Here is a 71,241-nt window from a genome sequence, read left to right on the forward strand (position 1 = left end):
GGAGGCAGCGACAGTGAAGCAACTGGCCAATTAGCATTTTATTAAAAATAACACAAGCGACAGGATAAAAGACCATTGTCCCACAGCAGAAATTGGTCTTTTTTTGTTGGATCCTTGTGTGGGTTAGGTATCTGGGCAATTGCGGCCTCATTAAAAGAATTAGGCAATATTCCTCCCGTTTTGATTTTGTGGAATAATTTGAGGAGTATTGAAATTAATTCTCCTTTGAAGGTATGGAAGAATTCTGTACTGAATCCATCTGGCCTTGAACTTTTTTTTGGTTTTGTTTTTTTGTTTGTTGTTTAGGGTGTGTGTGTGTGTGTGTGTGTGTGTGTGTGTGTGTGTGTTTTGGTTGGGAGGCTTTTAATTACTGCTTTTATTTCAATAGGAGGTTATAGGTTTGTTTAAATTGTTTTTTTCATCCTCATTTAACTTTGGTAGGTTGTATTTATCACGAAATTCATCCTTTTTTTAGGTTTTCAAGTTTAGTAGAATACAGATTTTTAAGTATGTCCATATGATTCTCTGAATTTTCTTGGTTTTCATTGTAATGTTTCCCCTATAATCTGTAATTTTATTAATCTGAATCTTATTTCTATATCTTTTGGTTAATTTGGCTTAAGATTTACCAACCTTGTTGATTTTTTTCAGAGAATCAGCTCTTCGTTGTATTAATTCTCTGTATTGTTCTTTGTTTCTATTTCATTGATTTCAGCCTCACCGTTGATTATTTCTTCCCATCTCTTCATCTTGGCCATTGTTTCTCCTTGTTTTTCTGGGGCTTCTGGGTGTGTTGTTAAGTTGTTCATATAAGATTTCTCCAGAGTTTTTTAATGTAACATGTAGCACTCTGAACTCGCCTCTTAGAACTGCTTCCACTGTGTCCTGCAGGTTAGAGCATGCTGCGTTTTCATTTCCATTCAGTTCTTAAAAGATTGACTTTTCCTTCTTGACCCAATTTTCATTCAGTAGTGAATTGTTTAGCTTCCATGGGTTTGTATACTTTCTGCTGATGTTCATATCCAGCTTTAATCCATGGTGGTCAGATAGAATGCAGGATGTTATTTCAATTTTCTTTTATCTGTTGAGATTTGTTTTGTATCCTAATAAGTGGCCAAATTTGGAGAAAGTCCCATGAGTTGCTGAGAATAAAGTATATTCTGTAGTGTTTGGGCAGAATGTTCTGTACAAGTCTGCTAGATTCCTTTGAGTTATGACATTACTTGACTCCAGCATTTCTCTGTTTAGTTTGCCTGGGTGGCCTATCTATCCTCAAGAGTACGGTATTCATGTCATCCACTATGAACTGTGTGTGGTGGTTTGGATGATAATGGCTCCCAAGGCTCTTTTGGTTGAATGTTTGGTCCCCAGTTGGTGGAACTGTTTGGGAGGGATTAGGAGGTGTGGGCTTATTGAAGAAGATGTGCCCCTGGGGTGAGATTTAAGGGTTCAAAAGCACACACTATTTTCAGCACCACATCTGCCTGAATGCTTCCCACCATAATAATGATTGAACCTCTTCAGCTGTAAGCCACCACCTTAATTAAATGTTTTATTCGTAAGAGTTGCCATGGATATGGTGTCTTTTCACAGCAATAAAAAACCCAAAGACAATGAGTGACAATAATTACCTTAAAATCATCTTTTTTATCATAGATTTAACCTCATTATTAAATTTGCCAGTTCGAAATTTGTTCATCACTTTTTATCAGTGCCCCCACACACCCCTTTTTTTGTTTTGTTTTGTTTTGTTTGAGACAGGGTTGAGATCTTTGTGTAATCCTGGCTGTCCTGGAACTTACTTTGTAGACCAGGCTGGCATCAGCAATCAGCCCCTATGAGTCACAGCTTTTGTAGAACCTGAAAGTGCCTGGTTTGCTGTCCATTTAACATCTCCCCCTTTATAGAAACACCATGTTAGTTTGAATGTAAATTGGTCTTGATCACAGTTATCCAGTTTGTCATTATGGTAACAAAGTACCTGAGACAATCAACTTAAGAAGACAGAGGTTTGTATTCACTCATGGTAAGAGATTTCACAGTTGATTAGTTGCAGGGTCTCTGCAACATGCCCAGCAGACATGCTTGAGGGAAGCAAGAAGGCAGTTCACACAACACGGCTCAGCAGACAGTGTAGATTCAAGCTTCAGGAGTCAGGCCCTGAGTGGTCTGTTTTAGGCCTATTTAAGTTCAGCACAATGGGGTTGAAAACAATCCTTGTGATGACTATCTCAATCTTATGTGCACAACAAAACATACCTAAATCTCTTTGAGTAACATAGTAAACGAATACAGATCAGATGTGACTGCATTGAAACTCTCTGGAAAGTATATGTGACATCTTTCATAAAGATAGGTGCTGTGGTCTGCAGAATTAGGCAACGAGATGTCAGCTGACAATTCCAACCCACCAGAAATATGCATTCTGATGGAGACAAGTCCAGATGCAAGGCGTTGGGAATACTGCCTTTTGAAGAGTGTCTGTTCTTGCTGTAGATCCCATGTGAAATCACAGCACTACCCCCTCTACAGTGGGACTCGTCCCAAAAGCTTTAGCGGTGTCCTAATCAATTTTTGGGCACAGTTTTCCCATGTACGGTATATTGGGTGACTCTTTCCACACTGTGTGACCCTGGTGTGAAAGTAAGCCACACAGGCAAACCCTTTGTTTCCATTCTCTGCTATAAACTTAGAAGTCAGCTCCCCTCAGTTCTCTTTTATGATAGGACATTTGGCCAGAAGAATCTTGATGAAAGATCACAATTGGGACCTCCACAGATAGGCCCGAAGATGAAATTACAGCATGTCTGGGTTTGTTGATTCATATTCCTCACAGATAAGGGCGACTGGGTGCCCTGGATTCGCTCTCAGCCGATATGGGGAAGTGCAATCCCAGCTAACCCTGCTCTAACCTTAACAGGCTATTAATACTCTGGGCTTATTTTCACCCCATTTTATGGATACAAGTCTAAGAGATTAACTGTTTGGCTCTTAACTCTGAGAGGTAACAGGAAAAGGCTACTGATCATTTGACAGGCTCTGGAGAAAGGTATTCCTTTTCACGCAGAGGCCATGGGACTAAACACCTCAGTTTGGCCTGGCTGGCTGGAAATTGTCAGGCTCAGATTTTATACTATGTAACTAAAGGCTTCCCCTTTGTTTTAACCACTCAGGGTGAGAGATGTAATTCTTAAATCTGAGAGGTCCCCTTCAGCTAGCTAACATTTGGTGAACATGCTATTGTAGAACAAACACCACACATTTTCCCCTACAATTTACACTGGTTACCATGGCTACCCTGATGCTGTTCCCAGAGCTACAGTTCCCGGAAGAGCAGCCAGGAGTGAGACGCGTTGCTGCGTCTCCCGCTTTTTCATTTATCAATTACAAACTTCTAGTTTAATTAGTCACACGCAGGAATGTAGTATCACACACGAACTCCCCTTTTCCCTTCTTAGAATTGACAACTCCTCAGTTGACCCATTTGCCTCTTAGAGTTGCCAGGGCGTTTTACAAACCATGCCTCCCTTGAGCCATAAAATAAGCTGACAGTGATTGCTTTGTGCAGTTCTTATTTTATGACCCCGAGAAACCCAATCCTTGTAACCTTGCTATTGCCAGAGAATTGCTGATCGTGTGTATGTATATATAAGCTGGAAACTTTGCGGAACGGCAGAAGAAGAAAGAGAGAATAAAGAGAACCATTCAAAAAAAGCACACGTGAGATCGTTGGCCCTCAGATACCCTACATTCTTACACTTGCTGTCGCATCCATTCTGAACCCTGAAGAATCTTTGGGGCTGGACCCCAAAGGCTCTTGTTAGACAGGTTCCTCGCATTGGCTGAGGGTCTGGTGCCGGAAGTCTCCAGCCACACAGACTGTGCAAAGCCTACCAGGCTGGCAAGTACGGACACTCCAGCCCTCTAGGCGGAAAAGGATTTTGCATTCCTTCGTTTGAAGTAAAGCTCTGCATGCCTAACATTCCAGGCTCCCCTAGTATTGTCTGTGAGCACAAAGACTCCAGGCCCTCTACAATTAATTAGTCCTGTTGCTTTTGGGCCCATGGCAAGACAGTACCAATTAAGCACGGGATTGCCTGGTGGAAGCACTGGGTCCCCTTATGGCAGAGGAAAGTGAAAAGGAGGAGTATCCAGGTCCCAGGAAGGTGAGCAAGCATAATAGCAAAGCGACCTGGTACACTGCTTGGGTTGGTATCTTATGTGCCCCTCTTCTAACAATGCACTTGCAAACCTAAGACCCTCACCCATACACACACACTCTTCTCATCTAGCTGCCTGTTAGCAACCCGGAAGCCCCACCTGCATCATGCTGCTCTTACCTACTTAAAACAAGTAGGATAAACAATAGGTAAGTTGCCCCTCCCGCTACCAACCATCCGTTTCTATTCAAGTGTATTCCCAACACATCCATCTAAGAGGGCAGTGTTCGGGGACCTGCTTCAACAAATACCTCTTGCCAGGGTAGAGGCGTGGGGATTTAGAAATATAGTAAAGAATACAGAGACGTGAATGAAAATAATAAAACAAACATATAGAATAGTATCAGAAGAGAGTTCCAGGGAGTACCGAAATTTCGCCTGCATTTAATTTCCAATTGTTTAAAATACGCGAGGGTTTATCTAGCCTGAACTGGTCTTGGGTGCTTTGCAAGAGGGCAAACTGCGTCCTCTAAGTGAGGTTTTAGGGAGAATCATCTATTTACCATCTCATACCCATGCACAGTTAGATATGCTGTTGTGGAGTATTATTTTAACTATGTAAAGATGTATTACATTTGTTTGCGCTGCATTTGTTTAATGATGGAAGGATACGTATTTATGTAAAGATGTGTTGCATCTGTTTCACCTAGCCTGCCTAAGGCACCTGATTGGTAAGAGCTGGATAGTCAATAGCCAGGCAGAGAAAGGATGGACAGGACGGGCAGGCATAGAAAATATAAATAGGGGGAGAAATCAAGGTTTGAGAGAAAATGAGAGACTAAGGGAAATGCCCCCAGGCCAGAAGCTAGGCAATCAGTCGCCAGTCAGTCAAAAACCAAAAGCAGGATAGGGAAGAAAGGTAAAAAGCCCTGAGGAAAAATGTAGATAAAGAGAAACAGATTAATTTAAAAAGAGCTAGTCAGAAACGAGCCCAAGGCAGGTCAAGCATTCATAACAAGTCTCCGTGTCATGATTTGGGAGCTGGTTGGAGGCCCAGAAGAAAGAATCTGGTACAATGTGCACATGACTAAAATCAGATGCATAATGGGAAGGATCATAAACATTGATCACGTTATTTACACTGTCCAAGTCTTCAGTCTAGATAGAGAACTACCCAAACTACCCCTAGTCACTGAAGTCCTGTCTCTGAACCCCGGAAGGGGTCACCACAGTGAGTGTCCTCACTCATATGGCAGGCTGCCAGTCTCAGCAGTGCATCCGACCTGAACTGTCACCCTGTTTTGAATGAAGTCCCTTGCTGCTTTTGAAGCTGTATACCCTTACATCAATTCTTTGAATAAGAGGCCAAGAACCTGGACACAGGCAGCCCAGACCTGACGGCTGCTACGGTGTTTCACATGTCAGCCAGGAGGCGAGAAAACACATTCTTTCCTGTCTCACTAAGAAATACCCTCACAAGCCGGGCGGTGGTGGCGCACGCCTTTAATCCCAGCACTTGGGAGGCAGAGGCAGGCGGATCTCTGTGAGTTCGAGACCAGCCTGGTCTACAAGAGCTAGTTCCAGGACAGGCTCCAAAACCACAGAGAAACCCTGTCTCGAAAAACCAAAAAAAAAAAAAAAAAATACCCTCACTGTGGTCTAGTCCTTTTTCGTGCCAATGTCTGTGGTGACAGTTGGCCCAACTAGTCAGCTGTCGGTCCATTTAATTGACCCATGCCATTTCGCAGGAGTTGTTTTTTATCTTTTGTGTTGTGTCCTGAGAAGGAACTTCATGACAATCATTAATGCCCTAAAAATAAATAACCTATGTGCTGTTCTTGACATATGCCTAATTCCTCTCAGTGTGCGTGTGCATGTGTGTAAATATAAACACTTGAGGATGATTTTTTTAAAAAAATTACTATGTGTGTTTGGGTGCCAGCCTGTGCATGACATGGCACTCACATAAAGGCCAGAAAACTTTCAGGAGCCAATCACCTCCTTCCATTGTGGGATCCAGGAGTCAAACACGGGTTGTTAGAATTACACAGCACTTTCCACTCTCTGAGTTGTCTTGACAAGAGCATTATCCCACCACATCCAGGAATGATTTTTAATTTTTTTTACATTTGCTGTGTGTATGTGTATGTATGTCACAGCATGCGTGTAGAGGTCAGAGGGCAATTTGCAGAAGTTTGTTTTCTTCAACCACAAGCCTGAGAACGCTCATAAGGAGGCCAGAGGCTGATTGATCAATCGATCTCTATCATCTATCTATCTATCTATCTATCTATCTATCTATCTATCTATCTATCTATCTATCATCTATCATCTATCTGTCTGTCTATCTATCTATCATCTATCTGTCTATCTATCATCTATCTGTCTATCTATCTATCTATCTATCTTTCATCTATCTATCTATCTGTCTATCTATCTATCTATCTATCTATCTATCTATCTATCTATCTATCTATCTATCATCTGTCTATCTCTGCAGAGCTGAGAAGTAGATGTAGGGCTTTACTGTATCTTCTTTTTTCTTTCTTTTTTTTTTTAAAGATTTATTTATTTATTATGTATACAGTGTTCAGCCTCCATGTATGCCTGCAGGCCAGAAGAGGGCACCAGATCTCATTACAGATGGTTATGAGCCACCATGTGGTTGCTGGGAATTGAACTCAGGACCTCTGGAAGAGCAGCCAGTGCTCTTAACCTCTGAGCCATCTCTCCAGCCCCTGCATCTTATTTTTTCAAAGTCTAACACTGAACCTAGAGTTTGATGATTGGCTAGAAGCTAGACTGTCTGGCCAGTGAGCCACCAGGATATACTCCGCTACTAATGCATGCCAGTAGTTAGTTATAAAATAAAAGGCAAAATAAATGGAGAAAGGGCCTCATTGAACGAAGTTTGTACATCCAAGGGAAAGGGGCTTACAAGACAGATAGGTCCCAGGTGCAGAGAGGTGCTTCCTTCCTACGGCTGGTGTGTGAACCCAGGGTCTTCAGTAGGCTAAACACACACTTCCTCTGAGCCATGTCTTCAGTCTCCAGCAAGTTCTTACTTTTAGAATACTTTTAGAAGGTTGATGTCGAGCCGAGGATTTGGGAAGGTGACAGAGTGCTGGCCCAGCACACATGAAGCCCTGGTTTGGTCTCCAGTACTACCACCAAAAAACACCCCGAAAGAATAACTTTTATATCCTTCAAAGGATATAACTTGTATCTTATGTGACTTATTCAACTTTTCAAAGCCCATTATCATAAATTTAAGTGAGGATAATGGCGTGTGTATTGTGTAAGCATGGTTGTTAAGAAGTTAAAATATGGTGAGTTCCTATTTGTTACAGAGTAGACTTAGTGACAGCTACTTCTAATAGGTTTGTATTCTTCCTGTGCCAAGCTTTCCTTGTATCAGTAGAATATAAGGAATGACATACTCCTCATCATATTAGTAGGATGGCACAATGAAATCTGCTACTGAGGTTGGGAGGCAGCGCTGAGAGGAGTGGAGGGAGGGGAAACTGAGGTCAGGATGTGTTGTATGAAAGAATGATGGTGATGATTATGCCTCTAGATCCCACAGGTCCTATTTCTCCTACAAAATGGTTTGCATGTGCGGGGCCTGGAGACCATACGTCCTCCTCTCAGCCAGTGTGAGATGGTAATCTGACAGCGTAGGGAATCCTCACAACCAAACTTTGGGGTAATGGGGTGTGGCCACCTCTTCTGAGGAAACAAGGAACTACAAGCACACCAGGAGACCTTGGTGCAGGCAGCAGGGCAAGTGGGCCTAGGACTTTCCAGCTCCTCTGCTCACGTAGTAGTAAGACAGCTTCCTATTGGCCGAGGACAGCACCTGGAGAACCTGACTACACAATCCGAGTTCACTTCACTGTCATGAAGAATGATGACAAATGCAAAGAGAGCATGTCCTGAGTGTAAAGATAAAAACCCTGGGAAGGAAAAAGGAAACGCTGAGATGTCTGAAGTCTCTACTCCTCGCCTGTGAAACAGAAGAGGACTCAACATGGCGATTCTGGAAAGAGGCAGAGCTTCGGTGCCATGGTCAGCAGGCAGGGAAGGCTTGGTGATCACAGCCCTGCAGGTTCACTCACACCTCATGAGTTCTGGAGACCACACCCAGGGCTTCACGTGTGCAGCGTTTACAGAACAGAGCGCTAAGAAAGTCTAGTGACTGTGGTCGTGTGCATCTGCATCTGTGTCTGTGGTTCTAAAAAGAGTGGTCTACACCCCCGAAACAAAGCAAGATGTCACATCACACACTGTAAGACTAGTCTGCTAAAGTCTGTTTATTATGGCGCTAACATTTTTATGCGGTTGGTCCAGTATTTCTCACGAAAGTTAAAATCCAAGTAGTCCTGAATAACCACCATCTGCAGTGCAGTACACAGATAACTGCAGGCCCTGAACACTCCCGGGACCGCTGCACTCCACCTGCCAGACAACAGTGCCCCGGATCTCCAGTTCTTATTACCACCCCATAAATCTCAACAGATGAAGCTGAAAAGTCCACATGGAATACAACACCTGAACCACACGAAGAAACATCCAAGGAAGGCGGTGTGCACCAGAGCAAAAATACAGAATATTTATTCATTTCTTTCTACTAGAAAGAACATGCTGTTCTTAGACAAATGGATCAGTTGTCAGGAGTTGCTTTTGGAGAATGATCAATGAATTCCTTCTCAAGGGTTGGGTACTGAAACCAGGGCCCGTCACCCCGGGACCGCATCAGTCTTCGAACTTCCTGCTCCTTTAACCTGAAACAAAGGGAACAGGAAGAGTGAGCGTGAGCACGGACACAGGCAGGTGCAGCCGCTACTGCAGTCAGCACAAGGCTCACAAAACAAAACAGAACCGCCACAGCACACAGTTACACACAGCTGACCATCCATGCTCCTGTCCACAACAGCCGAGATATGGAAGCAGCCTAGCGGTCCATCGACAGATGAATGTGGCTCATGGGCACAATGGAGTTCTATTCAGTCACAAAGAAAATGCAATAGTGCCATATGCAGAAAAACCCAGGAAGCAGGAGATCATCGTGTTAAATGGCAAAGCCAGATGAACATACTGTGTTTGGATTCCTAGGTGGAATTCAGACTTCATACACACTGATGTATACAGATTATGCAGATATACACAGGCTATCAAAGCAGATGGAAAACTATTGGGGGCAGCATGGGGCCTGTGGGAGGGAGGAAGGAGGACAGGAAGAGATCAACAGGAAAGAGGAGAGCAGATAAGAGAAGGTAAATGGGAGGTGAAGATGATTAACATAAAATGAAATGTGTTTATGAAGATGCCATCAGGGAAGCCATTATTTCATACACTAAAAAATTAATAAAAAAGAAAATGGTCCAACAATCCCAGCTACAGATTTAATCACTCACTGTACACGTGAGAGTCTGGCAGACATCCCCTACACCTCTACCAAGTCAGGCACTCCTGACTTTGCCCATGTGCCTCACTTACACTGATCAGGGCTCCCCACAGGCCCTGCCCCGTGGCTGTGTGACAATGCTTGTCTGTCTTCCCAGAATGCCTACCAATGTGAGAGTCCTGTGCTGTGGGTGATATGCCCCCGTTGTGGGAAGGGCCTGCTGTCTCTGCTATCACTGTTAGGAAAGGCAACTTCTCCACAGGAAGTGGAGTCTCTCTCACCAGCATCTGAGTGGCCTACATGTGACATTCAGTTGTTAAATCAGAAGGGGAAAATCAGAGTCAAGAAAAACATCCTCAACTCAGCGCCAAACTCAGCCTTCTTGAACTGGGTGACCTGAACTACACAAGAAGCCTTCCCTACAATACATCCAAGGCCACCCCTTCACTATCAAACCTTGACCCTCCGAAATACACAAATTAATCTTTTTATGACCAGAAATGGGCAACTGCAAAATCACTTCCTAGGCATTACCTTTCTAGCCATGAGATTATAGACTCTGTGCCTGTGACCTGAAGAGCTTACTTAACATTTTACAAACAACTATATTCAATCCTTCTTTTCCCTACTCTTCTAAATATAATTAAACAAATGGGTAACTATTGTAATTAAAGAAAGAGTTCATAAATTTGAGGAGGGGAGGGGGAGAGTTTGAAGGACCAGAAATGATGCAAATATAATACTCATGTAGAAAGTTCTTATAAAAATAAGAAAAATTAAGTAACAAAACAAAAAGTAAGATACAGCCAAAAACCAAAATAACAAAACCCCCAAGGCTGAGGAAATGGTTCAGTCAGTAAAGAGCTGGCCTTGCAAGGATGTGATTTCAATCTCAAAACCTATGTAAAATATCTGGGCTCGTATTCCAATGCTGAGGAGGCAGAAACAGATCCTGGAGGTGCTAGCCAACTGCACTGATGTAACCTAATATCAGACGAGCATTTCCTCTAGAGACAGCCCAAAAGGGTTGCATATGGCAATTTCTAATCGCCATATTACAGGGCAGTTTCTATGGCTTCTATGACATGTGCAGGGGGTGCTGTGTGCACAGAGTAGCTTATTCAGAGTCCTTTCCAGGGCTAGAGAGACAGCTGCTGCCTCATGTCTGCTGGCTCACAAAGGCCTGCAACTCTAGCTCCAGAAGATCTGATGCCCTCTTGTGGCCTCCCAGGGCCTACACACACGTGATAAACACACACACAGACAGACATATACCCATAACTATCCGAAAGAGAGAGAGAGAGAGAGAGAACATTCCTTTCAATATGAGCCAGCATCTCCCCAGCCGTCCCACCAGGCACGCCTTCTCCTTCCCAGCCCTTTCTCCTACCTCAATTCAGCCTTTTCAGACTCAATCTGGAGGATAGCCATGGTTTTTTCATAATTCTTTTCGGGACAATCATAGAAAGTTCGGGCAATCCATCTTGATATTGGGTGCTAAGGGAAAATTTGTTTAGAATCAATTACCTTCTGAAGGAAGTTTGCTTTTCTGGTTGACTGCTGTTTATGTCAACAACTTTCACATGTGTTCAATCATGTCCACCACTAGGTTCACACTCTTGCCCCACGTCTGAGAAAAGCACCAAGGTGGTAGCATTTGATCAGTCTGCTTCAGTTCTGAGCCATGTGCTCCCTTCACACTGCACTTGGGGCTGCAGCTTAAGAGCAGGGCAGGGCAGGGCAGGGGGCAGACCAGAGGCTACTGATCCAAATGCAAACATCTTTCCACCAGGCTGCATAAATAAGCAGATTTAATTTAGCCTATAAGGCTTAACATAATTTTTTAATGAAAAGGTACCAAGAATCTTTACTTACAAAAAAATTAAAAAATATTGTGAGCGAGGAAAGTGGCTCAATAGTTTAGATCACTTGCTGCTCTTGCAGAGGATCTGAGTTCAATTCCCAGCATCCACATAGTGGCTCATAGCCATCAGTAACTCCAGGTTACTCCTCAGGTACCAAGCACACATAGTGGCTCACAGCCATCAGTAACTCCGGGTTACCCCTCGGATACCAAGCACACATGTGGAGCACATTCATATATTTAGGCAAAATACCCAATCATATAAAATAAATCTAAAAAAGAATTCTTAAGTTTAAAATGCACCATCTACTTGATGTAAAAAACTGAAAACCTGGGCTGGAGAGATGGCTCAGTGGTTAAGAGCATTGCCTGCTCTTCCAAAGGTCCTGAGTTCAATTCCCAGCAACCACATGGTGGCTCACAACCATCTGTAATGGTGTCTGGTGCCCTCTTCTGGCCTGCAGGCATACACACAGATAGAATACTGTATACATAATAAATAAATAAATAAATAAAATATTTTAAAAAAACAAAAAAAAACCCTGAAAACCTATATCATAACTGCCTAATTAAGACATTTAACACATTAATAAGCTATCCAATAAGAATTCTAAAGAGCTATGCAAACCTTGTAATACTCCCAGTGTTCTGGGATGTAGCCTTCTGGGATTTCTGCAAGTTCAGCTTCACCTAGTGAGAGAAAATGATGATGACCCCAGGTTAGCACTGACGGCCACCAGTTCCACACCAGCCCTTCACGCAGCCAGCAGCCAGCTTCTCATGGTTCCACAGGCTGCTTCCTCTAATGTGCTAATTCATGGGGAAGATCAGTCCCCTTGGGAGGGGCTTTTATCCATCTTCTAAGTGTAAGACGGGACCTCCAACACCTCAGCAGAGCCTCCCATTTTGTTCTTATATAACGAGACATAATAAAGGATACACTGTTTGTTTTTACTTTTTGTTCCTCTGTAAATCTACCAGACAGAATATTCTAAGATTCAAAATAATTCAGTGATGTGGGGTTCCCCTCTGTATGCTGTGAATACCATTGGTTAACAAAGAAGCTCCTTTGGGCCTATTGTAACACAGAATAGGGAAAGGGGGGAATTACAAGCAGAAATGGAAAAGAAGGCAGACTCAGAGAGAAGCCATGAAGCTGCTGCAGTAGACAGATGCCAGATAGAACCTTACCAGTAGGCCATAACCACAAGGTGATACACAGATTAATAGAAATGGGTTAATTTAAGATATAAGAGCTAGCTAGAAATACGCTTAAACAATTGTCCAGACAGTATTGTAATTAATACAGTTTCTGTGTGATTATTTCAGGTCTGGGCAACTCGAAAACAAAAGAGCAGCCTCTTCCTACAATTCAGCACTTTAAGATACTGCTCAGAAGACCTTTAGTGTGTATTCGATGTCAGAGACTCAGTCAGTCAGTGCCTGTCTCTGTCTGTCTGTCTGTCTGTCTGTCTGTCTGTCTGTCTCTTTCACTCTCTTCCCCACTGTTACTCTATTTCCCTGATCCAGCTTGTCAAGGCTGATTCTAGAAAAGGAAAAGTAGTGGTTTGAATAAGAATGCCCCCCACCATACCATCTATTTGAATGCTTCATCACCAGGGAGCAGAACTGTTGAAAGGATTAGGAGGATAAGGAGGTGTGGCCTTGTTAGAGGAAGTGTATCATGGAGGCTGGAGTCCACACCAGACACAGCTTCTCTTTCTGCTTATGGATCATGACGTAGCTCTCTCAACTACTGCTTCAGCAGCATGTATGCCCCCATGACCCCACCATGATAATGGGTTAAACCTCCAAAACTGTAAACAAGCCTTCAATTCAATGTTTCTTTTCTAAGAGTGGCCAAGGTCTGCCGGGCAGTGGTGGTGCATGCCTTTAATCCCAGCACTTGGGAGGCAGAGGCGGGCGTATCTCTGGGAGTTCGAGGCCAGCCTGGTCTATAAGAGCTAGTTCCGGGACAGGCACCAAAAGCTACAGAGAAACCCTGTCTCGAAAAACCAAAAAAAAAAAAAAAAAAGAGTGGCCATGGTCATGGTGTTGCTTCACAGCAACAGAACAGTAGCTGGACAAGGGAGAAGGAAGATGAGGCTTCAGAAGCCACCTCCATGCTGTGAATACCATTGGTTAATAAAAAAAAACTGCTTTGAGCCTATAGCAGAGCAGGGCAGAACAGAGGTAGGTGGGGAAAATTAAACTGAATGTTGGGAGAAGGAAGGCAGAGTTAGAAGCCATGAGCCCCACCAGAGACAGATGCCAGAACTTAACCTGGTAAGCCACAGCCACGTGGCGATACACAGATTAATAGAGATGGGTTAAATTAAAATATAAGAGTTAGCTAGAAATAAGCTTAAGGTATTGGCCAAACAGTATTGCAAATAATGTGATTTCTGTGTGGTTATTTCAGGTCTGAGCTGCCAGGCGGTTGGGAAACAAACAAGTGGCCTCCACACAACAGAAATGTCCCCACAGGCTCATGCACTATTTTAACAGTCCCAAAGCTGGAGAGATGAACTAGTGACTAAGAACAATCTCTAAAGGTCAAGACCGCCCTGGTCCCAGCAAGCTTCCCCTGCTTCCTGGTGCCTTCCCACTCCAGCATCCACCTCATGGCAGACCAGTGTCTCTCTGAAACCATGACAAAATGAACCTTCCTTCCTTACACTGTCTGTGACAAATGTAACTAATGGAAATGTTCATAATTTCCTTTTTAAAAACTTGTGTATATGTTTACAAATGTTATCAATTCGTGGAGTGAGCCTAGATGATGTACTTACCAATAAATATGTTCACCAGCGTTATGCCAATCAGAACTGGAACCCCAGTCAACATAAGGTAGAATTTCTATGAGGAAAAAGAAAACGGTTTCTCATGATCTTTGCTACTTCTCACACTGAAATTATCCTCATTCAATTTCCTTAATATCCCTACTAAAGAAACATGTCAATTTGAGAATCAGAATCACTGATTTCTGTTACTTTTCTCTCTCTGATTTAGTTATTAAACACAACTATTTAGTACAATATGTGAAATGACTTTTGACTTCTTGGTTAAAGCAATGCAATAAAGAACACTCTGTCTGAGCCGGGCGGTGGTGGCGGCATACACCTTTAATCCCAGCACTTGGAAGGCAGAGGCAGGCGGATCTCTGGGAGTTCGAGGCCAGCCTGGTCTACACTAACTAGTTCCAGGACAGGTACCTAAACTACAGAGAAACCTGGTCTCGAAAAAACAAACAAACAAACAAAAAAAAAATTCTGTGTTGGGACGAAGTATGGAAACAGTAGCATTTCAGCCACTGAATGTCACTGGAGTCATGGTAAGAAGACACTCATGCCCATGATAGCACACACCTGGGGACCCAGCATTGAGGAGGTGGAGGCAGGAGGAACAGGAGTTGAGTCAGCCTTGGCTACATAGCGAGTTTGAGGCCAGCCTGGGATAACACAAGGTCCTGTGTCAATTTTTAAAAAGAGGACTAAGAAGAAGCAGTGAGAGCAGTGGGGAGGGGGAGTCTCGGGCAGCGGGAGTCCATGGATGAGCATTTTGGGGCAGTGAGAGTCCAAACAAGCCTCCATTTGTAAGCCTCTGGTTGTTACTTCTTTAAGACCATGAGATACACACAGTAGCATTCTAAATAAGCGGGATTATTTGCGCTACTGCTATATTAAGAATATTCCCTTAAAAATCAGTACTCAAATAGCATAAATTTCTTTTAAAAATCACATCCTAAAATAGAGGTGCTTCACTAGAAATCTTCCAGGGGCCTTGTGCAGATTTATTTTATACTTGAAGAGGAAACACACTTGGGACTTCAGACCCCATCCCCAGCAGCAGGAATGGCTGGCACTCGGTCTGCAGTCAACATGAACCCTTGCTTTGAAAAGGTTCTAATTAACTTTTAAAAATGTAGCAGCAAATCAAGACTTTACTACATAATCTCAGCATCCCGAGGGAAAATAGTGATTTTAAAATGAAAGACGTCTCCGAAATGGAACCCCCCCACCAAACATTCTGTAGTTAAGAACATTTTCAACTTACCAGCAACCTCAAGAAGCGACTGTCATAGTATGAAGTAGGCTTGATGACGAACAGTCTCTTGCCATGGTCCCCACTGTGCCGCACAGGAGCTGGAAATGTGAGACTGTTTAACAGGGCTCGTGCAGGGGGTGGGCAGAGGAGACCCTGGACACTGTGAGTAAGTGTGCTTTGCATGCACATCAGAATGTGTAGGGCACACTGCAAAGACTGACTGGCTGCTCCCAAAGGCAGCTCCTGCTGCTGCTGCTATTTTCTTCTCGTTTCTAGCAGTAACCAGGTGAAGCCTGGACAGGACTGGCAGCGTTTACTCCAATCTTCAGCAGAAACTTGATTATTACAGACTACACACTCTATGGTGTGTGTGTGTGTGTGTGTGTGTGTGTGTGTGTGTGTGTGTGTGTGTGTGTTTTGTGTGCGCGTTAGGCTAAACTCAGGGTCTTGCATATGTCAGTCAGGTATTTCTACCACCAAGCTATACCTCATCCATCATATCGTGACAAAATCCATTTGTAAGTCATCTCTGACTAAGAATATCCTCCTCCTCAAATCAAAGATTTGGAATGATTTCAGCCTTGGTGGAGATAAGTGGAGGCGGAGTGTGCCTCCTGAATTCCTTCCCTGCTCTTGTCCCATGGAGACTGACAAGACGCCATCAAGCCCAGAAGGACCACTGTTATTCAGAAGGGACGGCTATGCTTCTGCTCAGATTCCCACTGAAGCAACTGCACCCATCACAGCAAAGGAAACCCAAAATTGAACCCACCTGAAATTCCTAGATGGCGATACTAAGAAGATGTAAGATGTAGGAAAGAACGGTACCCTTTATTCATGTTCAATGGCAAGAACTGCTCCCCCCCACCCCCGTCCCCGCCCCCGCCTTTTAGGACCACAGAACATATCCTGCAGGAAGCTGATGCTGTTCTATCAGATGACATGCTCCCTTTGACACGCCATGTGCCCAGGGATGTGCACAATTGTCCTTTGGTGTCAGCATCCATGAGGAACTAGTTCTGGGTACCATGGATACGAAAATCTCCAGATGATTAAGAACCTTAAATAAAATGGCATCGGCACAAGAACCCACACACATTCTCCTATATACTCTAATTTCTAAGTTTATAATACTGAGTACAGTGAATGACATGTAAACCATTGCTACATTGTATTGTAAGGGAATAACAACAAGAAAAGGGGTTATAGGAGCAATTTATTTTTCTAAATATTTCAAACCATAATTGGCTAGATCTGTGAATGCTGACAAGTGAACACAGAGGGCTATAGTTAGCCTAAAAAAATGCAATCCATGCAAAGCATCTCTAAAGCCCCAGGACCTAGACTCCTGTGAATGACCACAGTGGGTACAGACAGTGTGGTGGCTTGAACAAGAATGGCCCCATAGATTCGTATCTGAACACTTAGAGAGTGGCCTTGGAGGAAGTGTCACTGGGAATGGGCCCTGGAGCTTCAGAGACCAAGTCAGGCCCCGTGTCTCGCCCTTCCTGCTGCCTGCCTATTTAGTGGAGACCTCTGGGCTACTTTCCCAGTGCCCACCTTTCTCTTCCAACCAGAGAACAGAGGAAGGATTAAATTATATGCAGCTTCAGTGAACGATCATTATAGCTGTATAGCAAACACAAAACAAACAACGGGCACTCAGGAGGCAGAGACTGGAGGAGAGTTCTAAGTTCGAGCCAACCGGGGTACCCGGTGAGTGAGACCTGTATCAATGTTTCATGCCCCCAAAAAAGAACAATGGAAGAAAGCTTGGACTGGCTGCATTAGAAGAATATTAATGAGGTTAGCAAAGTGAACTGCTTTCTCTTTCTTAATACGATTACCCAACTGTTTAACAATCACACTTGGTTAAATACGCCTGATGACTGCTACTCCCACCAGCCGTCCTGAAATCTGCTTGAGAGTGGTCAACTCCCCACAGCCCTGAGGTCTCTGTCTGCTGAAGTGGGAGGGCCATCTGCTCACATTCTGAAAACAGTACAATGAGCACAGCTTACAGGACTAAGTCTTCAATAAATGATTTTTTAAATTGTTATTTTTTTCAAGTGTGTGTGGGTAGATGCAGGTGAATGCAGCTGCCTATGGAGGTAAGAGACATGGCGCCCTGTGGTGGGAATCTAGTGGGGTCATTCATTGTACCTAGGGTCAACCTTAGGATGTAACAACTGTTTCTCACTGTCATTAGGGTAACAGTACAATGTTTGTTTGAGGTACCTAGACCTTGAAGAAATAAGGGTAGAGAACAGTGATTGTTTCCTATGATTTATGGGGCTGTGTGTCTGAGGAAGTTTTCCATCCATTGCATGACACTGGTCACAAGACTATCCAGGCACACTTGGAGGTCTTGAATTACTGGGTACCACACACAGTACACAATAAGGACTAAGGTTGCAGGGGTGTGAGGATTTCCTTCAGAGAACATAAAGAATAGATCTAAGGGGCTTTGGTATGAGGAACTTATTGTACCCCAAACACAACCTTTGTGTACAATCAATAAGTATGATTCTGAACGGAGGTTTGAGGTTCAGTTCACAGAAACTGTTCCTCCCTGCTGCCAGAGAGCCTCAAGTTACATTCTGAGGTGATTATCCTTCTTTGAATGGCCTGCACAACACAGAACACCAGACAGGGTCCCTCAGAAGCTACAGTTAAAGGCTATTGTAAGATATGCAATGTGCATACTGGACCTGAACCCAGGTCTTCTAGAAGATCAGCACTGTTAACCACAGAGCCATCTCTCCAGCCCCCTCCAATAAATGGTTTTAAATATGTGAGTCACTCAGGAAAGCTATTTAGAGTTTGCTGACTACTACCAAGTGATGTCAAGATTAAGTAAGACAATGTAGCAACTTTCTGTCTGCATTTCAAACATCAAAAACTGCTCATTCATAATCTTTCTCTGTATTCTCAGATAAAAGTACCATTTTAATTATCTGGTCTAAAAATCTAAGTCCTTGTCCTTATATCTGTCAGTCTTTCAGCACTTAATGACAAACTGATGATTCTAAGAAGGGCTAGTGAGGTGGCTCAGAAGGGAAGGACACTGCAGTCAAGCTTGATAACCTGAGTTTGGTCATCCGATCCCACAGTGGAAGAACTGATCCCCACAAGTTGCCCTCTGACCTCCACACACATAGGCACTTCAGCTTTGTGTCCAGGCCCTCCTCCACCCCAATTAGGTCCTCACCACCTTCGGTCCCACTCTCTCAACATCTAGGTCTCCCCAAAGTCCCACATCCAGACACCAGAAAACCCACCCACTACTTCTGCCGACTCTGCCTGTTAAAACGATTATCTTCATTTTACTACTCCTCGTCTTAGTTCACAATACTTTGTCCACATATCTGTTGGTCAGCTTTCCTCTACCTGAAAAATATCTGTGATACATTAGCTTTAGAATGGGGAGGGACTCAGAGTTTCCCATTCATAAGCTGGAAGTCTTGCTGGTTGAGCCTGTTGCAAAGCATGATGGGAGCATACAGCAGCACAAACTGCTCATCTTCTAGTGGCCAGGAAGCAGAGAAAGGAAGAGGAGGGGCTGATGCCCCAATATTCCCTTCAAGGGCACAGCTTCAATGGCAGGAAGACCTTAGACTGAAATTACACCTCTCCGATGCTCGATCCAGCTACTTGGAAGATTGGGGCAGGAACATCACAGGTTCAACGCTGAGCAGCAATCTTTGTACAATGTAAATACGTATTACTGTCACTGGTTAATGAAGAGCTGACTGGCCCACAGCTGGGCAGGAAGAGACTGGGTGGGAGGGTCAGACTAGGAGGGCTCTAGGAAGAAGAAGGTGGAGTCTGAGAGTCAGCAGCCAGATGCAGAGGGAGCAGGATGTGTACAAATGAGGTAACAAGCCATGAGCCATGTGGCAGCACATCGATAAATAAGAGTTCATTTGAGTTATAAGAGCATAAGCTATCGGCCAAGCTTTTATAATTAATAAGTCTCCGTGTCAGTTATTTGGGAACTGGCAAGTGGGAAAGAAAAGTCTGACTACAGACAGCCTGCAATGCAGCGTGTATTCAAGACCAGCCTGGGCAACTTAGTGAGGCTCTGTCTCAAAAATTTATAAAGAGAAAGGAAAAAGAGGGCTTACGGATGCAGCCCAGGGGAAAGAACTCAGCTGACTTGTATATGCAACAGCTTGTATTTCATCAGCAGTACCCAAGAAAAAATAAAATAAAAGGGCAAATGTCATGCTGTATTTTAGAATTTGTTTTGAAAAGACTAATGCATGGGTCCAGGCGCATGGTGCCAGAAATGTCTCCTACTCCGTGTTTCACAGCTGCCCTGTAAGATCTTCCAGATGAGGAACGAAGAGCGCGACCAAGAGGTGTGCACTCAAGGTCACAGAGTTCTAAATTCTGCAACCAGGATTTCAATCACGTCAGTCTAGAGCCAGAGAAAAGAAGATGGGGGAGGGGCTTAACACCTTTCTGTGATTCTCAAGAAAACGGTGGAAGAGATGAAGACTTTCAGGAGACAAAGGCACAGGACGCCTGCGAAAGCAGTGATACGGTGAACAACCACGGTCGGAACGAGCAGCTACTAGGCATTCCCTGTTCTCATCAGAAAGATCATCGACCACAAGGGTAGGGAATAGTACAGAGGGAGGAACCTGGGAGACTTCACTTTAGCTAGACTCCATCAAGCCCTCTTTGGGAGAGAATGTGAAGGTTCTCCACTTGGATATCTGAGGATATTTGTAATAAGAAAAAACGGTTTGCAAAAAGATTTTGCCAAGTAGTGTTAGCACATGGAGTTTGCATTAAGCTTAAATTTTTGCTGGCAATTTTGAAAGCACTGATCCTGTCCAGCATGATCCGGAAGGTCCCTGTGCATACTGCCTCCTTCCGTAACGGTGCCACTTAACTTGGGAGAGAACGGGTAAAACAGGACAAGATGTTTAGAGACTGGAGAGAATGCTTTTGGTTTTAGGGTAAAATTTTCATTTTTCTGTACTGCACAAGGCAGACAGTGAATCTCTGACCAAGAGGATGAAATGAATTAACACTTAAAACAGTGCCTGACACTTAACAGATGCTCAATAAATATCACCACCATTATTGCCAACGTAGTAGAATGGCAAATAATTTTTAACGTTAGTTAAATCGGTTTCCTCTTTTGTAAAATGAGGGAATAATAACATTGCATTTACTTTTCAGAGTCTTTGGAGAGAGAAAACAGATCGAACACTAAATAAAGCCATGTTTACTCTTCTAGAAAGCAGAGGGACCCGGGTCAGGTTCCTAGGCCCTCACTATGACTGTCCTGAGCCCTGAGCTCTTTAATCCTTTTAGGCTCCTTCCAATTGCTGCGACCTTTTAAAGCAGTTCCTCATGTTGTGATGACCCCCAACCATAAAAATCATTGTAATTTTGCTATTGTTATGAATCGTAATGTATATATCTGTGTTTTTCAATGGTCTCAGGAGACCTCTGTGAAAAAGGTCGTAACCCACAGGTTGAGAAGCACTGCCAGAGAGTAAAGTTACGGCTGCATTAACACACAACAGACACAATCTGGACTCACCTTAACATTTACACAGTCGTTAACACTATAGTCTTTTAAAAAACAAACAAAATATTTTTGTGGACTTCTAAACGTCGTGAGCTCCACGGGAAGTTACTATTGTGCCTAAGGCAGCTGTCACCTGGTGGTGCCTTTCTACACCCGTGCCTATGAGCATCATCCCAGCCTTCACTTCAGTCTACCTGCGGGTTAGAACCAGCCACAGGTGCCACCTATCCAGATTCGGCCGTGAGCCCGGCGCTGCAGCGCAAACCTGCAGTCCCAGCACTGGGGAACTAGAGGCGGAGGGTGGGAAGTTCGGACCTCCTCGTCAATAACAAATGTGTGTTGCCCTGGGAGACGCGGACGGCAGCTCCACGCCTGTCTGTCCTGGCCGCAAGTAAGCAGCAGCCGGCACGGTGAGTGACATCGTGCCTCACGCACGCTAAAACAAGGCCATCGGATTTCTGCAGAAATCTAGCCAGTCTAGAAACCTCAGCCTCGTCTAGAAACCCCAGGCCAACTTCGTCCCTGCGTCCCCGCTCGGAGGTCCCCAAGGTCACCTGGAAACAGCCCTCCCACCTCTCACCCGCGTCTCCGAGGCCTGCACCCACCGACAGTCTTCGGAAAGCTCCGTGTGAGAAAGCTTCCGACTCCGAGTCTAGCGCCAGCACGGCGGACAGACAGCGCTGTCAGCGCGGTGACCGAAGCCCGCTGCAGCAGGCTCATGGCCGCCATGGCTACTGCGGGCAGGGGAGGAAGTGGGGTGAGCAACGGGAGCCGGGAGGGACAATCCACCTGTGAGGGCGAATGCTAGCGGCGGCCATGTTGAGTAAGGGCAGAGGCCGGTTCCTGTTCGCTTCACGTGTGGGCGCTCGCGAGCAGACCTGACGACGTCGTGGGTGGGGAGCGCGAAGAGAGCCCATAGAAGCACTATGGCAGATAAGGGGTTGGGGTGGGAGCAGTGAGGACAGCCATGTTTAGCAAGGGCAAAACCTGTTCGCGTTTGCTTCACTTGTCGGCAGGCAATAACGGAAGTGACATTTGGGCACCGGCACAGTGGGCCTGCTTTAGAAACATGGCTGCGCCCAGTATAGTGGGTATTTGTAGAAGAGTCTCGGCGTTCCTGAAGGCTGCGGGTTCCCTAGTAAGTCTCCAGGCGCCTGCTCGTCCCGGGTAAGTGAAGAAAGAAGGATGACCGCCCGCCTTCGGGTGCCTGTTGCTGAGTGCGCAGCGTGACCTTGGAGTCGCCCACTTTGGCGGTCGGGCGCCGCGAGCGGGCTGGTCCGCCGGCCTGGGGTTCGGGTGCTCTGTGCTGGGGATGGCTGGGTCGGGACAGACGCTTCCGAGGGGTCGAGCTGGCACGGAAGGCGTCGCCGGGTGTGAGACGAACGGATCTGCACCGTCGGCTTCGGACCAGATTTTCCGGCAGCTACTAAGTGACAGTGACGAGAGAAGTGAGGGGTTTCTGCGAGTGTGAGAACAGGCAGCTTGCTCGTCTACATTTGCCTACATGAACCGAGTTTTATGCATAGTGTACCTCAGATTTAATTGAAGGAAGCAACCCGTGTTCGGCTCAACACGCAGCTGTCGAGCCTCTTTTGTGCTCGGTATTATTAACGCTAACTTCGGAAATTAGCTTTTTAAAATCTTTGCAGAGTTGTAACTTGATCCGGGTGACAAATTTGAATAGTTTCATCTTTCATTGTCTTTTTCTCCCCCTAACAATGAAATAAATTGGAGCTGGAGAGATAATAAAATAATTTGCGGTTCAGTGGTTAAGAGAACTTATACTTGCAGAGGACCCAAGTTCGGTTCCTAGCAGCCGTGTGGCTCATCTTTAACTGGAGACCCAAAGGCATTAGCCACACACCATGGTGCGTGCACACATCTGAAGGAAAACATTCATATACATAAACCCTAAATGTTTAATGAAGTAATTGTTATGTGTTTTTTTAATAAAATAAATACCTGTCACTCAGAGAGGCAAAGTATTTGAAAATGGTAAAGGCAGTTGTGCGCTCCCAGATGACACATTGCCATTTCTTCTTTAATTTTGCAGGTGTACATGCTTTGTTTGCCGTTATTTTCCCCAGAACAACAGAAAAGTTGTTAGAGTAAAATGGTAACCGTGTGCCCTTCACCGAGTAATCAAGTCATTGGCATTTTGTCACGATTTCAAGATCCCTGGGTTTATACTCCTTTTCCTGCACTGCTTGACAGACGTCAAACTTCAAACGTAGAACCAAGGACATTTCCTTACTAAGTTATCACCTTCAGGAATACACTGCTGTTAGTTAGCATACAATCAAAAAAATTGCACTAATAATTTTTTTCTTTATTCTTTCTTCTGTTTCTTCGTCTCCATTCTTTTTTTTCATGATCCAGTAAAGGATCATTTATTGACCTAGTTGCCATTAATCCCGTATGTTTCTTTTTTCCTTTGTCATAAGATTACTGGCATTTTGGGTAGGATTAGGGTTTTTCTTAATTTTTTAAGAATATGTCTCCATTTGATTATTTCATCATAATTAGATTCTAGTCAAGAGTTGGGAATGTAGCTCAGTGGTAGGGCACAAAAGCAGAGTCAGATTAAGTAAATACCCTAGGTTCAGAAGATAGCACTTGAGAAACAGTTCACATTTATTTTGTTTTTAGGTCATTTTACCAGGTCATTAAATATTTTTAGAAACATAACTTCTAAATTACTATGTAAGATTTTCATGCAGTGGTATGACGATTATCAATTCCCTAGTTGTACGTTTATGTAATTAACAGCTCTTTGATATCACATTTAATTCCTTTGTGGCTGTCTTAGTCTGTAAGTTCCCTTCCCTGATGTTGACAATCTCTAGATACAGAATTACTGGATTAAAGGAGAAAAGCTTGTGCCTCTCTAATGTTGCAAAGTTGACTTTCGCAATGGTTTTGATCCGTTCATGGATTTGTTTGCTACAATGGAGGAAGCACCTAAAAATGTTACTCTGAGATTGTGATGTAATTGTGGGGGCAGCGAGATGACTCAGGAGGTAAAGTGCTTGCCGTTCAAGCATGTTGACCTCAGCTTGACCCCGAGGTCTATGCAGCAGAAGCTGGATGCAGCAGCACCCGTCTGCCGTCCCAGCATTCCTGTGTCCAGACAGGAGGCAGAGAAAAGGGAAGCACCCGGGAGCTCTCATGCCTGCTGGCCTGGCACACTCAGCCAAGCTGCAAAAACCAGAGCTTCAATAAGGCAGAAGAAGAGGACTGACTTCTACATGTGTGTCCTGGCACATGAGTGTGTGTACTCCCACACACGTACATTAATAGTAAATAAAATAAAAAAGATATTGTGTAAAATATGTTGTCCCTGAAACTGTAGGGTAGCGATCTGTACAATAAAAGTACGTTCTAACGCATTTTAGAAGCTTACTGCTTTGGGGGCCAAATTACTGGGTAGAATTTTTGACATTGTAATAAATGTTTCTTGCTTATAAAATCTGAACATTATAAACTCTAACCGTTACTTACTTGTGTTCTGTTGCAGGTTTCCCCTTAGTTTGTTGCAGAAGAACACACACCATGTCACATCTTTTCTCCAGTGTAAATTACTTCATACCACGTTGTCAAGGAAAGGACTAGAAGAATTTTTTGATGATCCAAAGAATTGGGGGGAAGAAAAGGTCAAATCTGGTGAGCTATTTAGAATGGTCTGTAGTAATTGATTGAGCCCTCCATCATCCTAGGATTATCCAGTTTAGGATTTTTTGTTAGAATTTACTTTGGATTTTAAAGGTCTTTCTCATAACTGAATAAAAATATTTCCTCAGCAGATTGGTGGAATGTTTAAAAGAAATATACTTTGAAAATGTTAACTAATATGAGGTTTGGGTTTATTTTAGTTGACACTTTTTTTAATAATAATTAAAAATAATTTGTAATGAATAATTAAAAATAATTTAAGGAATGGAATGCATTTGACACAAATATTAGCAGCCTTTTAATGCTGTTTGTTGCCTGTCATGTTGCTGATATTTTCATGTTACTTAATTGAATTCTAGTCCTGTTAATATAATTCCGTTCCATATTTTACAGATACAGAAACAGATTTTGAGAGTGGATAATCAGCCAGGGGCATAGAGCTAGAAGCATCATTTAATGTTACACATTTCTTATTCTCATAGGAGCTTCATGGACCTGCCAGCAGCTACGGAACAAAAGTAATGAAGACTTACATAAACTTTGGTGGGTGTTCTGCATGCTGAAATGTTACAGTTTAACAGTGGGGTCAAAACTACACCTGTGTGATAAACAGTTGGACAAAATGATTTGTTTCCTGGTGCAGTAGGTGAGCATAAGAGCTGTGTGTGTGCACGTGCGTGCATGCGTGTGTGTGTGTGTGTGTGCGTGCATGCGTGTGAGTGTGTGTGTGTGGGTGTGGGTGTGGGTGTGGCAGTTGCACAGTCGTTTCGAGTGTGCCGTCAGAGTCAGACTGATACCATTAAACCAGTAGTGCTGAGAAACACACTCAGGAAAGACACAGGGACTGGTTGGTCAGTCACATTTACACTGCCTTCTGTTTTTCCTTTCTTTGTTAATTTATTATTTAATATAAATGCTGACAGAAACCAGATAAAGACCTTGTAGACACTTTCTTGTATTTACAGTTCAAAAGGTGACTCACCTCCTACTTTTTAAAATAAACCCTGTTATCTACAACTCCTAGGAGCCTTAAACCATAGTTAGGAGCAACAAGAGACTGAATAGGTTTCCAAAACAATAAACTATCAACCATTCAACAAGATTTGAAGTCTTTAATAGAAACCACATGCACACAGAGAAGACAAAACTGAGAACGAAGGCCCTGTCCTCTAACACATCTCCAGCAAGTGGAACCTGTACTTACTGAGATCCAGAGCTTTTGGCGTAAATACACTCCTGTTTCTTTTTTCCCACCCTGTCTGTTTGTAAGGCTTTTTAAAAACTGGAAATATTAAAACAACAGGAGTGTGCCATTTCAAACAGGGTTCTTTCTGTCTGTTCTAAAAGAACATTCAGAAGATAATGTCTCCAACTAAAGTCTCACCATGGGCCAGATCATTCAAACTTCTGCCTTTCTTTTTATTCCATTTCATGGCCTAGGGTTTTAGCCTATTATCCCAGCGGGTTGTGTCAAAGGATAACATTAATTGGGAATGTAGGCCAATGGCTCCAGTAAGTCTGAGAGGGTTAAGACAAGGTTACATTCTAGTATTTAGCCCATAGCTATTTTGTTTAAGCCATACTTGTTTTGGGGAAGTTTCACATCATATATGTGTGATTTTGACTTCTTGCGTCATTAGGCCTCTGTGCCTTTGACTGCAGCGGTCAGTGCACAACAGTGTCTACCCGGCGGTCAGTGCATAGCAATGCCTACCCAGCAGTCAGTGTGAAACAATGCTTACCCAGCGGCTGGTGCACAGCAATGCCTATCCAGTGGTCAGTGCAGCAATGACTACCCAGCTCCTCATCTTTCTGCTGTTACTCAGCCTACTTCACTCATGATTGTTATCTGTTGGGCATTCTGGCAGATATTTAATTTTTTATCCCAATTTGAAAGAATTACAAAGTGTTTACAAAAACTGCTCGTGCTGTGCTTATTAATTATAGAAAAGTGAGTTTTAGTTAAAGCACTGTTATGAGTTGTCAGTAAAGGTGAACCTAGGACTGTTTCAGCACTTGCTGTGCTAAAGCCAGTGTCTTCTGTCATTCCCTCCCCCGGGACTGTAGACCCTAGTGTAAAGTTCTGGGCTCCCTTGTCTCGCTCGCCCTGCCCTCCACAGTTACTGCTTTCATTCTGAAACTGGGGTGTTCACAAAGCCTCTTTCCCCAGCTCAGCCAGGTCAGTACTTTAGAGTCTGGCTGGCTTGTCCCCTTCTATCTTAAATCCTGTCTCTAGGAAGCTGTTTCCAGTCCTTAGCTCTCGAGGAGATTTTGCATGCCCCCCTTAACTATTGTGATACATGTCGTCTCCCTTCCCCAGTAGGAATTGGCATGGCATTGCAGGCTAGAGGTAGAATTCATCCAGAGGATCTGAGATTGGAATCCAGACATTGCTTTGTGACCCATGATCGTAATTCCTGACTGTGCTGAGCTGTCTTCATTAGAGAGAGGATTTAGTAGTGCCAACTCCAAAGGCTGTGAAGAGATTGGAAGTGCTCAGCACTCAGTGTGAACTAGCCCCTCAGCAGATGTTTGTCCTCTTCCTCACCTGTGGAATGGTGGGCAATGGCTGGTGCATTAATAACCCTCCAGCATGCCTCACAAGGTGCAGTCCTGAGTAGGCAGGAGGCAGCTCTTTGGGATGGTGCCTGTGTGAGGTTTCCAAAGGACTTCAAGACTTGGAGCTTTTGGGCTGGAGATGGCTCAGTGGTTAAGAGCACTGCCTGCTCCTCTAAAGGTTACAACCATCTGTAATGAGGTCTGGTGCCCTCTTCTGTCCTGCAGGCATACATATAGGCAGTATACTGTATACAGAGTAAGTAAATAAATTAAAAAAAAAAAAAAAGACTTGGGGCTTTTAATTTTGATGTAAGAAATCACCATAGAATAGTATCATGGCTTTGTGTTTGGTACAGGTATGTCCTTCTGAAGGAAAGAAACATGCTTCTGACTCTAGAGCAGGAGGCCAAGCGACAGAGATTGCCAATGCCAAGTCCAGAGCGGTTAGAAAAGGTAGGCTGTGGGAGCTAAGACTCCTGGACAGGGTAAAAGCTAAAAGGAACGAGTATATGGTTCTTACATTCAAACCTTTTTCTATTTGTGTGGTTCTTTAGTAAATTTACAGAGCTTTATATACCATTCCAGCAGTTTCTCTTGAGCATGCTTATCACCCCCATCCCCCCACCTCTCACTCCCCCTCCCTGCAAAGCAAATGTCACACCTGCTGCTGTCTCCCCATTTCCCCCCCCCAGCAAGTGTCACGCCCCCTGCTGTCTCCCCACACCCCCCAGCAAGTGTCACGCCCCCTGCTGTCTCCCACCCCCCCCCAGCAAGTGTCACGCCCCCTGCTGTCTCCCCATCCCCCCCAGCAAGTGTCACGCCCCCTGCTGTCTCCCCATTTCCCCCCCAGCAAGTGTCACGCCCCCTGCTGTCTCCCCACACCCCCCCCAGCAAGTGTCACGCCCCCTGCTGTCTCCCACCCCCCCCAGCAGGTGTCACGCCCCCTGCTGTCTCCCCACCCCCCCCAGCAAGTGTCACGCCCCCTGCTGTCTCCCACCCCCCCCAGCAGGTGTCACGCCCCCTGCTGTCTCCCCACCCCCCCCAGCAAGTGTCACGCCCCCTGCTGTCTCCTTTTTCTTAGTGGCAGCTTCCAGCCTGCAGATGGGTATTTATTTTGTTTATCTACCTGGGAGTAGAATTGCCAGGCCGTGTGGTAAGTCTCTTGAACTGTGGCAGCCATGTGGTATGGTGCTGAGTTTGGTGTTCAGCTGCCCCATTGTACATCCTACCTCCAGTTTGGCTATTCACCAATAACTTGACCCATTTTTTAGTGTGCAGTTTTTTGTTGTGTTTGCTTTTCTGTGGTTTTACTACCCCCCCCCCCCCATCCCAGATTGTTATAAAGGTCAGCACTTGATTTTTCTGTCATCTGTAGTCAGTGAGAGCAGAGCTGAGCCTTGCCACTGCTGCAGTGTAGAGCCTCGCCTCAGCTCCCCTCCCTCCCTCCCTTCCCACCATCATGCCCCGTTAGTCAGCGTTCTCACCACACTGCCCACAGAGGGCAGGACGTGGTGTCCCTGCAGGAGTCAGACAGGAGAAACAAACTCTCTGTTATCATGACTTCGTGAGAATTGAGTTTGATTGTGAGTTTTCAAACTTGATTTCATGTAGTACTAGATGTGCAGAGAGTTGCATGGACAGTACCAAGACTTCTTGCAGCCTTCACCCTGATTACATGTGTTCCTATTCACGGTGTGTTATTCTATCCCCCCCTGCACCTCCCCACACAACGCTTTTCTTGACTGTTTGAAAGTAAATAGTCCATTTCATGCCCCTTTGTCTACAAAATTATGCATTTCCAAATACCATTTCGTATATAATCATTTCACACTTTTAAAGTCAGGAAATGAACATTGATATGATAGGTCTTATTTCCCTCATATAGAGCATTCTAACAGTATCCTTTACAGCAAGAGATTCCCGGATCATGCCTTTTCTGTTTTTGTGATCCCCTTAATCCAGAGATTCAGTCTTTATATTTCACGACAGGGTTGTTTTTGAAGAGTATGGCCCATTCCCTTAGTTGGGGTTGTTTAATTCTCATGGTGATGTGGGTAGATTAGCTGGGCTGCATTCTTGGCCGAGTAAAGTTTATAAACTAAAAAGTCTCTTTGAAGGAGGCTTGCTTTGAGTGAGGTATACCTGTTTGGTATGTACTGACAAGTGTTCCTTTTGATAAACTTGGGCCAGTTTGGGTTTTTTTTTTTTGTTTAGTTTGTTTTTGTTTTTAATTTAGGGATATCAGTTGATTATCCCTAGCCTGAAATCCAAAATGCTCCAAAGTCAAAACTTTGAACATCAAAGTACGGCTCTGTTGATATACCATTGGTATAAACATGCAGTGCTAAGTCACACCATTGGTGTGAACATGTAGTGCTGAGTCACACCATTGGTGTAAACATGCAGTGCTGAGTCACACCATTGGTGTGAACATGTAGTGCTGAGTCACACCATTGGTGTAAGCGTGTGGTGCTGAGTCACACCATTGGTGTAAATGTGTAGTGGAGTCGCACCATTGGTGTAAATGTGTAGTGGAGTCGCACCATTGGTGTGAACGTGTAGTGCTGAGTCACACCGTTAGTGTAAGCATGTGGTGCTGAGTCACACAGTTAGTGTAAGCATGTGGTGCTGAGTCACACCGTTGGTGTAAACGTGTAGTCCTGAGTCACACCATTGGTGTAAACGTGTGGTACTCTGTGGACTCAGCAGCTGTGGATGGCCAACCTCAGTAGAGTTCAGGTGGCCTCCAGGCCTGCCCTGGGTCCATTGTAGGCCATCAGCTGTCACTTACAGAAAGGTAGGACAGTCCCGCAGAATTCCCTGCTTCACAGGGAAGTCTGTAGACCAGAGTTGGATGCGCCAATGTTACATAGGAACTTTGGGTGACTGTCCAGGTCACTGGGTAACATTACTCCTTTCTGAAGTCTTTGATAGAGTTAAATAGTTAAACTTATAGTTTTTCTTAGTTGTGAAAGCAAATTAGGTATAAAACTTTAAGATAGATAATTTTGCTAAATACAAATAGACTAGATATTGTAACTGTAATTCTTACTTAATAACTGTTTTATTATATATAGTTTTACTATGTTAAGATTAAAACCTTTCTTTTTAATTAGACAAAAAGGAGGAGATGCTGTGGAATAATCCTTCTATATACTGTGAATGTGTATTATTTTCATTGGTTAATAAAAAAGCTTATTGGCCTATAACAAGACAGGATAAAGTTAGGCAGGACAATCAGACTGAGAATGCTGAGTGGAAGAAGGGCAGAGTCGGGGAGATGCCACCCGGCCACCAAGCCACTAGACCACTACATGTAGAGAATGAGGTAACCCTCTATGAGCCACATGGCAAAGCATAGACAAGAAATACGGGTGAGTTTAAATGTAAGAGTTAGGTGGTTAGCAGGCCTGCGCTATCAGACGAGCAATTGTGATGAATATTAAGACTCTCAGTAGTTATTTGAGAGTGAGATGTACCATGTTTGGTTGATATCCCTGGAAGACTTGCCCTTTTCTGAAGGGAAACTAAGGAAGAGTGGGGAGAAAGACTGGGAGAAGAGGGAGGGGAAATTGCAGTGAGGATATAATATATGAAGGGAGAAGAAGAAAAGTATCTTCTTGCATCTTCATGAATCCTAACATTCTTCCCTGTGAGAACTAGAGTTGCCAAGCAGGCCAGCGTACCTGCTGAGCGTGAGGACAGCAGTGGTCCATCAGGGACAGGTGTGTCTTATACGTCTCATTAGCTTACTGCATTCAAACGGCATTTGAGCTCTGTCTGCCCAAACAGAGCTGGTACATGGCAAAGTCATTAAGAAATGAAATGATAAAACTTCAGAGAAGTTACAGAAAGTCATACTGTAGACACCCGTGAGCACACACACACACACACACACACACACACCTGTGCCAAAAGGGCTTTCTAGAAAGTACTAGAAAGAGCAGTTTCTAAATAAAATGTCATAAATCGCCTGCTTTGTAAATCTTGAGCTCTGGAATGCAGTCTTGGTGAGGATGGCTGAAGTTGGCTGTGTTGTTGTCGCCTCAGGTTATTGATTCCATGGATGCCTTAGATAAAGTTGTCCAGGAGAGGGAGGATGCCCTGCGGCTTCTTCAGACCGGCCAGGAGAAAGCAAGACCTGGTGCCTGGAGAAGGGACATCTTCGGACGAATTATCTGGTACGTGATTACACTGTACTTCCTAGAAATCGCTGCTTGAATTGGTATCCCTCTGTGTACCTTTAAAACAACTTCCTGTGGCTAGGTGTCCGTAGCCTTTAATCCTAGCACTCAGGAGGTGGAGGCAGGCCGGTCTCTATGAGTCTGAGGCCAGTCTGGTTACAGAGTGAGTTCCAGGACAGGCAACAAAGCTACAGAGAAACCCTGTCTCTGGGGGAAAAAAAAAAATTCCTCCCTTTGGATATTTTAGAGATCGTATGTAAAGAAGAGAAGTTCCCATCCCCTAGAACACAAACTATGCACTGACCACACAACTCGTCCCCATGTGTTCTTGTCTTTGTGAATTGTGGGTCCTTTCAAAAATTTCATAAAAGTTGGATACTTCTGACAGAAAAATCTGCCTATACACATGTAACTTCGGATTATAAAGCTCAAAGAGCTAATTTCAGATACTCCTCTGCCTACCTTACCCACTAAGAACCTGGGACTTGAAAGTTCTGAGTGCAAGGTCAGTTTGCTTGTTTCACAGGCATTGGGATAAGCCCTGGGCCAAGTAGTGAACAGCATACCTCTTTCCAGGGAAGGATCTGGTTGTCAGCATCAACTCTGAGGAGCCAGTATAAGCCAACTCACCCCAGAGGATCCAGGATAGCTAACTCATGGCCATGTAGTAGTACCTTAAACGGGAGTCAGCAAGTGTTGAGGCTTGAGGTATCTAGACAGTCCCCGGACCTTACACACAGCACCTTCTCGCTTGATGTGGAATTCCAGCCGTCCAGTCAAGAACCATCTAATCCAACACAGAAAAAGAAATTGCCAAAACCTCTCTTAAAGCTCTTCCAAGGAGCTAGGCAGTGGAAAAACAACAAAAAACTCTTCCAAGGATTAAGGGATATAGCTGTGTCTGCTGTACAAATCTCCAGCATGAATTTGAATTGTATTTCTAATAACTAAAAACACTGATTACTTTACCTACTTGTGTGTGTCCTTGTATGTGCTTATATGTGGCATGTGTGGTCAGAGGGAACCCGCACAAGTCGGTTCTCTGCTCCTGTTCACACGTGTCCTAGGGACTAAACACAGGTGGCAAGTACCTTCTTGTTTAGCTGTTTTACTGGCCCCATTTTCTAATATTTTTTATTTGGATTAATTTATTTGAGGCCAATTAGGAAACAATGAGAAGTGTAAGTAAAACTGTATTAAATATTTTGTGTAAAGCAGTAACTTTATTTTTTTGGCAGGCACAAATTCAAGCAGTGGCCTATCCCTTGGTACCTCAATAAAAGATACAACAGGAAACGGTTCTTCGCGATGCCCTATGTGGATCGCTTTGTCAGGTGAGCACAGCATCCACATGACAGAGCTGCCCCTTACACCAGGTGGCGCATGCCCTCAGCTCTTTCCACCTTGATTTCTATTGTGTAAGTAATATGTTTTCATTACTTTAAAAAGAAAAAAACACTAGTTTAAAGAGAAAATTGAAGCCATATATCCAAAATCTTAACCTCCATGAAGTCACTGTGCCAACGGTGTGTATCCCTTTAAAAGTTATATGACTTCCGTGTGTCTGAAATAAGAGTGAAATCCACTGATCCACTGCACCATGTGGACTGCAAGCTCTTATTCCAGGGCCCATGGGAAAAGGAGGAGCCTGAGATCCTGCCCTGCTGCATTTCCCATGGCAGATTCTGCACTGAGCTTTCATGAGTCAGAGAACTTGGTGCTTCTGTTCCAGGATTGTAGCTGCCCAAGCACCAGCAGCTGATACCTAAGGAACTAGACGAGGGTCTTCTGAAAGCTGTTTACAACATGGAATCCATCCCCAAAAGCAGACAAAAGACAGTTTAACTCCCCAGCCGCACTTAGAAGGGAGACAGGGAGATGCAAGATGGCAGACATGCCCACGGTACAGAAGCATCCTGTAGCTGGATATACCTGGGACCCCAGCTCTGAGGAGTCTGAGGCAGGACTGGGTATAAGACCACTGGCTAATCTTGATGCAGATAAAACCTGCTAGGGATACTTTCTGTTCTCAGAAAAGTTCTTCACAAACTGATGTTTCACTCAGAGAAAAAGGAAAAGGAACTTAATCTTGTTTGCCCATGTGTGTACACATACATACTGTCCTAGTATGGTCTGTGTGAAAGTCAGAGCACAGCCTGCAGGAGCAGCTCTCTGTAGTCTGGGTTCAGGGGATCAGGATCAAGTGGCTCCACCTGCTGATCCCTATCACCAGCTATTTGAGACTTACATTAACATGTTTAATAAACTTTAGAATCAATTTGAACTTTTTATCTTCCTCTCCGAACCAGCTCCCTCTGTTCCTTTGGTTCCTTTGATTGGGTCTGTACAGCTCTGGCATCTGCCACACCAGTGCATTCTAGGACAGAGATCTGCCTGCTGGGATTAAAGGCATGCATATCCAGAATCATCACTTAAGAGTGCACCGTGCAGTGGGGACCCTAAAACCACCTCTTATTTCAGTACCAGTCTTGTGGGTTCAAGCCATCCTTCAAGTTCTTCCTGCACTTTTTCGAATCTGCCTTCTTCCAGTATCTACTCCAGTATAGCCCCTTACTCTATACTATGCTTCATGATTTTTCAAGGCTTTTATTACATTGTTTCAAAACTATACACTAGCTCTGTGTCTCCAAAATACTTATCTTCATCAGTGAGAACTTTACTGTCTGTCCCCTAACACCTTGCTCATTCCCAGACTCTGGTGTTTATCCTAAGCTTTGAAGTCTGTCCATACTTATGACCTAGTTAAGATGCCAGGTGGTTGGAGAACTCTGCTGCATCGCTTCCCTTGTTTCTGCTGGCACAGTACTGAGGTGGTTTGACCTCCACTATCTTGCATTTGTAGTGACGCTGTTAAAGCTTGATTTATAATGCCAAGGACTGCTGGCATGACTGGCTTTTATATGGTTGGCATGGGCACGCTTTGAGAAATGGGGGGGGGGCGGTTTTGTCTAAGTTGCTGTTATATTTTTATTCTAGACTGAGAATTGAGAAACAAGCCCGCATTAAAGCAAGAAAGGAAAGTTTACAGAAAAAGAAAGAAAGAATTCTCCAGGCAAAGTTCCCACACCTCTCTCAAGACCAGAAGTCAAGTACTGTCTGAGATGAGACCCAGAAGTCAAGTACTGGCCAAGATGAGACCTAGAAGTTCGATTTCATTCTTGAAGCAGCCTGTGTCCTGATGTGAATATGTCTTTATAAAATGTTTTTGTTCAAATGATATCAGTTGTTCTTGTGGATAATATGGCATGTTAATTAACCCTAGAAGTACTGCTGCTTCTATCAAAACCAGGCAGAGTTCAGGTTCAGTTCCCATATCCTGATATCTAAGCAGGCTTAATAATACCCGATGTCTTGGTATAAATCTGATGCTAGCTACCAGAGTGAATGCTGTTTCCACCACTACTGTTAAAAAGTGGCTGGTGGGGAGTGGGGTGGTGCACAGGACTGGAAAGATGGCTTAGTGGTTAAGAGCACAAGTTGCTCAGGACCTGGATTCAATTCCCAGCACAAACAAGGCTTATAACCATCTAAAGCTCCAGCTGTGGAAGCCAACACCCGGCCTCAACAAGCACCGGGCACTAGTATGGTGCAAGCGTACATGTGGATAAAATACCCATAGACATAATTTCTTTTAAGCATGGAAGGGACATGGATACTGTTAGTCAAACAGTTGATTGCTTCCTGCCATCAAAACAGTGGGAAAGCAGTACTGACAACAGCAAGGCACAACAGAGACAAGAATCCAAAAACCCTTCTAGGACGGGTGGTGATTTTTATTTAGTTTTGTAAGCCTAAGGTAAAAAGCATAGGCAGTGACTTTTACTAGTCAATAAAAAGTAACTCCACCAACCCACAGGAGAGCTGGAAAGTACTTACTGAAAGCAAAATATTTAGAGAAAATAGACATTCATACAAAATTATAAAATGCCTGTAATAAGAATAAGTGCATTTCAAGGAAAGCACAAACTCATTTTAAGTTATAGAGCCAGTTAAAGCCTTAAAAAATTTAAGTGGACATTGAAATATGCAAACATGTATAAACATTCTACAAAAGATGGTCGTCTTTTCCTGAGTGTACTAAAGCTACAGACATGAGGTGGCGGCAGGCAGGGTGGAGCCCTCAAGGGCATTTTCGTTCTACACACTGCTTCCCTCCTTCTTCATACTCCTGTTTGGAAATCCACATCTGCTGAAAGGTGCCCTGTAAGACAGAAAGAAACATTCCATATGCCCACCTTTTATTAGAAGGTAGTGCTTTTACTCATAAATGCCTTTAACAACTACTGAACTATTAAAATTCCTCCTCCAAAATACTGCTGTCCCCTATTCCTTCTACCCTCCTCTAAGAGGGGCCAGAGACTGCTTAGAAAACATGACAAAGCGCCCTAAGGCAGTAACGGAACCTGTCATTAGGCCCAAGTCAGTTATCTCAGCTCTTAGGAGGAAGAAGGGAAAGCTCTAGTCTAGCCTGAGACACAATCTCCTGACTCACGGTGGCCTCCCGTCAAGACCCAACACAGTCATCTCCCTGGCCCACAGAGCCAGCTCTTGACAATCTCATCAGGACTTGGGTAACAACCAAACTTCCAAAATGAATGGCTTACAACTAAATGCACTACACCTAGGCCTGCCCAGGGCCAAAAGAGGTATTACAGCTGCCCTCCCTAACAGGGAGAGTCGTGTAGACCGGCAAGTGTCCACTCATAAGGTGTCGAGTGTGACGGTGCACACCTGTCGTCCAGCACTCTGGAGGCTGAGGAAGAAGACTGCAGGTTGGAGGCCAGCCTGAAGTTAGTAAAGGGTGGGACGTTGTCATACGTAATGTATTTAAGCAGAGAGTCCTACCAGGTCCTCCACGCATCTGTCAGTTTTTAAATGTAAAAATCAATGAAGCACTGAACTCATTCTCACTATTTTATTAAATTTAGCATTTAATGGCATATTTAAATCAAATCATTTTGTAAAGAAAATTTCTGCTTATATATGGCTCAATGTTATCATAAATAAACCATTACCAGAAAAACCACAGTGCTATTGTAGGAAAAAATGGGAATCATGGAAGGCTACTAATAGTGCCAAACAGATTTTTATCAGTACAAAATAAATATTAAAATTAGTATTCTTGAGCCCCGACAAAAAGAACCAGACGTAATAAAGAATTATTCAGGTAAAAAGATGGCGTGTTTTCAGATGATAACTAACACTCTTCATAAATGGCTGCACATCAATCAACCCCACTCTCACAGCTCCCCTCTCAAATCTACTCTTAGAAAGCAGCTTGTCTACTAACCAAAGATGCCAAAATGGAGCCTCCAATCCATGAACTAAACCTCCGTTCCACCGTCGTGTTGTTGGCAATCAGTTTCAACCGCATGCTCTACAACAGAGGAAGCATTGGGATATTAGGACAGCCATGACAGCCAGCCTGGGACTTGGGTGCTGAGAAACCTCCATGGCCATGCTGGCACCAGCACTTAATCCCAGCACTTAGGATTACAGCCAGGGCTAGCTAACCTCCCCATGGCACAGCCACCAACAGCCCTCCCTCCCTCCTCTCACATACATGCACGCACACACACAAAGGGAAAACCAGTCATTTTACATGGTATCAGGTAGCTAAGCTAATAGTTGACATAGGTTAGGCTACTTCACAGGAAAGGTCTTAATGAATACAAGGTGAGAAAATGAACTGTGTAACTCAGAACTGAGCAAATACAGGCATGCGGCACCTCGCCAGGTAGGAAAGACTGGAGTGAACTGAAATCAGAGCTCTAACTCACTGTCCATAACTTGTCTGAATGCCCTCAGCATGTCACTCCCCTGCGACTTGTCACTTCCGCAGCAATGAAGGAGGAGACTAGGTAGAGCTTGGAGTCCTTCCCTTGAACAGCTCCACTAAAAATGTCTTACGATGCTCCTTTAAACACTGGCACTGTTACTTGGTCATCTCATTTAGAGATATAAAGGCAGAATTTGTGTGTATGTAACTCCTTAACTGTTAAACATAACAAACTGACAAGGCAATAAAAACAAAAACTTCATACACATACACACGCACACTTCAAAAGATACCATACCAGGTGTTATTCTCACAGTCTCCCACCCACCCCGAGCGCCCGTATCTCAACTCTCCCCATCAAAGTGACAGATTTACATTGCCTGTCTTCCAAATCAGTACTTCCGCCCAGCAGGGTGGCTCATAGCTGCAACCCCAGCATTCAGGCTGATGGGGGGGCAGAATGCTGAGTTAAGCAAGCATGCTCTTCAATAGGATAATGCTTGCCCCATCTCAAAAAACCAATAACTCAGTGCTTCTGTTCTGAACACGGCATAGCCATAACTCAGTATTTCTGTTCTGAACACGGTATAGCCATAACTCAGTATTTCTGTTCTGAACGCGGTATAGCCATAACTCAGTATTTCTGTTCTGAACACGGTATAGCCATAACTCAGTGCTTCTGTTTTGAACATGGTATAGCCATGCTTCTGCCTCCCAGTGGCTATACCACCAGGCCTGGTTCAATCTGTATTTATCTCACTTCCTATAATAAGGGACTTTTCCCTCCTCCATAGAAATCTGCCTCTGGGGTAATTTCCATGCCGGACACGCGCCACACACAACATATATGTGGAGTATTTTCAGAGAAATAACTGCGGTGGAGTAGAGCATAGGACCACCTGTACCTGTGTTGTACAAGTGTCTCTTCCAGAATCAAAATTTTTCTGACATTTCATTGATTTTAATACTTCCTAAAGGACAAAAGTATCTAAATTACTCTTAAAAAAGAAAAAATAACCCTCATTTTATTACTTTAATTGTGTGTATGCCTGTGTGAAGGTATGTTCACGTGAGTACAGTTGCCTGAAGAGGCCAGAGAGGGTACTGGATGCCCTGGAACTGGAGTTACAGGTGTGAGCTTCTCAATGTCGGTTCTGGGAACTCAGCTCCCCTACAAAGAGTTTATGCAGGTGAGGCTGAACCACACCTGCAGCCCCTAAATTACTCTTTGGGAGACCTTGGACCATTCATGCCTATAGTTATATTTGTGGGTATTCTATGAAATCCAACGGTCAGAAAAACTACTGCTTGTTCCCCTAGACTAGTGGTTCTCAACCTGGTCAAGACCCCTTTGGGGTCAAATGACCATTTTACAAGGATCACACATCAGATAGCCTTCATATCAAATACTCATATTACAATTCATAGCAGTAGCAAGATTACAGTTACGAAGTAGCAACAAAAATAATTTTATGGTTGGGGGTCAACACAACATGAGGCACTGTGTTAGGGTCGCATCATTAGGAAGGTTGAGAACCACGGCCCTAGAGCATCATCTCCCACAATGCAGTATGCTGAAGGCAGATGTCAACCACGGCAGTGCATCAACACCCAAAGAGCACTAACTAAACATACAGCACACGGAAAACACGAGCAGCCAAAGCCAGACATTTTCTACAGACACACCCAGCACCCTTTAAGCATATTATACCTGGCATTATTAATGTGCTGTAAACTACCTCTCCAGATTCTCCCTGAGTATATGGAGTGCATGTTCATGTGCACACACCTGTATGTGGATGTGTGTGTGTAAATAAGGTGGAGAGAAAGAAAATAACTAATTTGGCCTGTGGTCTCCAGACATACATACAGGTGAATACACCCACACATGTGCACACAGCACACACAAACACTAAACAGATTCAAGTACTAGAAGAAGAACCAGTGTAGGACATTTTGGTCATAATAGCTATCACTCATACTGTAAAGGCCCACAATTATCTATTAAATTCCTCTCAGTGAGAATGGACACAACTAAATAACAAAGAACAGAAAAGCACTTACTGGGGGAGTTTTCTGAGAAAGCTCTCTATTTAGCCTGTCGGTGAAACTCTGTATTAGCGTGTTTCCTCCTGCTACAATCACACTGCCGTAGAGACCCTAGAAGAGAAACAATCATTTCCAAATGTTTCTAACAACCCCATAGTACTGTTTGTTGCTGGGAGTTGGACCCAGCTACTAACCTCATTGTTTTCCCATTTATTTGTGTGTGTGTGTGTGTGTGTGTGTGTGTGTGTGCGCAATTAGAGGATACTTGTGGGAAGTGGTTCTTCTTCCGGCCTGTGGGTTCTGGAGGTCAAATTCAGGTCATCAGGCTTTGGTGGCAAGCACCTTTACACACTGACCCATCTTGCCAGCCCAGAGGTCCATTTTATACTAGCCCTCATCTTTGGTCATCTGGAAGTCACGGCAGGATACTCTTCTGCTCTTTCTCTTTGTAACTGGGATGTTACAACTGTTTTAGAACACAGGCTGAGCCTCCCAAGTAAAACAACTTCATATTCATAGGGATATATTTACTCCAAATTTGCATGTATTTATCAAAACATAAATGTCAGCCTTCTCTTTTAATTGGCTATTTTCTTAGTTTTAGAACCTATTCAAAGCATCTAAATCATCTAAATTTTGAAACAGAAAAACAAAAACTGGGCCCCATCTGCTAACTTTAAAGTAAACAGAAAACAATCTCAGTACAAACAGTCCCATTCTTGCAAATGTATTTAATTCCCTGTCCTGAAGTGACCTTCCACCAAAAAAAAAACCAAAAAAAATTCAAAACTTGGAGGAGAAAAACAGCTCAGTGGATTACAGGTACTTCTGTGCACATTTGGACACATGAGTTTGACTTCTGGAACCCATGTGACAGTCATATATAACACACATGTGACACCACATATAACACACAAAAAATAATTTTTTTAAATTCTGTACGTGTTAACACCCCCTCTGTTCTAGAAGTGGTAGAGGTTGCTAGGTCACTTGAACGAAATTATCTTCATGGCCACTCACGGTCTTCCGTGAGGATGTTGTGTATACACTCACATCTATGCACACCATACTTTAGATAGGATGTGGGTGGAGATTAAGGAGATTATGAAATAAATCTAGAGCTTAATAAATTCTAACTAATCTAAATGAATATAGTATATAACCAAGTCAATATAGTATATCAGCAGTTTAACACCTGACATAGCAGAACAAATACAAAAATCATCTAATACAATCCATGTAAAACCACGTACTTTAAACCACCTTTCTGAATAATACAAGCAGATGTCAAGAGAAATAACCAATTTATATGGACTTTGATTTACGACATTTTAGGAAATCTGGAGCAGCAATGTCCAAAGAAACTCTGCGAGGATGGCAATGTTCTAGGAATCTACCCTGTCCAGGTTCACAGAAAGGTGAGTGCGATTCAGGAGCGGGGCGGAGCTGAGTGTCAGCAGCACTGGGCATTGCTGGTCCCACAATCCTTCCCAGCGTTCATCTTGTTAAACATAGTTATCATCAAAGCTGCAGACCTCATCTGGGGCATTTCACTGCCGTAAGAGACAGGAACAGGAGCCTGGCACTTACCGGTCTGATGTCAATGTCACACATTCCAACACTTGTAGTAACGACATGACTGACTCCCAGCATCGTGTTCCCAGATAATCCCTGGAACAAGAGCGCAAGTATTCACATGGGAATCCCCATTGTCGAATTTAGTCTACTGTAGGCTATAATCCCGTAAATTCTCCACAGAGGAAAAGCTGCATCTTTTATGAAAGGGTCATAAGTATGTATCTATTTATATAAATTCAGGAAAGTCAGACAAAATTGACATTTTTGAGAAACTGGCCTCACACCTTTACATTGGAAGGGTCAAATAATCCTTCAGGAATTTTTAGCCGTTCTGCACCAAAATCACAGTTGTAACCGTTGGGGAATTCGTAGTGGACAGTTGGCATCTGCGCAGCCACTCTACAAACAGAAAGCAGAACAATGCTGTTCAAATGATAAACCACCTATAAGGAGTTACCAATCTGTGCGAAGTCAGAGCAAACACCTAAGAGCAGAGTATCAGAATGTACTTTATGTCTTTAGGCTAAACCCACAAGAGCCCTATTTCTGAAGGACGGTCATTCCCACAGAAAACATACTGTTCGTCGTAGGTGGAGTCTGACACCTGAAGAACTGAAGCCTGAAAATCCTGGATGACGCACTGTGGACAGAGGTAAGAAACAAGGTTGGAATCTGCTGTGCGACCTGCTCTCTGAGTCTGCTCATGGCAGCAGACCAGCTTCACTCCGGTGACCCATTGCAAGAGTGAAACTCTACCAAAGACAGCATCAACAGTTACCTGGGATTTACAATTTATAGCACAAATTTAATTCATTTCTATAGTTGTAACTACACAATTGAAATACATATCAATTATAATTTTTATTTATGGAATAATGAAAAGATTAAAAACAAGCAGGAACCTGCACCACTGCCCCACCAAACTAAACCAGCTTCAGAACATCATTCTTTTCCTTAAAAATTCCTTGAATTTTTAAAAGATTTTCTCCCCTGCATTTGTGACATGCAAACACGTCACACTCACACAGAAATTTCTCGTGACTGCTGTGAGATGAACATGGCCTACAGGCTGATATGGGAAAACCTTGTCTGACGTCAACACAGGATCCTTAGGACACGTACTAACACATACAACGTTGGGTGCAACATGCTCGCAGAATACACTTAGTCAATTATGTCTTTCATATCCTTTTGCTAGAAATTAATATGTATCTATGGAACAGCAAAGGTACTAACCTCTCACCCACATAGGTCCACACATTCAGACACTATATCAGTAAAAAGTCTCACTGGCTCATTGTTGAAGCAGTGAGATATACTTCTGCCTGTCTGATTAATGCTGGAGAAGAAATCATACCTAAAAATAAACTAAGTTCTATGCAAACTAAAAGCACCCTCCCCCCCCTTTTTTTCTATTTGGTTTTTTGAGACAAGGTTTTTCTGTGTAGTGCTGGCTGTTTTGGAACTCACTCTATAGGCAAGGCTGGCCTTGAACTCACAGATTTGCCTGTCTCTGCCTCCTGAGTGCTGGGATTAAAGGCATGTGCTTGCTAAAAGCATCTTAACAACAAAAACTGTATAAAATAGTGTGCTGGATTTTACCCTAAAACCAAAAACCTCTTCCATGCCTTCAAACTGCTAAGCAGTAGTCTGTAGGGACTGCTTCGAAAATATGAAAAGTGCTCCCCACCCCAAACTACTTATGTTTCCAGATATTAAAAACACAGAGTTTAGAATCAGCACTTTATTTATAAAGACAATACGGGTTACTTACATTGCACATGTAATTGTGCCAAGACCTTGTAACCTGGGGCAACTTCTCTTTTCTTTTCCAGTTTGCTGGAGAACCTTCCCGAACAGCCTCCTGAGAACACCAAGAGCACACGCTAATTAAGAGACTCACGACAGCAGCAGAAGTGGAAGGCAGGTCTCACTAAGAAACTTCACATGCTGCTTACTTTTGATGCAATCATATACGGAGGAATAAGTTCTATATTCATCTCCTGGAAGAGTTCTCTGCACTGCATGGTAATGAAGTCTCCAGCAAGAGGGGATTTCACAATGCCTGAGATCAAATCAAACAAGGTTGAAGATGCCAAAAGTATGAATTCCTACTGTGAATATATTTACATATGAATAGGTTTCTTTTAGTAGAATTTACCAAACTATTCTTTCAAAGAATAGTCATGCATTCATTTAAAATATTTCTTGGGAATGAACGGGCTCCAACACAATTCCTAGCCTGTCTTCATTATCTGTGTCCTCACAGGGAAAGTCATCTCGTGGATTCACTAAGTCGTTACCTTGTTGAAGAACATAGCCGTCATGGACTGGAATTGCCGTGGTGTGGGTGGCTCCACTGTCCAAAATCAGCCCAGTAGAACGACCATTAGCAAATCTAGTTTAAAGCATTAAGGAAAATAAAGCATCAAGGCTCCAAGGATAGTGATGATTATAAAAGGCTGGCTCTTGTAATGTAAGTCAGCTCTTTAAACAGACATTATCATTTACACTGTGGTTATTTTGGGGCTGAGCAGCCAGCAACTAACTAGCAGCCTCCTACAACAGGAATGTCCTGGAAGGATAAAGGAGAGCCCACCCAACCTATCCTGGGGCTCCAATAGTAACCTGGGGAGGATGTAGATGGAGTAGGAACAAGTAGAAAGTACAAGATGAAAGAGAACACGGCAGGTGCAGAACTACCTAAGTTCAGCAGTCTCATAGCAGAGAAGAGAAGGAACTCACAAAACCATCCTGACTCAACCAAGAATGATTTCAGAGAGTCCAGAAGGGCACAACAGCCGACAGAAACTGCACTCTGCTGCTACGCGTCAGACAAAGGACTACTATCTAGAACACATACCTAACTCAAAACACTAGACCAAAGACAAGCAACCTAATCAGTAATGGCCTAATGAAATGAATACATAGCTCTTGAAGATGGATTACCAACAGCCAATACACGTGAGAAAATGCTCAACACCCTTAAAGCTACCACAAAAATACAAATTAAAACCAAAATGAGATTTCATTTCACCCTCAAAATGGTTACCAGCAAAAGAACAGACAACGGAGGCTGATAAGGGTGTGGGAAAGGAGAATTCATTGCTAGTGGTAATGTAAATTAGTTCAGCCACTATGAAAATCAGTAAAGAGGGTCCTCAAAAAAATTAAAAAGTTATTTAGTATCCATTTAAACCTACTAGGTCTATGCCAAAAGAACTAAGTTAAGTCAACATAGAGAGAAACCTGCATGCCCGAGGCGCTCATCACAGAACTACTTGCAACAGCCAGGTCATAAAGTCAGACTAGGTGTCCATTAACATGAAAATGTAGTCTACACACACTCAAGCTTTGTTTAGCTGCACGGAATGAAATAATCCTGCTTGCTTGAAAACGGGAGATCAAATTACGTGAGACAAGACAAGCAGATACTGCATGTTCAATGTTAATTTGCAAGTCTAAGATTTCTTCACAGATACATTAAAAACACATGCATTTGAGCACATACATATACACAGGTGCACGCACATACTCTCTCTCACACACACACACCTGGAAGGCAGAGTGGAAAAGGAGAGAGGGGAGACTATTAGAGCAGGCAGGGGAGTCTAAGAAGCCAAGGCAGGTAAAAATGGTTCAGTACATAATATATTTGAAGGAGATTGTGTACAATGTACAATGACTATATATCAAGAACAGGGGAAAAAGTTTAAAAATACTCAGAGGTAAAAAGCTAGAAAAGAGGAAAACACTTCCTCACTAGTGTCTTGCACAGACGGAAGGATACGCCGTCAAAACCGCAGTCTTGCACAGGAAGAACGCAGGGATGCCATAGTGCTCGAACATCAGCTCTGTCAGCTTCTCCCTCTTGGCCCTGGTGTTCCACTGCGGGAGGGAGGGACCCAGTTATTCACTGTGCAGTCAGTACAGCACGGACCACTCCATGCCATACTGGCAAGAAACAATGTTAAAAACTGCCTTTTTTAATAAATCACAAACTGAACTCTGTTATTAAACAGGTAAAACTGTCAGCTGCTATGAGTTCTAGAAATAAAGACTTTTCAAATCACAGGAAAATCAAGATTCTAAAAACAAAAGTATTATGAGATATTAAATCTGGTAACCAAAATCCTAAATATGAATTTTAAAACACCCAATCATCCCTCTTGTAACTAGTATTCACAAAAAAAGCCAATTATTTCATTTGCTGAAATGTTTTAATCATAATAAAAATTAAGCTTTCCCCAAATTCCCAAATTCCAAATGTGAATTTCGTTGGCTCTTTAAAAGCAGGACCAGCAAGATGGCTCAGCAGGCTTCAGCCTGGTGACCCTCGTTAGACCCTGGGGTCCACTGGTGGAGAGAACTATGCCTTTGACATGTGAGCTGGCACATGGGCACCTAGGTATGTGCTCACGATAAATTAATCAATTCGTTTTTAAAAAGAAAGAAAAAGAAAATCTTCAAGTGAGTGGGAAGTAAAAGAAGGAAAAGGACAGTGGGTCTTACCGGTGCTTCCGACATGAGAACAGGATGCAGGCTGGCTTCGGATTTGACATGCATCTTATAAGTATGATCCAGAATGGCCTGGAAACTATCCCATTCTTCAACTAGAACAGAACGTCACAGTCTGAACCAAAGCTTAGCTGGTAATGAGCGAATGAGCATCTTCTAAGACGGAGAGCCTGTTTCTGTGACGTATAAATCAATGCCTAAATACAGAATCTACTTTACAGAAGAGGCCGCTACCATTTCCTACACAGAAAATCTCTTTTTGGTTCTTCCAGGTGGGCCTCTGATCTGTCCCAAATATAAATGGGGTGCTTAATAGACACTTAACAATTCTTGCTACAGATCAAGCGGGTGATCAGAAGAGAAAGAGGACAAGAAAAAGCAGCTGGTCACACTCAGAAGGCTACCTCCTTTGTGGGAACCAGCATGAACTCTCGCCTCCTCTCTAATACCATTGTTTCCTGACCACACCTACACAGCTCTTACCCAGGATACAGTATACAGTTTTCTGTGCATCACCAAACTCTCCTGACCAAGCTTAAGGAAAAGAACACTTCTTATACACCTTTGTATTCTCAGTACCCAAAATATTTCTTTGTGGAATTAAAACAAAAACACCTGATACCCAACAGTTACTGTTTTATACCTAAAAGGGCCGTGAACTATTTACAATCAAATTCATACCCATGCCATTCTTGAGTGGTGAGATGGCTTCCATGTTCTCCCTGGGCACGCGGAGGGCATTGGTGTCTATGTAGTAGGTGGGGCCGCCCTGTTTGCCTTTGTCTCCATCGATTTCCATCATGGTGCTTCCGTCATCTCTCTCCAACACCACGCCAATGGCCGTGGGGAAATCAACCTGGACAGTTAAACGCGGCATGAACAATCACCTGCTTCCATGTAGTTGGTGGGGTTCCTAGTGTCTACTGTCATTTTTGCTTCAAGTTTCTGCTTGAATTTAATTTTGCACAGACGATTCTTGCCTATCTAAGTAATTCTTATCGCTGTTCTTACCTTGGGGCAGTCCTCGCCAGCATAGCCAGCCCTCACTGTATATGATCCAATGTCGAAAACAAGGGCGCCAACTTCATCTGAAGAGATTAAAAGAGAATTGCTGAAGAGACTAAAAGACAATTACACATACCTTTAATCTCACCGAGGGAGGCAGAAGTAGAGGAAGACAGATCTCTGAGTTCCAGGCCACCTAGAGTGTCCACAGAACTAGTTCCAGGCAGTCAGGGCTACACAGAGAAACTCTGACTCAACAAAGCAAACAAAAGGAAAGACAAAGAGAGAGAAAATTACCTCTTCTAACTTCTAAGTGTCCTATGAAAGTTAAGGACATATTTTATATATATAAAATGAGAATATTTAAAACTCTGCAAACATTTATTACATTCATATATCATTAGCTAGAACCTAGTTTTTGCTGCTGCTTTGAAGCAGGATCTCTCTATGACATCCTAGTTGTCCTGGAACTCACCAAGATCCACCTGTCTCTGACTCCCAAGTGCTGGGATTAAAACCATGTGCTACCATGTCTGGCTTGAACCTAGTTTTAAATTACCACCAAGATTTATTTAATTAATTAAAATATGGCAAGTACTGTACTGTTTATCAGTAGAGGTTTAACCAGGAAAGACACGGTACATGAACAGGTAGTAAGTTCCCTTACTAAAGTGACTGTTTATAAACACCTTTATAGTCACAGCATAAAAGGACAAACAGAAAAAAATAAAAACAGGACAAACAGAAGGGACTGTCCATTGCCCTGGTAATCATTCGAGCTGGGGAAACAAGAGGGAACTGTTACCAGAACCTAAGAGAGAAGACTGTGGGGAGAGCATCCGGGGCTGTGACACTGCAGAGCTATGGCTGCCTGCTCAGACTCCAACCTCCAGGGAGACAGAACCCAGCATCTGAACCGAGCACTTTTAACTTGGGGGGGGAGGGGGCACCAGCTTTTAAAGATTACACTAGAACAAGGCACGGGCAAGAGGTACGGTTACCCTACCATCACCAAATCAAAGCTAAAACCCGAGGCTGAGACAGCCCACAGAGGCCATTTATTCAGGCACAGGCAGCAATGACAACAAACCAAATGCACACACACAAGCACACTAACTGCCTAGTAAACCAGAGGACCATTTAATCAATTATAAGAAATTATGTTTCACGTAATCAAGAAATTCTGCAAAACATGAAAACGAGAAAAGCATGGAGAATCAGAACTTAAGGTGTAATTATACAAAAAACAAAAACCAAAAAAAAGTGTAATTATACAGGCCAAATAAAAAGCATTAAATGAAGGTCTCACTGAAGTTACACATTCTAGATATTAGGAGATAGTTTAATGCTGAGTAAGAAGGCTGGCAAACTTTTTCAGTCAAATTCGGAGAAAAAGCTCCATTTACATTTTCCAAGTGCTTCACCACAGACAGCAGGCATCCTAGAATAATGCATTTGGTTTTTCAGTGCTCATTAGTCAAAGGGTTCATTTCCCCAACATTGAAAACACTAATCCTATTTACCATCATTCAATTGCTAAGGCCTTAGGAGAAGTTCTTCTATAACGTTAGTAGCTAAAGCCATAAACCACAACAGCCAGTTTAGTGCTAGCTACAAAGAGGCACCCAAAGAGAAACCCCATAGCTTTTTAGACCTCCAGTTTAGAGCAACTCATATTTTACCAGGAAACACACATGCAATTGTTTCAATGAACTGTCTCCTATGAGCTCTGATATTTGAACATCTGGTCGTTAAATCTAAATCTATTTGAGGAAGATTTAGAAGATGTGGGTCTTGATGTAGCAAGGAGTCACTCCGGACAGGCTTTAAGTTTTAAAGTCCAGTCATTCCCGGTTAGCCAGTTTGCTTTCTCCGTTTCGTGCCTGAGTTTGAGTATGTGAGCTCACAGATTTTGGCTCCTACCACCATGCCTGCCATAACGGGCTCTTCTCCCTCTGGACTAAGCTGAAGCACTTTCTTCCTTCTAGAAATTGCCCTGGTCATGGGGCTTGGTTACTTTGTTTAATCACAGGAACAGGAAAGTGACCAATAGACTGGGTAGTTTAATAACGTCTCTGCCTCAGTTTCCTAATTTGTAAACTGTACTTAGTATTTCCTATCTCATAGGACTCTATAATGAGTAAATGTCTTCAATGTTTTAATGCATAAAAATGCTTCGAAGAGTTCTGACAAACAAGCAGCACAATAAATATTAGCTAACTGTAATTATTACTGTCACACTTCTAGGCGGGGAAAAGACATAAACCCTAACAGTTTCTAGAGAAACAGCTACGGTTCACTCATACAAATCCTACACGCCAGTTAAAACGAGTGGACACTGATCTACTGACTCGATACAGACAAATCTGTAGTGTGTGTGCCGATACTCTTGGGTGTATGCTACCGGCACATAGCAGAGAAAGAAACGCCCGCTCTGAAATGCCTTTTCCTCATCCCACAAACTATTTGCTCCCAACCTACAAAGGAAGTCTTTTAATTTTTGGCTTGTTGTTTAACTTTTCCAATACTTTCTTCATTAGCGCGGGGAATAGCAGCCCCATCTCCTGTCAGCGTCCGCGCAGAGAAGCGTCCTTAATCAGTTACACGTGAAAGGACAAGTACGTGGGAGCCCCGACTTCGTTCTCGCCAGTCTAGAAAAGGCTCCTGCCCAGCTGGAGGGGAACAGCAGCGCGTACCTCAGCGCTCCGATCATCTAGGCACGGGACACACCAGCAGCGAGGTCTAGTCTGTAGCAGCTGCTGCAGGATCGGGAGCAGCAGCAGCAACACCGAGTACGACTCGCATCCAGTGCCCAACCCGAGGGCCTGGAAGCTCCGCGAGCTGCCGGGGACGTACGCGCGGCGGAGCTGGTACGGCAAGGGACCCTACGTGCCCGGGGACTGCCATCAGAGCCCGCCGGTCCCGAAGTCCCGGGGGCAAGAAGCGACAAGACCCTCCCTCGAGGCCGTCTCCGGGAGCCCACTCGCGCGAGCTCCGGGTCCGAAGGGACGGGGAGGCCGTGGCCCATACGGGGACCGGAAGGACCGGCAGGAGACCGGAAGGGCCCGCCGGGGACCGGAGGGAAACGGAAGCGGCCAGAGACCCGGGCCGGTCGTTCCGGCCCGCAAGCCCCGAGGCGCCACCGCGTTCACTCACCTCCGCCGTATACGCCACCGCTCATGGCTGCTGTCGGGCGGGGACTGGCCAAAGACTACCGGGGGGACGATAGCAGCGGCCGCGACCCCACTCCCCGCGAACGCTGGCCCCGCAAGCCTGCAACTTGCAACGCCGCCCCCTCCGGCAACAAAGCAGCGGCCGCACGCCCGCTGCACAGCCACTCTTGCTGGTTTCTCGTATCAGCCAATGACAAAGGGCCCGGCTTAGCCTCCAGCCAATCAGAGTGCGGCTCTGCTGCATCCTCGCGCGGTTTTGCCTTTTTAGCCAATGAAAGGCAGCTGTGGGGGCGGGGAGAGGTAGAAGCGACGGAAGAAGGGAAGGAGCAGGGGTGCAGGCAGGAGGGGGCGGAGCTGTGCGGGCGGGTAAAGTGGGCGGAGCCCCGGGGAGCGGGCGGCAGAATGGGCGGAGCTTCCACAAGCGGATGGAAGAGTGGGTGGGGCTGCTCGGGAGGGTTCCTCGCGCGCGGAGTGAGTGGGCGGGCGATGGGAGGAGCTTCGTGGGGAAGTGGGCGGAGCTTCTAGGGGGCGCTAACAAGGTACTGGGAGTTGCAGAGTCAGGTTGGGCCCGCGACCGCGTTAGTCGTGGAGAGTGGCTGCCCCGGAAGCCAATGGGAACTCAGGCGGAGAAAGGCGGGTGTCTGCTAGGAGTCTGGACTTGAGTTAGAGTTACCTCATCTCGAGATCCCTGGCCTTGGATTGTGATAAATTCGGACTTTTTTTATAATCAGAATAAACTTCAATAAACATTATACTTGAAAAGTAAAAGTGTGCTATAATTTGTGAAGTAATCAACAAACAGATATAATAGATTCCAGCATATTTTTAAAAAATGGCTATCTATAATAAGAGATAGTATATTATTCCAGCTAGATTCAGATAGTACTTTAAAATCCATGACATCAATTTCTTTCATTCAGTGAAAGCCATTCACCAAGCAAAAATGGAGCGCCATTCAAGGAAGCACCCGGTTCTAAATATATCTCCAATCTGTGTCTACTTTTTTAGTCTCCATTTCTACCAGTGTCGTCCAGAACACTCTTTTCTTCCCCGGATTACTTCCTCTTCAAAGTCTTTTCAAACAGCTTGATCTATAAATATGCCCAAACTTGTAGTGCCGTTCCAATGCTCAACGATTAGAATCGCATGTAACTAACAGCAGTGCTTAAATTAAAGTGTCAAGGGTCTAAGGCTCGTAGGGGCTACTCATGACCTTAGGAAGGTTAAATAAAACCCCATCCGTCTAGGCGCCAGCAAGGTGGCAGAAATTGACCTGTCCCTGTCACAGCATGGAAAATACAGCCAGGAGATAACACTTTCCTGTTCACCTGACCCTACGAGCTGTGAGCTAACAATGATGGCTCGGGTTTGGGTTTTTTTCAAACAAGGTTTCACTGTGTAAATCAGACCAGTCTCCAAACTGTAATCCTCCTGCCTCTGCCTCCTGAGTGCTGGAGTCATGGGTGTGTGTCATCATGTATATCATTACATTTTAAGTGGCTCAAAAACTTTTTAAGAATGCTATGATACATGTCAGTAACCAGCTCCCCTAAAGATCAGTTTTATCAGGGCACAGCCAAGATTGTTCTCTGCTTTGGTTCTCTAACAGCAGACCTATGTAGCACAAATAATAAAAACCCAGAGTTTAACCTGAAGATCAGAAGAGCAAAGCAGCCAAACCACTAGAGAGCTTTCACCTCTAAGAAACCCTCAAACTGAGAGAGAGCTAGTTCCTGTTTCATTCCAGTTTATATTCCTCTCTAGTACTGGGATTAAAGGTGAGAGCCTTTTACCACCACCTGAATCTGTTTATGCATTGATCCTGAGTAGCCCAGACCTTGTGACTTTGAACTCACAGAGAGCCATCTGCCTCTGTTGCCCAAATCCTGGGATTAAAGGTGTGTAACACCACTGCCTGGCCTCTTAGTGGCAAAATTTTACCTTCTGGTTTTTAGGCAAGCTTTATTTATAAAACATAAATTTAAAGTATCACTATAGAGCTAGTACCTGTAACTGAGGCTATGTACCTGTTTACGCTGTAGATTAAGAATGTTTACTGCCAAGTGACCTACTGGAAGGATTTGCTTACTTCTCGGACAACGCATAAGACACCTAACATAGCTTGCCTGAGTGCTGTGTGCTGTGGTCCTGATGATCACGGTTCTCCCTGGAGATCGGCACCCCAAAATAGTTCTATTTCCAGTTCGATGTTTGCATGTTTGACTAAAGAAAGCTGATGAGTAATGAGGGACTGTGAGTCCGAGTCAGGTGTGATACCACATACTTTTAATCCCAAAATTTGAGAGGCAGAGGCAGATGCATTTCTGTGAGTTGGAAGTTAGCCTGGTCTCCATGGTGAGTTCCAGGCCAATCAGGGCTGCATAGTGAGACCCTGTCCCCCATTTCTAAACAAGTACTATGGCTCCAATAATGAGATATTGAAAAGACATTATTTTTTGTTTATACTATATAGCATAGCATTTAAACCATTACAATTTAAAGGCCTAGCAACTCATTTACACGTTTGATGGATTTACACATTGATATCCCTCACCAAAAGTATCTGTAACATCTCCCATGAATGTCAGGGAACATACACTGCAACTATATACCTCGGTGGGCTGAAGAAGGATGAACTATTTGTCCCGTTAGTCCAGAGTTCAACAGAAGTCGTAACTGATCAGCAGGGCTGATGGTGGCATCCTGCGCTTGCTACACATAACCCAGGGGAACCCGAAGCCTGAGAGTGGGGTAAAAAGGTGAAAGAACACCCTGCTCCTGAGACCAGAGCCGAGGAAACACACCTTGCCCCTAACCAACTCAGAACTTGAAATCTAACCAATACCTGAGCACAAAATCCAACCAATCTCTGAACTTGTCCCAAGCTCAGGACTTGAAAGTCTACCAATCCCTTCCCTGAAAGTCTTCACCCTGGAAAGCTCTGCCCCTAAGAAACCCTCTATAAACCCTGGGCCTGTTCAGTTTGGGGCTGCCTTTTTCCACCTTGGCAGAGCCGCCACTCTCCTGGATTCCTCCCTCCCAATAAATCTCTTAGCTGAGATTTATTGTCATGACTTTATTTCAACAAGAGGCGTGGAGCAGAGCAGAGCTGTAACAATGTTCGCCTGAGTGAGCTGACCTGGAGCAGATCTGTAGTAGGAGGCCGCTTTTTTGTTCCCCGCTGCTCAGCCCCGAAATAATCACACAGAAGCCATATTATTTGCAATACTGTTTGGCCAATAGCTTAAGTGTATTTCTGGCTAATAACAAAGTGTATATTTTAAATTAATCCATCTCCATTAATCTGTGTATCACCACAAGGCTGTGGCTTACCGGGTAAAGTTCTGGCATCTGTCTCTGGCAGGGCTACATGGCTTCTCACTACTCCACCTTCTTTCTCCCAGCATTCCGTTTCACTTTCCCCTCCTATCTCTACTCTATCACAGGCCAAGACAGCTTCTTTATTCATTAACCAATAAAAGCAATACATATATATATATATGTATACACACACACACACACAGAGAAGGACTTCCCACATCAGTCTGTAACACTTCCCCTCCCCTCGCTGGAGCAGAAGTGTTACACTCCAGCAGAGCTGAGCAGATACCTTCCCTTCTGAGCTGTAGATATTCTTTGGCTTCCAACTGTCAGGATACCTTTATATCAGAGTTGTAACACTTACAACAGAGCAAAGAAGACAGCTTGAAAAAAATCCTGGGAAAATTGTGCCTAGATGTCTTTGACAGAGCAAAAGAAAATGAGAAAGCAGATCACTCATTTATAATTTCAGTTCAGCTGTCTCTTGATCTATCACTGGAATAGTGACTTCTTTTAATGAGCCAAGTTGGTGAATGTTGAATTAACTTCTTCACACTAGCCCGATGTGTTAGGACTAGCAACATGTTAAATACACGAAAGTACAATTTAACCCTTTGATAATTCATTTTTGAGACAAGATCTATTTTGTTTATGGTTTTGTTTGTTTGTTTCAGACAAGGTTTCTCAGTGTAGCCTTGGCTGTCCTGGAACTCACTCTGTGTAGATCAGGCTGGCCTTGAACTCACAGAGATCCACCTGCCTCTGCCTCCTGAGTGCTGGGATTAAAGGCATATGCCACTACTGCCTGGCTGAGACAAGACCTCTTACATCCAGGCTTGTCTTGAACTCACTCTGGTTGAAGATGGCCTTGAATTTCTGATCCTCCTGCCTTCACTTCCAGTATTATAGGTATGCACCACCATACTCGGCTTCAGATTGTGCAGGGGATCAACCTAGGGCCAAGCACTCTGCCAACTCAGCAAATTATTAAATAAAGAAACAAAACCCTAAAATTATTGACCCTGAAGTTTTGAATTGCTAGAAGAATCTATTGAGAAGGAAAAACTAAGAAGTTGCCTAAGAGAACTCAGTAATCATAGCATTACTTTCTTTGATATGATACAGTATGGCAGCTTGTCTCTCTCTCTCTCTCTCTCTCTCTCTCTCTCTCTCTCTCTCTCTCTCTCTCTCTGTGTGTGTGTGTGTGTGTGTGTGTGTGTGTGTGTGTGTGTGTGTGTGTATGTGTTTGGCTGGTTGTTTGGTTTTGGGGTTTGGGTTTTGGAGACAGGGTTTCTCAGTGTAGCCTTGGCTGTTCTGGAACTCACTCTATAGACCAGGCTGGTATCAAACTCAGAGATTCACCTTGCTCTGATCTTGAGTGCTGGGATTACAGGCGTGCACCACCATGCCCAGCTGTAGCTTGTGTATGTGTGTGTTTTTAAATTCTTAAATGGTAGGAAACCTGGAGCTGTAGAGATGACTCAGTGATTAAGAGCACTTGTTGCTCTTGCAGACAACCTGAGTACAATTCCCAGCCCCCACATGACAGTTCACAATCATCTAACCCCAGATTCCTGGAGATCTGCCTCCCTCTTCTGACCTTCCCAGACACTGCACACAGAAATACACGCAGACAGAACATCTATACATATAAAATATGTCTTTAAAAAATTAGAAAACTGCCAGGCTGTGCTGGCTCATGCTTTGAACTCCAGCACTCAGAGGCAGAGGCAGGCAGATCTCTGAGTTTAAGGCAAGCCCCACAGCTCCTTCTACACTGGCCTACAGAGTGAATTACAGGACAGTTAGGGCTACACAGAGAAACCCTGTAGTGGGAATCTAGTAGAGACATTGTATCTAGGGTAAATGTTAGAAAGAAAAGTTGTTTCTCATTGTATCTGGGGTAGCAGTAGAATGAATTAGTGTTTGTACTAATATGAAGGTTCCTAGACCTTGAAGAAATCATAGTAGAAACCAGTGGTTGTTTTCTATGATTTATGAGGTTGTTTGTCTGAGGACATTTTCCATCCATTGCATGACACTGGTCACAAGACTATCCAGGCACACTTGGAGGTCTTGAATTACTGGGTACCACACACAGTACACAATAAGGACTAAGGTTGCAGGGGTGTGAGGATTTCCTCAGAGAACATATAGGATAGATCAAAGGGGCTTTGGTATGAGGAACTTGTTGTACCCCAAGCACAACCTTTGTGTACAATCAATGAATATGCTTCTGAGTGGAGATTTGAGTTTCAGTTCACAGAAACTGTTCCTCCCTGCTTCCAGAGAACCTAAAATTGCATTCTAAGGTGACTCTCCTTTTTTGAATGGTCCACACAACACAGAACACCCAACAAAACCCTGTCTTGAAAAACCAAAAACAATAAACAAAGAAAGAAACAAATTTAAAAAAAAAAGGGAAAGGAATTAGAAAACTACTATACAGTACATTAAAAAGAAAAATCCTGGGGCCTGATCCTCAGTACACCACAGAACACCAGAGACGCACTGTATGGTAGACACAGTACCTGAGTGCTGTACAGAACACCACCGACTGTGCTGTATGGTAGATACAGTATCTGAGAGCTGTACAGAATACCAGCGACTGTTCTGTATGGTAGATACAGTATCTGAGAGCTGTACAGAACACCAGAGACTGTTCTGTATGGTAGATACAGTATCTGAGAGCTGTGAGATGCTTCTGCATGACTCTTTCTCCCATGTAGCCTCTTGTCTACAGTCTCTGTTGGTCCTTAGTCAGTGTTACTGATAACTAGTCAGATTAAAGAGCAAAAACAACTCAAGACTACTAGCTGTTTCTTTACTCCTCACAGGTACCCCATATCAAAGCTGGAAGGGCATGGCCTAGGGGAGTAGCCCGATGCCGGTATGCATTGCTAGCATGTGCAGGGCTCTGGGATGGATTCCTCAGAACTGCAAAAGAAAGCAATCCAGTTGTCTCTACTCATCCTTGGAGCACTTCTTCCTAAGCCTGGACCCTAGGTACACCAACCCAAAGGCAATAGACAGTAGAGTCTGGCGTAAGCAAAGTCATCTGGCCAAACAGTTGATGCTCAGTGTGGTAGCAATCGGCCCTCATGAGCTCAAAGGAACAGGCACTATTAGAAGGTTGAAGTAGGTACGTCCTTGTTGGGGAAAGTGTGTAACTGTGGGAACAAGTTTTGAGGTTTTCTATGCCCAAGATACCACCCAGTGTTTGAGTTCATTTACTGTTGCTTTCTGATCAATATGTAGCCAGCACTATGTCTACCTGTACTTCTGCCGCCATATTCCCAGCCCCCATGCTCCCCGCCATGGTAGTAATGGATTAAACCTCTGAAACTGTAGGAAGCCACCTCAAATCAATGTTTTCCTCTATAAGAGTTGCCGTGGTCATGGTTGTCTCTTCATAGCTGTAAAAACCCTAAGACACTCAGAGACTGACTCTGAGTCCAAAGCAATAGGCATTGCACTTTCAAAAAGCCCTGGTACTTACTACCCAAGCATGAAGAATTTCCCGTGTTCCTAGGTGCAACTTCTAGCCTCACCTCATGGTGGCGCTGGTCTTCTATCCTTGTAGAACCACGCCAATCCTCACCCGGCCCAGCCTATCCGCACGCAGCAGTTGCTACATAACCTCAAAGATCTCTTCCGTAGTCTTTATTAAATTCTCTGTTGAAAAAGCTACAAGGGTCAGACACACACGCTAGGAAACAAATTTGGAAGACTCTCTCTGTCAAAAACAAATAAGAATCTTTTAAAAATAAAATAGGTGTGCCCAGATTTTTTTCATTCTGCAACATATACAAAATAAGCAAGTGAATTTCAGCACAGACATTTTTTGTGTGGTTACATGTATATTTGTAGAGGCATAGAAAGCACCATCTTGTTTACTGACGTTTCGTGCAAGCCCCGCTGAGATAACAGGTGTCTGGGATCTAGGCTTCTCACCACAGGCACATGGTGGTTTGAATAGGAATGGCCCCCATAGGTTCATACATTTGGACATTTGATCGGTAGGAAGTGGAGCTACTTGACAGGGGTTAGGAGGTGTGGCCTTGTCGGAACAGGCGTGGCCTTGTTGGAGGAAGTGTGCCACTGAGGGAGGGCTTTGGGGTTTCCAGTGCTCAAGCCAGGCCCATGGGCTCTACCTGCCGCCTTCGGATCCATGCCTGCCTGTGTGCCGCCAGGTTCTCTACCCTGAAGATAAGGAACTAAACCTCTGAAACTGTGAGCAAGCCTCAGTTAAATGCTTTCTTTATAAGAGTTGCCGTAGTCATGGTGTCTCTTCACAGCAATAGAACACCGACTAAGACTGGGTCAGAAGCGCATGCTTGTTTGTCGTTAGTCTAAGAAGACCCCTGCTAACCGGTTCACTAATATACCACCAGAGATTACAAAAGAGCATAATATATTGTTGCATTTGGAAATGGTGGGTTCCTTCATAATACCCCAGTTGTGTGCTACAGTGGTAACCATGTGGTCCTGCAGAGACAGCAAAAGCACCGAGAAAAACTAGGGAGGTAACCTGTATCTCATCACCAAAACAGAAATCCCAAAACTTCGATCATTTGCTGCAGCTCCTGTGAGACATCACAGGATGAGTGCGGGCTGAGCAAGGTCAGCATTTAACCAATGGATGCTGCAAAGTGACCCCTTGGGCCACACTGGTGTGGGTCAGTGGCAGCATCGAGTTATGGAGCTGTTTCACGGCACAGAGAGCCTCCCCAGCCAAGCTCAGAATCTAGCCTAAACTCCTTTGCCTGGCATCCAGGACCCCAGGAATCAGCTCCAATGTGCCCGGCTCAGGATTCTGAGAGAGCCTTTACAGAGGACTGCAGATGGGGGCTTTCAGCTAAAAAGACTGATCATAGTTCTGGACCCTGGCTGTCCTAGCTACTTATGTTGTTGTTGTTGTTATTTGTTAGTTTGTTTTCAACTTGACACAAGCTAGAGTTACTGAGAAGAGGGAATCCCAATTAAGAAAATGTCTATCAGATTGGCCTGTAGGTGTGCCTGTGTGGGCGTGTTCTTAAAGATTAATGCGGACAGTCCCTGCCCACTGTGGGTGATGCTACACCTCGGCAAGTGGTCCTAAGTGGTTTAAGAACGCAGGCTAAACAAGTGATGAGGAACAAGCCAGTAACCAGCATTTCTCCATAGTCTCTGCTTCAGTTCCTGCCTCAAGGTTCCTGCCACAAGGTTCCTGCCCTGCTTAAGTTCCTAGCTGATTTCCTAAAGGCAGATTTGTCTGTATCCCTGAAGCCTCTCCCAAATAACCACACGGAGACTTATTAGTAATTAGTAAAGCTGGCTAATAGCTCGGCTTGTTAGTAGATAACTTACGTTTTAAATTAGCCCATATTATCTACACTCTGCCACATGGCAGTAACTTCTTTCAGCATGACACATTCATTTTGCTTCTCTCCTCAAGAATCCCATGACTCCACTCTTCTTCACAGAATCCTCCTAGTCTGGCTCTCCACCCAATCTCTTCCCGCACAGTTATAGGCCAGTGAGCCTTTTACTAACCAATGAGAGCAATACAGATTTACAGTGAGCAACAACTATGCCACAGCAACTTCCCTCAGTGATGGACTAGAATTGCTAATTTTGTAAAAGAAAACATTTAATGAGGACTTGGTTAGTGTTTTGGAGGGTTAGTCCATTATCATCATGGGGAGAAGGAGGCAGGCATGGTGCCAGAGCAATAGCTTTACATCCTAACCTCAAATCAGCAGGCAGAGGGAGAGAGACACTAGACCTGGAATGGGCTTTTGAAACCTTAAAGCTCACCCTCAGTGACACACTCCCTCGAAAATGGCCACACCTCCTCCAACAAGAACACATCTCCTAACTCTTCTCAGTTTCCCTAAGTGGGGACCAAACATTCAAATACATGAGCTTTGGGGAGCCATCCTCATTCAAACCTCCACATTATTAAAATATGCACAGCATACATATTTTATCGCAGCAATACAAAGCCGAACTATGACACCAACAGCCTGGTATCAAGCTGTTGATATGTTTCATTTCTTCTGAGGCCTCTCTTGAATTGTCATTGGCTGCTTCCGCTGGGTGTTCTTACATGTCTTTGCCCAAACTTCCTCTTCTACAGTATTGGGTTAGGTATTACCCTGAAGACTACATAGGAACTTCACTTAAAGACATTATCTTCATATATGGTCTCATCTGAAGTACTGGGATTATGTCTTGAACATAAGGGGACAATTCAGATGATACCATCATCCCTATGTATGTCCTGGTCTCTCACGTTAATGCTTTTTTTAAATTAATTTTATTTTGTCTTTACATTCCAACCAAAATTTCCCTTCCCTCCTCTCCTCCACTTCTCCTCTGCTGCCCCCCCCCCCCATCACTCTTCCATTTCTATTTAGAAAAGGGCAGGCCTCTCATGGATATTGACAAAACATAGCATATCAAGTTACCATAGGATTAAGCACCTCCCCTCATATCAAGGCTGGACAAGGTGACCCGGTAGGAGGAAAGGTTACCACCTATCCAACTCGACACCTTCTTTCTCTTCAGAAAACAAACAGGCAATAAACAACAAAACAAATTGTGGTGGGAACTTTTCTTTGGAACTGCCCACTCCACAGAGACTTATTATTAATTATACAAGCTCAGCTGATAGCTAGACTTGTTCCTACTTCATTCTTATAACTTAAATTAACCCATATCTTTTATTCTACATCCTTTTATGTGGCTCAGTTACCTTTACTTTGTACTTCCCATACTGACAACTCTACCTTTCTTCTTCCCAGTCTGCTCTGTGTCTGACTGTCTTACCTACACCTCCAGCCTAGCTAATGACTGCTCAGCTTTTTATTAAACCAATAAGAAGGCACCTTGGCAAAGACACATCTTCACAGCGTACAGAAAGATTATTCTGCAATAGCAAGACAAAACAAAAAAAGGAAACTGCACAATTTAAACAGAAAAAACACACACACACACACAACCATAAAAACGCAAAATTGGAAACCATAATATACAAGCAAAAGACTGGTAAGATAAAAAAAATACTCAAACAAAGCAATGTGAAATTTTTAAAAGTCTACAAAAATATCATTGAGTTCATTTCATTTTGTGTTGGCCATCTCCTACTGGGCATGGGTCCTAACCTTAAGTGTGGTTTGTATCCCCAGTGAGACTCCATTAGCGAAAACTAACTTCTCCTTTGCAAGTAGGTAGCAACTGGAGATAACTTTTGGTTAGGAAGTGGAACTCATGTCCATTCCTCCCTCTCGGAGCTGGGACCCCCTCGGGCAGATGCCTGCTGCCTTAGTATCTGAGAGTTCATATATGCATCAGTCCTGTTGTATCTGGGAGACACTTGTTTTCTTGGTGTTATTCAGTCCCTCTGGCTCTTACAGTCTTTCCCCCTCTTCTTCCCCATAGCTCCCTGATTCCTGACATGAAGGTTTGATGAAGACATTCCATTTAGGACTGAGAATTCCACAGCTTCTCACTCTCCGCACGTTGCTCAGCTGTGGGTCTCTGAATTGTCTCCATCAGCTACAAGAGGAAGTTTCTCTGATGATGCTGAGCGAGGCACTGATCTGTGGGTATAGTAGAATGTTGTCAGGAGTCATTTTATCCTTATGGTCTATAACAGAACATAGTCTTTGGTTTCCCCCTGGGCCCATGGCCTATCTGGTCTCTAGTTCTTGGCTACCTAAGCAGCATCAGGCATGGGTTCTATCTTGTGTAGTGAGCCTGAAATCCAAGCAAAGAATGGTTGGTTAGTCCCACAATGTACTATTGCAATAGTATCTAATAGTATTGCACCAGTGTGTCATGTAGACAGTTGACCTGTTTCTCAGCCATTTGTGTTTCATCTTTTGAGAACTCTCTTTTTAGTTCTGCACCTTTTTAAAATTTGAGATATTTGATTGCTCGATGCCCAGGGTTTGTTTTTTTAGTTCTTTATGTATTTTAGATATTAACCCTCTGTCAGATGTGTCAAGCTCTTTTTACACTCTGTAGGTCCTTTCTCTGTCTGAATGATGGCGTCCTTTACCTTACAGGAGCTTTTCAGTTTCTCAGACCCTGCTTATTAATTGTTGCTCTTTGTGCCTGTGTTATCAGTGTCTGACCAGTTTTCTTAAGGGTGGACCTCAGAAAAATCTTTCTCAGTCACCATGGCAACCAGCCCATTCCCCAAGAAGGCATTGCCCCGTCCTCCCCCCCCTTTCTTGTCTAAAGCCCTCTTACTAATGAATTCTATTTGTACTCAGAGTCCCCCACACTTCAGTCTCTAAACAAAAGCTCTGGTAAGTTCTAACAAATGTCATAGAATTGACAAGAAAAAAAATAGGAAAAGGGCAATGTTGAAATATGGTTAAATAAACTATATTGAGGTCTTTCTTTCTTCATAAGCAAAAACCCAGAGTTCTTACATTCTTATATCTGTTGAATATTAAGAAAGGAGTACTTTGGCTGTCTTCCATTAAACATTTAGGACTGCCCAATAAACTCCCAAGGGATGTTGGCAGTTTAAAATAGATGCCCATGAATCCAAATAAAATGAATCTCTATTTGGTTAGAATATGAAGGAATCATTCTTTTTTATTTTCGATTTTAATTTATATTTTATACATATATTATAACTATACATTGATAATACTCTCACATCATACATGTTGGAGTTTAGACCAATTAATTTTTGACTCAGCTCCTAAACTTCCAGTTCTCCATCAGAAGTCATTTCCTCTGGTTGTCACAGCGTTGAGGGCTTAAGTCAACAGGAATGCATTGTTTTGCAGTTTTAGTCTACAGACTCGCAGCCCTAGTGTTGAAAACAGGCCAGATATCATCCGCTGAGTAGAACTCCGTTGTGTAAATGTACCACACTTTCCTTGTCAATTCTTCGGGTGAGGGGAGTCTAGGTTGGTTCCATGTTCTGCTTATGACAAATAATGCTGCTATGGACAAATGTCCTGTGGTATGATTGAGCATCTTTTGGGTATATGACCAAGAGTGGTATTGTTGCCTCTTGAGGTAAACCGATTCCCAATTTTCTGAGAAACTACCATACTGATTTCCAAAGTGGCTGTACAAGTTTGCACTCATACCAGCAGTGGGGGAGTGTTCCCCTTACTCCACATCCTCTCCAGCATAAGCTGTCATCAGTGCTTTTGATCTTAGCCATTCTGACGGGTGTAAGATAGTGTCTCAGAGTCATTTTGATTTGCATTGTCCTGATGGCTAAGGATTTTGAACAATTCCTTAAATGTCTTTCAGCCATTTGAGTTTCTTCTGTTGAGGATTCTCTGTTCATATCTGTACTCCATTTTTTTTTAATTGGATTATTTGGTATTTTGATGCTTAGTTTCTTGAGTTCTTTATATATTTTGGAGATCAGCTCTCTGTCAGATGTGGGGTTGGCAAAAATCTTTTTGTAGCATGAGTTCTAATTGATCTTATTAAGTAAACCTGGAGCCAGATATTGGGGTGAAATTTGAAGGATCAGAGAAACAGTGTGGCTAAGCCACTAGAGAGACCTTTTACCTCTACCAGTGCTCACACTGAAGGGGCAATCCTATTCTCAGACTGCATCCTCGGACCGTAGGGACAATCCTCAGTCTTCATTGAGCTTTCGCCTCCTCCTGCCTTATATTCCTCTCTCTGCCCAACCATATTACTGCTGTCTCCATCTCCCTAGTGCTGGGATTAAAGTCGTGGGATTCCAAGTGCTGGGATCACCTTTATGTGAGCTCTGTTTCTCTTTTAGACAGATTCAATCTCATGTTGTCCAGGGTGGTTTTGAACTAACAGAAATCCCTCTGTCTCCCGAGTCCTGGGATTAAAGGTGTGTGCCACCACTCCCCTGGTCTCTAGAGGTTTGGCTCTGCCTTCTGATCTTCAGGCAAGCTTTATTTATTAGAACACAAACAAAATATCACTTCCCATCTTTTTTTCCATTCGTTTTGTCTTATTTACCCTGTCATTTGCCTTACAGAATCTTTTCAGTTTCAGGAGGTCCATTTATTAATTGTTACTCTCAGTGTTTGTGTTACTGGTATTATATTTAGGAAGTGGTCTTCTGTGCCAATATGTTCAAGGCTACTTTATTTGCAAGCAAATTGATGAAACTAGAAAAAACCATCCTGAGTGAGGTGCCCCAGACCCAGAAAGTCAAACACAGTATGTATTCACTCATAAGTGGATATTAGATATAAAGCAAAGGATAACCAGGCTACAGTGCACAACCCCTGAGAAGCTAGGTAACAAGGAGGACCCTAAGAGACACATGTATGGATGGCTGTGGGGAAGGGAAATAAAAAAATCTCCTGAATAAATTGGGAGGGGGAAGGAGGGGTGAAGAGGGGAGGGGAGGTAATAGGGTGGTTGAGTTGGAGAAGGGACAGAGAGGGAGAGCAAGGAAAGAGATATCTTGATAGAGAGAGCCATTATAGGGTTAGGAAGAAGTCTGGTGCTAGGGAAATTCCCAGGAATCCACAAGGATGACCCCAGCAAAGACCCCTAGCAATAGCGGAAAGGGTGCCTGAACTGGCCTTGCTCTGTAATCAGATTGGTGATTACTGTAATTGTCATCATAGAACCTTCATCCAGTAACTGATTGGAAGCAGATACAGAGATCCACAACCAGGCACTGGGCAGAGCTCCCACAGTCTAGTCAAGGAGAGGGATGAGGCATTATATGAGCTAAGGGGTCAAGATTATGACGGGGAAACCCTCGAAGAGCTGACCCAAGCTAGTGGGAGCTCACTGATTCTAGACTGATAGCTAAGAACCTGCATAAGACCAAACTAGACCCTCTGAATGTGGGTGGCAGTCCTGTGACTTCGGCAGTCTGTGGAACCACAGGCAATGGGAGCAGAGGATTTTTCCCCAGTGCATGAATTGGCCTTTTATAACCCATTCCCTATGGAGGGATAACTTGCTCAGTCATGATACAGAGAAGAGGAGCTTGGCCCTGCCTCGACTTGATATGCAGACTTTGTAGATTACCCATGGGAGGGAGGCCTTACCCTTTCTGAGGAGTAGATGGGGGACTAGGTGGGGGGAATGTAGAAGGGCAGCCGGAGGGGAGGGAGGGTTAACTGTGTTTGGTATGTAAAATGGAAAAAAAAAACCTTTTAAATAAAAAAATAGTGAGAAAAAAAAGAAATGAAAACATATCATCCCTCTGGAAGTCACTAGAGGGGGATCTTTCCTCAACTCTGCCAGCAGCTAGGTCGGCTTCTGGTGGCCACCCCAGACTCCCAGCTTGTTCCAATCCTCAAGAGGCCTTTCTTTCTCCTTTGTTCTGTACCGTCGTCTTCCCTATCTTCCCCTGTGAGAAGATGTCTTTATCCAAGTTTCCTGGACTCCAGTGACGCTGAGTGAGTCTGCCCTTAAATCCGTGTGTACAGACCACATCTCTCCACAGACTCACAGCCTCAGGCAGAACGGGTTAGGTCTTTGCGATATCTCTTTCGAAGGGAAATGGGGCGTACAGCTCAATCCCTTCTGCCCCAGCGCCACGTGTTCCTTTTGTTGACTTGGAGCTCAGCAGCTCCTCACTGGCTCTCCTAAATCACCACACCTGCAGGGAGTGTCTCTATTCCCCCTCATTTCCTGTCCATTTCACCAACATGATGGACTGAGCTGCCTAGAAACCCACTTCAGTGGTTGCTGCCCTTGGCTGCAGCATCACGAGATTGCAGCAAGGTCCGCGATCGCAGCACACACACGTTTGACGTGGACTCTTTGTTCACCCCGTGGCTCCAAGAACCATGGGTACGAGAAAACCGGAAAGGACCAGGCGTGTGTGGATACTGGAAGTCAGTGTTGGGTGTTTTTAATCACTTTCCTGCTTGTTTTAAATTTACACTTGTTTGTTGGTTGGTTTGCCTGCTTGTTGTGTAGCGAAGGGGAGTACATGGTGCAGACAGTGCCAGGGTAGAGGTCAGAAGAAAGTTTACAGGCCTCCACCATGTGGGTCCTGGGATCTAATTCAGTCTTGGTCGGAAGTGCCCATCCTCCTGAGCTGTCTTTCAGGCCCTATACCTTACGTTTTGAGACCAGGTCTTTCACTGGAGCTGGAGACCAGTGTTTCACTCAGTTGGCTCAGGGCTAGGCTTGCCGGTCATCCGGCATTTTCTGATGTTCTCACAGTGAAAGCTTTCAAGCTGTTTACCCTGAGAGCCATCTCCAGCGGGAGCCATCTCCAGCTAAGATCTGTTCATTTTGATGAAAAATACATTTCTCTTGCACTCTGACTTGGGTTTGATATTTGCTCCCCTTCTGGAACCCTCTCCCAACCTCTGCCTTGATGTTTGGATTGCCTTCAACAGTGTGGCTGCATCTTGATCGTGGGCAGATAGGATTCTTATACACTAGCCCACTCCACCCCCAACCCCCACCCCATGTTTGGGCTCCATCCTCCTTGCATGCTGCACCTGGACTGGGGTTCTTACAGATGTCTCTGAATGCACTCATATCCTGTGTTTTCATGAGAGGCACTGACAGGCACACATGGTATTTTGGAAAAGGGAAGTTTAATAACTAAAGCACACACACACACACACAACCAACAACAACAAAAAAAGAAAAACAAAAACAAACAGTAAACTTTTCCTATCTGCCAAACTCCCCTAAATGCAGATGCCAATCCTTTCGAGACACTCGCAGTTGGGGGTCAGCCTGAGTCCAAGGTCACTTATAGCTGAGGAGTTCAGCAGGTCAGGACCCTTTCCACCAGAGCAAACAGCTGCACTGAGCCTTACAGCTGGGCTCTAGCCTGTCTGCCCCAAACTTGCCCTCCTGTTCCTGGGAGAGCTGCAGGGAGAGATCCTCACCCCCACAGCAGGCAGGTGAGCAGAGCAGACTGTCCAGAGTCCCTCTTCAGACTTCTCCAGACTGTCCCCTCGGTAGGACCCTGGGGCAATCCTGAGCCTTTCAACCAACACAGCTTCCCAAGAAAGAGTTCAGGGCAGGGAATTCCAACAGTTCTCACTTCCTGCCTCCTAGAGTCCCTGGGGGCTCCACTGGGGGCCCGCCCCTTCCCCTGGCAGTTGTAAACCAAAAATTCCCATCTCCCTTTTTCTATTTTGGGTTAGATTTCTGTCATCAACAACTGAGATTCCTCGTGAGGAATGTCCAATCATCCCATGCCCTCAGTCAGTCAGCGAAAGGCCGTCGTAGGCCGTGGCTTCCTCCATCTCCACAGCCTTGTGCCTCTGCTTGCTCCTCTGCATCCCTATGTGATACCGAGGCTGAGACTCAAGAACTTGTGTGTAACCCTGGCAGACATGCAGAGTGACAGCTGCTTGGATTAAATACCTTTCACTTGCCACAATCTCATGTAGCCCAGGCTGACCTCGGGCTCGTGGTGCAGTTACGGATGACCTTGAACTTCTGACCCTCCTGCCTTCACCTCCCAGTGTACCGTTCTGCAGGTGTGTATCACTACACCTGGTTTATGTGGTTCTGAAGTGGAACCCAAGGCCTCAGGCATGCCAGGCAAACACTCCACCACCCAAGCTATCTCTCCAGAGAGAGAAATGAAAACATAAATTCCCATTTCAAAATGTATATCAAAATCATAAAACTCTGCCGAAGAGGGAGCCGTTTTACCTAAGCTGATGTAAGAGAGTAAACGCTGAAGAAAGCAATCGAGTGGCCTACCACGAAGACTGTGACATAGGCGGCTTTTGTGCTCACTTGTTGCCTCTGCAGGCCGCTTTCTGAGAACGTACAAGGACGTTAGTGTACACGTGATGTCACACTGTGAGACAAAGAATGCTGTTGTGAGGTGCCCAGAGACGACGCATTTCCTCAGCAGCTCAGCGCCCAAGGAGCCTAAATCCACGGTTTTCATTTCCACGTTTATCTTGTCATCGTCTTAATATGATACCGTTGTTGTCTTTTTAAATCGCATTCACACGCAGGCATTTATGTACTGTGCAGAATCCTAACAGGCCTTGTGGGCCAATAGGGAAATTCAAGGAATGATGTCAGGTCTGGAAAAGGACTTTCATAAGTATAGCTATATTACAGTAGATTTGTATTTTTATTTCACATTTTTTTATTTTTACATTATACGCATAGGTGAGGGTGTGTGTGTGAGATGAGAATCACATGACAATACTGTGGGAGACAGAAGACAACTGGCGAGGTTTCCTCCTCCCATCCTGTGTGTGCCAGGGATAAAACTTGAGTCTTGGCAGCAAGCACCTTTATCCACGGAGCCATCTTGACGGCTCACAGTAAACCATTTTTTAAAAACCGTCTACTCATAAAAGATTCATGGAGCTGCCACTATATAGTGGATACTTACTTGTGTAGTTTTTGCTGATGGACAGAGACTAGTTCCGGCCTCGGCCACGGTCTCAGACCAGGGTATGAGAGAGGTTAAAGCTAACATGATCACGTGTGTCCCCGTGCATGTTCCCCAGGGCTTCCGCTCGCTTCTGTTCTTCCCTCATATCTGACATATCTGCGGACACACTCAGCTGTTGAGCTGGCCCCATCCCTCATTTCCGGAGGCTGTGATACACAGCATCATCTGATCCAGACGTGACAGAAGTCGAGTCGTGAAGTAGTCTCCTGGCTCCTGAGGGAAGGAAAGGTCAGGAGTGATGATCAGGGCGGCAAGAGGTCCTGGGGGCCCAGGGATGTGGTAGCTTGGGGCCTTCGAGAGAAGTACTTGCTGGATCATCTCCTCTGAGCTGTGAACTAGACACTGAATAGCACACATTCCTGTCTTTTCTCCTCTGTTGACTCCCCCGCCCCAGTGGAAGTGAACTTATATCTTCCACTTCTCTTCTGTCTGGGATGAGTCTCGAAGCCATGTCAGAACACTTGCTCTCTGGGGACCGAGTGGGATAGGGTTCATCTTAGATGGTAACAAAGTTCCATATATATATATTTTTTTCTTTACTTATTATTTTTGAGACTGTGTAGCCCTGGCAGGCCTAAAACTTACTGTGTAGACCAAACTGGCCTCAAACTCATAGAGATCCACCTGCCGCTGCCTCCTGAGTGATGAGGTTCAAAGCATGCCAAACTTGGTGTCCTTTTGAAGAAAAGATCTACATATATTTTATAAGTATGTGTGTGTGTGTGTGTGTGTGTGTGTGTGTGTGTGTGTGTGTGTACCATGTCTATGCAGTACCTGGGGAGGCCTGAAGAGGGCATCAGATCCTCTGGAACCTGGTTTACAGGTGGTTGTGAGCAAATACCCGTAACCATCAAGTCATCTCTCCAGCTCAAGTCTTAAACCTTGATGGAGTGTGATCATCCAACAGATGTATTCATTTGTCAAAACTCAGCAATTTATATTTAATATTTTTGCTTTTTTTGTGGTTTTTCAAGACAGGGTTTCGCTGTAGTTTTTTAGAACCTGTCCTGGAACTAGCTTTTGTAGACCAGGCTGGCCTAGAACTCACAGAGATCTGCCTGCCTCTGTCTCCCGAGTGCTGGGATTAAAAGCATGTGCCACCACTGCCAGGCCTTATTTTCGCATTTTTATATGTGTATATCACATATATAGAAGAAATATTGAATTCTAGTTAATGGTAAGTAAGCTGAAACTACAAAGGGGGACATACATCCATGGTGGAAACTTATTTTGCAGTGCATCAAAATCAGAAGTATTTCTATATGAATGAGAGCTTAAGTGGATGGATGGGAAAATGGATGTATGGATGAATGTACGGATGGATGGATGGATGGATGGATGGATGGATGATGGATGGATGGATGGATGGATGGATGGATGTACAGATGGATGGATGGATGATGGATGGATGGGTGAATGTACAGATGGATGGATGGATGATGGATGGATGGGTGGATGATGGATGGATGGATGGATGGATGATGGATGGATGGATGGATGATGGATGGATGGATGATGGATGGATGGATGGATGGATGATGGATGGATGGATGGATGATGGATGGATGGATGGATGGATGATGGATGGATGGATGGATGGATGATGGATGGATGGATGATGGATGGATGATAGATGGATGGATGATAGATGGATGGATGATGGATGGATGATGGATGGATAGATGATGGATGGATGGATGGATGATGGATGGATGATGGATGGATGATGGATGGATGGATGATGGATGGATGGATGATGGATGGGTATGTGAGTGGAAGGACAGATAAATGCATGGTTGGATGAAGGAAGGATGGTGAATGACAGGTGGATAAAGAAATGGATGGGATGATGGGTAGACGCATGATTGTATGCATGAACAAATGGACAGACAGACACATCAGGTAAGGTTTCTAAGGGATACTGACAATGAAAGAATCTGACAATAAGTACACGAGTGTCCACATTAATCTTGTTTCAGCTTGCTACATCTGAGGTTTTTCCCTAGTAAAATGTTGGAGAAAACTACTTTTGGGAAAAAAAAGGGAAGCTTTCAGCTATTTGAGGTCTTACTGGTATTCTTTGGCAATTATGCAGGACAGAACACCTAAGCTAATAAACGAACAAATTCTCATTTGTCAACATCGAAACTCAGCTGCCTTCTGGATTTCCAAGGCCTTGGGAAGTTTATGAAAAATGTCCATAAAACAGAACACTGCGGTGCTCATTCTCCAGCCTCTGGCGACCCTGCGAGTCTGTGGGGTCATCTAGAATACAGGGAGCGCAGCCCCCAGCACCGCTGTCCCTCCCTCTTTACGTCACGTTCCGATTGTAGGGGCTGCCAGGGTAATGACCGGAGCCAAGACTTCAAGAAAGGATAACATACTTATTTTCCCTCTTTTGGAATCAGATACACAATATTTAAAATTCACAACACATGCAGCTTGATGAAATTCCCAGAAACCCAGACCTCACAGTGCAGGAATGAGCTCCCATCTCCGCGTCTGCAGCTTTGTGTTCCACAGCAGCGAACAGAGTCTTTTCTATACACACTAACCCCCACCACCCGCCAAGGAAATACATGTAGTTCATACAAATTTATTTGGTAAAGTCAATAGAAAGACCTAATTACCTTAAAGACAGGCACGGGGAAAATTGTATCTGGTGGTTTTGTTTTGTGTTTTTCAAGACAAGGTTCCTCTGTGTAGCTTTGAAGCCTGTCCTAGAGCTCACTCTGTAGACCAGGCTGACCTCGAACTCACAGAGATCTGCCTGCCTCTTCCTCCCCTGTGCTGGGGTTAAAGGCATGCGCCACCACCACCCGGCTCATACCTGTTTTGAAAAAGGAAACCAGCTATCACTGGGTGTCTATGAGAGGACTGTACCAGTACTGAGTGAAGTTACCAAAACGAAGGTTCAGGTGCCCCGTTGAGAATGGTTGCATTTGTCCATAAGGTTCTCACATCCCCGTACATGCATTTAAACCATCTCTAGTTACTTAAAATGCTTAACATATTTAGATGGTATGTAAATTGTTGTTAAAATAACTGTTTAAAAAATAATGACAACAAAAACTTGTATATGTTCAGTGCAGGCATAATTTTTTGGGGAATTTTTTAAAAAGTCTCTTGTTAGTATATGTTAATTATACACAATAATAGATTTCATAATGATATCTTTATATAATGTGTAAATATATATTTATATATAATATATATTAATATAATATATATTTATATATATAATATATATATTATACATTTCATCCCCATTACCCTATCTAACCCCTTCTCTCTTGTTGAGTCTCTTCTTCTTTCTGGATAGTTCTCCTACTTTCTTGTCTGTCGTCTGTCTGTCTGTCTGTGTGAACAGAAATTGGTACCAGAGAGTGAACTAGTGCTGTGATAGACATAGCTGTATTGTTTGGGGAGAGAGTGGTTGCAGAGCATGTGGAGCTTTGGGTTAGGAGGACTTAGAACTTGAAGCCCAACCAGTGCGGAGACTGGATGAGGGTAAGAGCCACGCAGACCACGTAGGCTTGGCTCATGAAGTTTCAGTGTCTTTCAAAACTCTGTTGGGGCCGTTGGTGTGATATTCCGAGTTAAGAATCTAAGGTTTCTGTTCAGCTTGGGTTTGAGAGGATGCTGCGATTAGGAAGACACCAGCAGCACTTAGATGAAGCTCATGCGTCACTAGGGCAATTGATGTTGGTCAGCTGGAGCTGAAACAGCATGATTAAGTGAGGTAAAATCTTCTGGGATGTGTATCCTCAGGATTCACACACACGAAAGCTGTGGCCCCGGGATGTCAGGACCGCACTAAGATGGTAGCTGAATTTGATAATATTTAAGAGTCTCTGTCTTAGTTAGGGTTCCTTTTGCCGGGATAAAAAGTAACTTGGAGCTGGTCAGTGGTGGCACACGCCTTTATCCCCAGCACTCGGGAGGCAGAGGCAGACAGATGTCTGTGAGTTCAAGG

The 71,241-nt window shown here is 44.1% G+C and overlaps 3 protein-coding genes across 4 annotated transcripts; 1 reads left to right on the forward strand and 2 right to left on the reverse strand.

The window, feature by feature from the left end:
- Window positions 1–8,747: 8,747 nt before the first annotated feature.
- Ndufb5 (NADH:ubiquinone oxidoreductase subunit B5) lies at window positions 8,748–21,820 on the reverse strand. The gene is made up of 6 exons (XM_075950869.1): window positions 21,635–21,820; window positions 15,488–15,576; window positions 14,224–14,290; window positions 12,060–12,121; window positions 10,958–11,064; window positions 8,748–8,944 (listed from the first exon to the last, which is right to left on the reverse strand). Exons 1-6 carry the CDS (start codon window positions 21,756–21,758, stop codon window positions 8,824–8,826), a joined length of 570 nt encoding a protein of 189 aa, XP_075806984.1. The 5' UTR covers window positions 21,759–21,820; the 3' UTR covers window positions 8,748–8,823.
- Window positions 21,821–21,994: 174 nt separating this feature from the next.
- On the forward strand, window positions 21,995–35,667 carry Mrpl47 (mitochondrial ribosomal protein L47). Its single transcript, XM_075950868.1, has 7 exons — window positions 21,995–22,196; window positions 24,547–24,692; window positions 25,184–25,244; window positions 27,617–27,713; window positions 31,311–31,441; window positions 32,683–32,778; window positions 34,442–35,667. Exons 1-7 carry the CDS (start codon window positions 21,997–21,999, stop codon window positions 34,563–34,565), a joined length of 855 nt encoding a protein of 284 aa, XP_075806983.1. The 5' UTR covers window positions 21,995–21,996; the 3' UTR covers window positions 34,566–35,667.
- Actl6a (actin like 6A) lies at window positions 35,207–49,736 on the reverse strand. 2 transcript variants are annotated; one of them, XM_075950865.1, is made up of 14 exons: window positions 49,551–49,736; window positions 46,401–46,477; window positions 46,071–46,245; window positions 45,384–45,484; window positions 44,662–44,759; window positions 43,175–43,269; window positions 42,830–42,936; window positions 42,646–42,735; window positions 41,450–41,511; window positions 41,156–41,270; window positions 40,884–40,964; window positions 39,309–39,404; window positions 36,756–36,842; window positions 35,207–35,666 (listed from the first exon to the last, which is right to left on the reverse strand). In XM_075950865.1, exons 1-14 carry the CDS (start codon window positions 49,573–49,575, stop codon window positions 35,586–35,588), a joined length of 1,290 nt encoding a protein of 429 aa, XP_075806980.1. In that variant the 5' UTR covers window positions 49,576–49,736; the 3' UTR covers window positions 35,207–35,585. The 2 variants fall into 2 exon arrangements, with proteins under 2 accessions (XP_075806980.1, XP_075806981.1); XM_075950866.1 differs by lacking the exon at window positions 49,551–49,736 and adding an exon at window positions 49,091–49,481.
- Between the last annotated feature and the right edge of the window lie 21,505 nt (window positions 49,737–71,241).

This window comes from Microtus pennsylvanicus, chromosome 16, assembly GCF_037038515.1.
Source record: "Microtus pennsylvanicus isolate mMicPen1 chromosome 16, mMicPen1.hap1, whole genome shotgun sequence".
NCBI classification, from domain to species: Eukaryota; Metazoa; Chordata; class Mammalia; order Rodentia; family Cricetidae; genus Microtus; species Microtus pennsylvanicus.

Bases quoted from the DNA above. Each gene is read 5' to 3' on its own strand.
- Ndufb5 (XM_075950869.1), bottom strand. From the start codon at position 21,758: ATGGCGGCCATGAGCCTGCTGCAGCGGGCTTCGGTCACCGCGCTGACA. The intron at 14,291-15,487 runs GTAAGTTGAAAA...TTTTCCTCATAG, and splicing joins GTCGCTTCTTGAGGTTGCTG to AAATTCTACCTTATGTTGAC. The intron at 11,065-12,059 runs GTTTGCATAGCT...ATTTTCCCTTAG, and splicing joins AACACTGGGAGTATTACAAG to CACCCAATATCAAGATGGAT.
- Mrpl47 (XM_075950868.1), top strand. From the start codon at position 21,997: ATGTTTAGCAAGGGCAAAACCTGTTCGCGTTTGCTTCACTTGTCGGCA. The intron at 25,245-27,616 runs GTGGGTGTTCTG...TGTTTGGTACAG, and splicing joins GAAGACTTACATAAACTTTG to GTATGTCCTTCTGAAGGAAA. The intron at 32,779-34,441 runs GTGAGCACAGCA...TTTTTATTCTAG, and splicing joins TATGTGGATCGCTTTGTCAG to ACTGAGAATTGAGAAACAAG.
- Actl6a (XM_075950865.1), bottom strand. From the start codon at position 49,575: ATGAGCGGTGGCGTATACGGCGGAG. The intron at 46,246-46,400 runs GTAAGAACAGCG...TTAACTGTCCAG, and splicing joins CTGGCGAGGACTGCCCCAAG to GTTGATTTCCCCACGGCCAT. The intron at 35,667-36,755 runs GTTAGTAGACAA...TCTGTCTTACAG, and splicing joins GCTCCATTTTGGCATCTTTG to GGCACCTTTCAGCAGATGTG.